The sequence below is a fragment of the Pelecanus crispus genome, chromosome 5 (assembly GCF_030463565.1).
Source record: "Pelecanus crispus isolate bPelCri1 chromosome 5, bPelCri1.pri, whole genome shotgun sequence".
Classification (NCBI taxonomy): Eukaryota; Metazoa; Chordata; class Aves; order Pelecaniformes; family Pelecanidae; genus Pelecanus; species Pelecanus crispus.
Window position 1 is genome coordinate 61,747,219 of NC_134647.1, and position 70,506 is coordinate 61,817,724.

The 70,506-nt window shown below is 47.5% G+C and overlaps 2 protein-coding genes across 3 annotated transcripts; both read left to right on the forward strand.

Annotated features, from left to right (window-relative positions):
- The first annotated feature begins 3,771 nt into the window (after window positions 1–3,771).
- Window positions 3,772–39,305, forward strand: WLS (Wnt ligand secretion mediator). Of its 2 annotated transcripts, XM_075711117.1 has the most exons (12): window positions 3,772–3,877; window positions 20,449–20,721; window positions 30,528–30,652; window positions 31,856–32,017; window positions 33,033–33,169; window positions 33,563–33,731; window positions 33,912–34,009; window positions 34,336–34,399; window positions 35,249–35,392; window positions 36,944–37,027; window positions 38,501–38,654; window positions 39,196–39,305. In XM_075711117.1, exons 1-12 carry the CDS (start codon window positions 3,772–3,774, stop codon window positions 39,303–39,305), a joined length of 1,626 nt encoding a protein of 541 aa, XP_075567232.1. The 2 variants fall into 2 exon arrangements, with proteins under 2 accessions (XP_075567232.1, XP_075567233.1); XM_075711118.1 differs by lacking the exon at window positions 20,449–20,721.
- Window positions 39,306–60,394: 21,089 nt separating this feature from the next.
- Window positions 60,395–60,991, forward strand: DIRAS3 (DIRAS family GTPase 3). The gene has a single exon (XM_009492815.2). The coding sequence runs from the start codon at window positions 60,395–60,397 to the stop codon at window positions 60,989–60,991; it is 597 nt and encodes a 198-aa protein (XP_009491090.2).
- The last annotated feature ends 9,515 nt before the right edge of the window (window positions 60,992–70,506 follow it).

A 70,506-nucleotide genomic window follows, 5' to 3' on the forward strand; every position in this document is an offset into this window, starting at 1 on the left:
TTCTATGCAGTGACATAAGTCCAAATAACTGTGGTGGGAGTTTCGACTGTGGGGTGGTTTGGGTTGTTTGGGGGTTTTTTTTAGCTTTCTAAAGCTAGGAATTATTACTATGATCATGCCTTTTGACTTCCTAATCCAGATCATAGATGTTCCTTTGTCAAGCCTTTCTGTCATATTTGTAGCATATGTCCTTCTCTTACAGCTGTGTTTGGAAATTACCTCTAAATTCTAGCGCTTTTTTTCAGATTATTTCTCTCTCAACTGTCCAATTGAAATGAGAAAATTATTTCTCTTCACTGTCCAAGTGAAATGAGACAACAGAGGAGAAAAAATACAGAAACTTTCAGAGATTTTGATCTCTGTGCAAACTGAGCATCCAAAGAAAGTTTTCTCAAAACTTTTGCAGTAACTTGTGGCATAGACATGTAGCACCAAAAATTAGGAGCTTGTGGAAACCCCACTGAGCCCTTACCTGCATCCTTAGGCAGCTAAATCCCTTTGAAAATCTGGGCTCTCGGCCCAACCCTGCAAAGAGTTCTCTGTGGAAAGAGTCCTCCTCCTCCTCCCTGGGGCTGACTGTAGGATAGCTATTTTAATAGCTGAGGCTTTCAAAACAGCCTAAAGCAGTCAGGAAAAAAATAATGTAATAAGAGGCAAGTAGATGAGTTCCCAGATGATTGATTCTGGACACCCTACAGAGCTACAAATTGTGATTTGTAAACAGCTGAAAAGGAAAAACGATGGCTAGAGATGTACTTTCTAATGTGCTTTGGGCCAGTTTCTCTCTTGTGTGATTTTCTGTGTGGTCACTTTCTGGCAAAAGAGAGGTCCCAACTCGCTATGGTATGTGCTCTATACGCCCTTTGGACGCCTGTCAAAAGTCACATGTGATTAATAGCTCTAAACTTTGCGGTATTAAAGATGTAGGAATATGGTAGAGATGGAAAGTGCCTTATAAATGTGAAGGATTGTTTCCTGTGTTTTGTTATTTTACTTTTTTCACTTAAGATTCTTTTATTATGGCAGGATCTTAGCTCTACCTCTTACATTTTTGTCCCAGAAATAAATTGATCGGAACAAATGAGACATTTAATGGAAGATTGCACCATTTAACTTTTGTAGAGTCATTAAGGTAGATTTGATTAAGTGGCACTCATGGCTCCAAAGATGTTCAGTCATATAGGTCCTTGCATTTGGATAGCTGTGGGACCTCGAAGGGTGGCCTGGACTTGTAAGACTCTCTCCTAGGCAGCGGAGATTGCAGACTGCAAGGGAACCAACGTAATTCAAAAGCTTGTGCCATTTCCAACAGAGAAAATAGCAAAAGTTGTCACTCAGAATTAAATGTTAGATTAGTATTAGATATTTCAAAATAAGCCTATTTAATAGCAATTGCTCTATGTGGGTAATTTTTTTTTTTTAATTTCAGTAAAAAGTATTTGGTATTTTAAGTCTTTAATTGTCTTGGCAAAGAGCCACCAACAGACTGGTTTTGGAAACACATCTGTGTGAATGATCCTAGTGGGTTCATAATGGATCCACAGGACTTGTGCATTAAGAGCTATTTTTAACAATGAAGTCATAACTGTAATGTAAAAGTAAAGCTAAAACTAAACTAAAAAAAAAGTTAAACTTTCAATATTCTAGAAGATTTAACTGTCCCGCAGTCACAAAATGTTATCCCCGATGCCTATATTCCAACTTCTGTTATTAGCCTGATGGTCGGAGGAAGAGAATTTGTTAGCTCTGCAAATCAAGAAAAGATCACAAAGTAAAACACAGAAGTAGCCCATGAGCTTGGTTTCATTCAGTTTTTCAGGACGAACTTTGGAAGCCAAAGACTTAGTGCTAGAAAACCAGCATAAGCATTTGGGGATCGCTTCTGCAATCCTTTTCAGAGGGATTCTGTTGTATCCAGGATCTTGATCGTAGTATCGCATCTTATTACATCATCCAAAATACCTCATCATATCATTGGTTGGCTTGCAGTGTTGTATCTTTGCATGCATCTGGCACCCTGGGGATCCAACGCATTAAGCGCTCCTTTGAATGCGCTGAACCTGGGGGGCTGGGTTCTAGACTCAGGAGAGGAATTTGCCCACTTTGCTGGGGAAGATTTGAGTTGCCAGCTGTGCTCCCTTTCCTGGTCGTGGAAAGGGTGCAAAAAAGCCCGAGTTAGTGGTGGTGACTGAGGCCTGATCTTGGGCAGGGGCACATACCCTCCCCCTTTCTGAAGGGGACCTCTTCCTAAAGATCTATTGGCAAGACATCAAGTACATATAGTTCTTGTGCTCACCTCCTTGCATTGACTGTATGTTGTATGGTCAAGGTCTGGGTAACCCTTCCCATAGTCTTTCCTTACGAGTCAAACCCTATGCCCTCTTCTTCTCTACTCTTCCCCGAATTTCTAGATTCATTTTTGATGCTGCTGCCTGTATCGTTGTAACGCACAGAGCTCCAGCTAGGCTAGGCAAGGCAAATAAGCGCACTGGTGTCGTCTGTATCCTGAACAAACCAAATGCGTTGCTGGAAGCCTGGTAGGTTTGGCTATAGGGCTACCACATTGCCTTGCCAACGCTTCTGCAATCTTACTGTGATTTCTGTTGGGGTTTTTTGCATTTGTGTCTTCTAGACTTTTTTCCTTGCCACTGACTCTTTGCTTCAGGTTATTATTGGTTTGTGCCTGTAAATATTTGACCCATCTTTCATTTTGATAGTTCCTGTCTGTCTTTTTGCCGCCAGTTTTTTCCTTTTGTGGCTTGTTTGTCCTCAAGGAGTGTTTTCAGCAGCTCCCCATCTCGTTTGAGTTGCCCACGGCGGCGTTCTGTATTCTTCATGGCCCGTCTAACAGGGCAGCGCAGCGCGGATGCTTGCGGTATCCCATGAGGAGCCGGAAGGCACTAATGCTAAAAACCAGAGATGATGGCAGGGGGTAGCGAACTCACTCTGGGTCACGTACAGGAATGTGCGAGCAGACAGCCCGTCTCCGACCGGGAGGGAAGCGTCTTCCAGGGAGCGGGACCGGGACCGGGAGGCTGCCTCCGCGCTGCCGAGCGCTCCCAACCCTCCTCTCGGGTTTGGAGGCAAACGAGGGGCGGCGAGGCTCGGGGCACCGCCGGGCGCGACCTGCCGAGGTGAATCAAAGCCGCGCTCGGGGGAGGACAAAGCACCGCCTCGGAGCCGCGGCGGGGGGAGAGCACCGGAGCAAAGGCGGCAGCGCGTTTCAGCCCTCCGGTTGCAGCTGCGGGCGGCGGGGGAGGACGCGGCGCCCGCCCCGCGGTCCCGGCCGCGCTCCGCGCCGGGAAGGCGTCGCACGGGTCCTCCTCGGGCGCGGAGCCGCCGAGGCGTCCACCTGCGTTCGCGGCGGGGGGGGGGGGCGGGGATGGCGAGCAGCGCCTGCCGCCCGCCCGGCCCGGGGCGGCTGCCGGCCTTGCGGCGGGGGGGCACCGAGCGGCGGCGGGGCCGCCCGAGCCCGGGGCGGGCGGGTCGCGGCCCCTTCTGGAGCAAAGGCGGCGGGGGGGGGGGGCCGGGCCCGGCGGCGGGGCTGAAGGACCGGGGAGGGGCGGCGGAGGCGGCGTCATGTGACCCGCTCCCAGCTCCTTTAAAGCAGCCACATGCAGCCGAGCGGCGGCCACAATCACGGCTGGCGGCGGCGGAGCGGGAGCCGGCTCCTGGCTGGCCCGGGCAATCAGTGCGGAGCCTGCCCGCCCACCCCCGCGCCGCCCGCCCGGCCCCCCGGCTGGGGAGCGGGGGGCTTAGCGCCGGGCGAAGATGGCTGGGGCCATCATCGAGAACATGAGCACCAAAAAGCTGTGCATTGTCGGGGGGATCTTGCTGGTTTTCCAAGTCATCGCCTTTCTGGTGGGAGGTCTGATCGGTGAGTGCTGAAGGTGCAAACTTTCTCTTCCTCCTCTCCTCGCTCGTGTTGTTTGGCTACTTGTTACAGTATCGCTGACTCGCTCCTATGATCTAATTAGCCCTGCTATTGTAGTTAAGAAAACACAGCTCCCTGGGCCTCTTTGTGCACATTTCACTCTAGCGCCTGCAAGAAAAGAAGGGGCAGAGAAAAGTTTTTTTGGCCTGGTTTCAGTCTGTACTTAAAGAAAGAGGAAGGGGGGAAAAATCTTCAGTATGGCGACTGATCGCGCAGGGAAGCCTTGCATTGCAAAGTTGGCTTTTAAAAAATATTTTTATTTTTCAAAAAATTCCTCCGCCACTCTTTTCGTACCTCTGCCCCTCCCCGTTTCTCGGCCTCCCAACCGACCGCAGGAGGAAACCTCACCGCTTGCGATAATGATAACAAAAAAAAAAAAAAAAAAAAAAAAAGAGGAAAATTAATGGGCGCTGCTCCAGGCGAGGACAGGACTGGCTTTATGGTCTCTGGGGTGCGGTGGGGCGCGTTTGGGTGGCTGCCGCCCCCCCCCCGCCAGCAGCCGCTCCCCGCGCCCGGCCCCGCTCCCCCCGCGCCGCCGCACTCGCGCTTTGTCCGGGGTCGTTTCTCCTGGGGGACACCCCCCGCCCCCCCATCCGCTTCCAGGAGGCGCTTGAAACCGCGCGGGGTCGGCTTGGGGTTGTTTCTGCTCACGGGAAACCCGGGGGGCTGCTGGGGGGGGCCTTAACTCCCCCTCCCCCCCCCCCCCCCCGCCGTGCTCCGCGCCCCCTCCCAGCCACGGGGGACGGGCACGTCCCCCCACCCGCGTTTGAAGCTTTCCGGGTGGCGGTCAGCCTTCCCCGAGCCGCTTCCCCATGCCGGCGGGTCAGCCCGACTTTTCGCACGCAAACCTCCTCGGCTAAAACTTTTCAGCCCAGATTGCGTTTATTTCTTTATTAGCTCGCAGGGAGTGTTACAAAATCCTTGGGGAAGTGTCGGCATAGGATGTAACCTTTGGCAACAAACTTGCAGTCGGGGTTTGCCATCCCTCTGCCTCCAGGGATTTTGATTTTTGCCTGGGGAAGGAGCTGGGGGATGGAAGAAGAAAGATGGAGGAGAGCAGGGTTTTGGGGCAGTCCCTGGAATTTTTTTTTTTTTACTAGAAAGCAGCTGAGTTATGCGCCGGCTTCCTGTAAGGATCGTCCTATATATCTGGCTACTTTGGTGATTTCCAGTGTTGAGATGTTCGGGAAGGGCTGTGCTGCCCTGCGGAGGAATTCCCCACCCAAACCCTCCCCTCTCTCCCCCAGGGCAAGGGCTGGCTCACCCAAGGATTTATTCCCCTTCCTCTGGTGCAGGCTCATATTCGGGGCTGCTGGGATTTTCAGTAACCGCTGTGGGTAACTGAAGTCACATTGCTCTGAAAGGGCATCAGGAAAATATGTTGCACTTTTTATTTGGGAGAATGAAGTTGGACTGTTCTCGCAGTGGTCTTTACTTGAGAGAGATTGAAGAAATATCTACAGCTCTTCCTCAGAAAGCAGATTCAGTGTTCCTGATACACATTAGCGCTTCGCATTTGTAGCCTCTCTAATTATCTGTTCATAAGAGCCATGGAATTCTACTAAACATAATTTTCAAAAACTTTTGTTTCCCTCATTCTCTTGCTTCAATTCCTCGTCCCTGCTTAATCACAAAGGAGTCGGTGGGAAACATTCGATTAAAACCCAGTTTTTCTAGTCTTGTGGGCCTGAACCAACACTGAAGATTAACAGGATTGGCTTTTTTTCCTTCCTTTTTTTTTTTTTTTTTTCCTTTTAAGAGCTGGTTCAAGAGCAGGTTACTGAACCCAACGCTGATTCACTTGATAAAATGTCTTGGCCTGTGTTGTGCAGAGAAGCCAGACTCGGTGTTCATCTTAAAAGTGTTTTTCTAGTAGCTTCTTGCTTCTAAGCTTAAAAAAATAAGTTGCTTTTTCAAAAGAAAAGTGCTGATCAGAAAGCCCTGTTTCTGTTGTCATCTGGGGACAAGTGTGATAAACGGATATGTTTGTGTTTAGCTTTATAGGGAATAAACAGAAATGTTTCTGTTCAGATTTGTAGGCGGTGGGAGATGAAAGAACTTAGATGCTGTTAGTTCAGTCTTCCATCTTGCCTATTCCCTGCCCTACCGGCTGCTGCTGCCGGGCACCCAGGGCCGGGGCCCCGTCCTGGGTTGGGGGGCACAGGGCGATGCTGGGGCTGGGAAGCCACGTGGGCAGGTCTGCTGGGCAGGGCCCGCTGCGGCCGAGCAGCTCTTCTGCCAGCGGAGACAGCGATTCGGGGTTGAGTCTCAATGTCTTGCACAAACTCAGAGTAACTTCATACTGCTGGAGTAAGTGCATCTTCTATCTGCGGGCGAGTCCTAGGGGTTTATTGCGGGCAAACTTTGTTTAATTGCTGGAAAACCCCACTTCTGATCTTTTAGCAGATAAAAATGCACTAATCAATCACCCAAACTGGTTTTTCCTCCACAGTATTTACCACTTCTGATGCATTCAAGGAGTTAAGAGGCTCATCCCCCTCTTCACTCTAGTGGCTGTGGGGCAGCTGCGTCCAACAGGTCCCAGCCAGCCCTCCTAGGAGCTGGAAGCCTAAGTGCTGTGCCTGTGAAAAAACTGTAAGTTCTTACGTGTAAACTAGGTGTGGTCCCCAACATCTGGCACAGTGACACACAAGCAGGGCATCGCAGCCCGGAGGTCTGCGTGAAACTCTTCCCAGGCATTAGCCCTGGAGCGTGCCCTGCCATGGGGGTCCCTGTGTCCCTGGAAGCTCTGAGCCAGTGGCTTGTGACCGATTGCTTGGACCACAGTCGGGGCCCACAGCTCGGGGTCCTTGTCCCTTTAGTTAGTCCCTAGCATGTGGCATTTTCTAAGAGAAATGGGTGAGAAATGGGTCGGTGGCCGGCGTTCTTCAGCAGCATGCCTGGAGACGGCGGGTGGGGAGCGAAGCAGTGCTGTGAGTACTCGAACTGCCGATAGCTCTGGCAGCAATGACACGGGACTGCTGCTCTTCAGAGAGGTGTGACACAAGGTGGGATGGGAGCTGAGGTGTCACTGAAATAGCGTTCCTGGTCTGGTTTGATCCAGCGCACCAAACAGACACCAAGAATCTAGTTATTTTAGTTTATTCAGGTCTAGACAAACCAAAATATGTACACAACTGGAACACAGCTACAAAGCTAAACCAGCTTTTCCTTTAGCAGTCAGTTAGGTCATATTTCAAAACAATGACTAAGTGCTCTATTTTAACAGATTACTTGTGCAAGTCCAAAATACACAAATGCAACGCATCGGTACCTGATACGACAATGATGACAAAGCTTCATTTTTCTGAAACTGGGGGTTTCTGCCAGTGGTTGTTCTCTAGCTAGTTTTTGAACACTCAACTGCATAATGTCCGAGTTTTAATATGGCTTGCATATTTCCAACAGCTCTTTTATTTAGAAGCAGGAGTCTTATCAGCTCTCATATGGATTTTGCTTAGAACTGCATGTTGGCAAAGCACAAGATACACACATATGGGAGTCATTCCCTTAGCGGGGGGAAGCTCTTCTGGCAGTCTAAGGGAGCTTTGCAAAGCTAGGGAGTGAGAAAACACCTCAAAAGAGAGTTTTATTGAGCTGTTTCTTTGTTGTCATGCTACGGTAATGAACTGTTTGCTCCAGACAACTGGGACTGTCACTGCTTCAAACCCTGTTTTCAAACCCTGCAGAATTTCTGGTGTCTGCTTCATTCCATGGTAAACATCTTGTTTAAAGGTTGTGCTTCTGGATTGTGTGTGTTACGTGTTCAGTTAGGATGTATCAGTACTAGATAAAACACGATCCATAAAATTAGTCATAATAAAACCTCATCTTCACTAACCTGTTACAAGTGATAGCATACACTGTATAGGAGAATGGGATCAAACATGAATGTTTTCCTGTTATCATTCAAGGCAGCATTAATGTTTGAGAAATTAGGCTAATGCTAATTTACAGTCATGCCAGCATTCCCAGGAGCCCTCGCGTACTATGCATATGTATGCTCTGCCTTTTCAATATATGGTGTGGGTTTAGCCAGGTATCTGGCATCCTGGCTGTCTCCAGGGGTGCCACCAGGCTTGTGCAGGCTTTGGGTCGTGCTAACCAGCACGTGGAGCCAGGTTAGCTGGTGACAGCCTCGGACTCGGCATGAGGACAAACCTTCCCACAGCTGGACCAGCTGCAGCATCCATCTGCCTGTGCTTGTTACTGGGAGTTTTGACCAGGGCATTCCAATGGAGGTCACACCACAGCTGCTGCTCTAGGGCCAAAGTTGAGCTAGGACATATTGTGTCCTCTCCTTCTGACTGCTGGCCAGGTGGTAGAGACTTTGTATGTATGGAAATCTGACTTGACTCTAGTGTGGGTTTAATGCCTCTTGGTTTTCTTTAAACCAAAGCTTTTGATTACAAATTATCTTCCTCTGTATACCTTGTGGGAAGCTGTTGGTGGTGTCCCTCTTTCTAATTTCCTTTGCATCCTGGAATTCTTTTATAGATACAGTATTTTAAAAAGGAAAAAAAAGAGGAAAGAAAGAAAAATTTTACTGCTCAGATCTGTCCAGAGTTTGTGGAGATAGCAGGAAATTTTGTGTTAATCAAGTCCCAAAACGTGGGGCACTTTCTATAATGCTCCATAGCTCTGCAGCTCCCCTAGAGTACTGGAGAACGCTGAGCCTCCTGGGTGCTGCTGGCGCCCAGGCAGGGTATTTTGCATCTTGGTGGGCTTTGTGCTGCTGCCTGATCACCACAAAAGCTGGGCAGATGTACAAACTTGCAGCCTCTGATGCTGGCATGCTCACTGGTTTGTTGCTAAGTTAGCTTGTGCTCCCCTGAATGGTCTGGTCTGGGGTCAAGAAATTGTCCCACCTTCCCTGCGGCTTTCTCTTTCCGTTGCTTTAGTCAAGCAAAGCGATGTGTGTCTTGCCCCTGGTTTTCTAGTACCGCGGGAGGCTGCAGCGGAGAGCAAAGCTGCTGGGCAGATGGGCAGGCTGAAATGGAGGGCACAGGAGGAAACTAGATGACAGAGCTCTGTGGAGCAATATCCCTGCTTCAAAACTGTGATTTTTTTGTTGTTGTTGTTCCTTTAGACAAGTTGTTGAAAACACAACTTTTCAATAACTTACTTTATGTGAGTTACTTCTCAGACTACAAGGACACCTTGTCCCAAGTCACAGATTATCTTGGTTTCAGTTCAAATGAGCCGACTGAATGCAGGAGAACCTCTCTGTAGTGAAGACAAAGTCCAGGAGCAGGCATACATACAGTTAAGTACTGAAAGTCTGGTGCCCAGCTGTACACTTTACAAATTTAACCGATTGGAAAAGTGGAGGTATTTATTTAGCACATAAGTCTTCTGGGATGAGGGGGATGCATTTAAGAAGGTGCAGGTTCACTGCTCCCTTGCCTCAGCTTAAGGTTGAAAAAACAGAATTGTTTTGACTGGAGCAAATAAAACTTACTTGTGTGTCTCGCCCAGAGAGATAATGAGTCATGTGTATAAATGGCTGAGCAGCTATCAACAATTCCAGTTCATTATCTAAATGTCTGATTTGGCTCCTGAGCAGAGAGTTTCCAGGATTTAATTTTCTTTCCTGGGATTTCATTACCTTCTTAGGGCTGAACTGATCTTTTGACAGGAGAGACACTCTGATTTCTAAGGTATGTGGATGCAGCCTGCTAGGGAAGAGTGTCTGTGGGCTCCAGGACAAAGACCATTTTTATGTGCCTGACTTTCTTTCATCGCTGGCCTCTCCAGAAGATGGGCAAGCTGTGCTGAATAGGTCGGTGCTGTACCGTGGACATGAATGCCAATAGACTCCTCTGTATAGACACATTCCTTTAGTGCTGCAGCCTTGGCAGAAGCACTGGGAGCTGATGAAAAAGCAGACATGAAAGGTCATGTCTATTTAGTTTAGGTCTGCTCAATTCTTCTTTTTAAGAGCTGTAACTGTAGCTGAATGGGCAAATGTGCCAGAAATGGCGAGTTCCCAGGCAGAAATGTCCATGCTGGGGGGCTGAGGAGCAGGCAGAGAGACTGTAAATCCTCCGAGGCACTAGTTTTTTGCTCTTCTCACAGTTGCATCACTTCCGAACCACAGTTAACTTGGGAGAGATGCATCAGGGAAGCTCTGTGCCTTGTAGTTTAGGTAAAGAGGATGGTCCCCCTGCTGCTCCTCTTTTCTTTTGTGTGGGTACTAGCTAAACAGGCTTGGTTTCAAACAGCACCGGAACACTTACCAAGTGGTGGTGGTCATGCTGCCTCTCTGTGCTTTGCAAGGGATAACAATTAAACAGGAAGTCTTTTTGTTAGTAAATAACATTAATGGTCTTTGAAGTCAAGCTATAAGTCTCTGATAGCCTCGGAAAGCCTTTGAAGGGTGCAAGGTGTCCATCTGCTCCAGGACTGCCTGCTGCTGGCCCCAGCCTGGGGAGGTGCCTGAGGATCTGATCCCTCCCATTCAAATGCAGATTAAATTCTTTACATATCAGAGTATTGGCGGTTTCAAGGTATCTTGTTATCTGTAGTGGTCGACTTGGAGAGTTTCGGGCTGTCACTCAGGAGAAAAGCTGCTGGATAACATTGGGTCATACTGCTATTTTAGACCTCTGTTTGCAGGGATTTAATATCTTGGCTAGGCGTAGCAGGAAATGCATTTCATCTGAGTCGAAAATTGACAAAGGACAACTTGGAAGAAGATCAAACTGTCTGTGGCAATTAGTAAATCAGTTCTACCTTCTCCCCCCCCCCCTTTTAAATAAAATATTTTTGAATATATATATCTCTCTGCATTTATGTGACTCATGCTGCTAGTGCTTGCTTCGTTTGCATTTGTTGCTGCTGTTGCATATGTATATGAATCGTGGAGGTCATCCATTCAGTTCTCCAGCAAATATACTTGTACTCTACTGCCTCATAAGTTTTTCTTGCTTTGTGACTTGCCTGGGGCTGAGGGAATAATCCCTTACCTGTGAGAGCAAATTTGTTCCCTGGAAACCCTTTGATTGGTGTTCGGTGGCAGCAGCCTTGCAGGGTGCTTGGACTCCTGTTCCTGCAGTGGGGATCCTGACTGCACTTTCAAGTTTAAAGGCTCTTGGCACAGCTGCTCCTGTGGCTCTTTGAGAACTGACTTATTGAAGAAAATCACCAATTTGTGCTGCTCGTAAGAGGCCGTGCTGCACAGACAACTTTTCTGCTAGCATGGCCCAAAACTGCAAAAGTAGCATTGAAGCACAAACCTTGAGCAAAAAAAACCAGCTACCCCTCCAACATGAATACACACACATCTTTCTAGCTACTGCATGGCTGTAGGAAGCTAAGAAAGCATAGAAATTCCTCAAAACCACAGTAAGACTGTTCTGCTGGCTGTAGTGCTTGGTTAGGGACCTCCAAATCCTGGCAGCTCATGTCCCACCCCAGGCTATTATAAGACAGTAGGTTTGAGTTTGGTAGAGGTCTGGGCTGCCGTCTGTGCCACCAAATATCATCCTCCATCTGGCCATACTGTGAACTGGGTCAGGACTCCCATCACCCTCCAAACGAGGTGGGAAAGCCAGTGCTGCCCAAGCCAATGCTGTCACTAGAGGAGGTACGTGCACAGCCCAGTCCTGGCTTGTTCTTCACATCCAGAGCAGGAGACCTGGATGCAGAACACGAATGCACATCAGGAATCTCCCGAGCTAGGCTTTGGTAGTTTGACAGGTTCATTTCCATGGTCTGAAACAAAAAAAGACAGAGAAACCTGTAGTATTGAAAAAGTCTATTGGAGATGACAGAAATAAGGGTGTTCAGCTACAATACTGTGTCTGGCAAGTCCCACTGTAAATAAGGATGGAAATGATGCCCTGGGGCTTTAAAGGACTATGGTCTTGATAAAGCTTGATGTCAAATGATAAGAAAGAAATACCTTTCCCAAGCGGAGTGGGCTTCTAGTGGGGGTTTTCTGGTTTTTGTTTTTTAAAAGCTGAATAAGATTATTTTAATGTACAGCAATTCTGCATATGAAAGCTGCTGCAGTGTTCAGAAAAAGGCTTTATATAGCTTGTGAAATAGTAACTAGTAATAAAAAAAAATAGTAATTTAAAGACTGCGTTAGTGGTCACTCATTAATGTATTAAACTGGTAGTATCAAGGTCAGGAAAGAGGGAGGTGGAAAAGAAAACTTTCATGCTGCAATAAATATATACTTATAAATAATAAGCATATATAAGGTTATTTGGGTTCGCTGTTCTAGTTGGAAAAGCTCAGTCTGTCCGATGATAAATTAGCTTGTTTATTCCTATCCTGCTGTTGGTTAGTGTAATGAAGCAGAAGTCCATTGTGTGTGCTCATTGGGTAGTGATGGCTCGGCACCGAGGGGGGTAATTGAGTAGAAAAGCAGAATGCTCCTGGTGCATGGGAGAAGTTAACACCACATGAGGTCAGTAGGATTCAAGCTTTAATCAATGTAGACACAATGCAATTGAGATTTTCTAAAGGGCTTGTTTATAGTGTGAGAGCAAGGGTCAGTAGTTAATTTGAAATGCTGTAGGTGTTCTAGATGAGAAGGTACAAAATATATATCATAGAGGTAAGTATTCATGTGGGAGAAGAGAGGGGATGTTATTCTTGTAACTGGGCTGAATGCCTTGTTTGCAGAAGTATGGAGGAGGGAAGAAGGAAGGAATTATTTGAGGGTTTATCACAGGAGCTTTTTAAAGATCTACTTAATTTATTGAAATAAGTAAACTGAGTAGTGGTGGCTCTTATGCAAATCTAGGCATATGTAATATTGTAAAATGAAAATATTGAAAAATTGAGCTCACATAGTAAATCTCTTTTTTTTTTAACCCAAAGAGTTAAGTCTAAATACAGTGAAACAGTTGGGTGTGGGGTTTGTTTTTTGTTTTTTTTTCTCTAAGGAATCGTTCCTGAGGTAAGCCCCTTTACAGGCAGGATCTTATTTTCTGCTTTTCTTCTCAGAAAAGAAAAGGGCAATGAATGCTTACATGTTAGTGGAGATGCATTGCTTCAAGGACAGTGTAGCTGAAACTAAAGGAAAGCTACTTATTGCTGTACTAGAAAGATGTTAAAGGTTAGCAGCCTAACCCCCATCAAGGTTTGAACTAGGGCTTTGAGAATTAAAAAAAAAAGTTCTACAGCCACTTAGTGCTATTTGCTAACATCTTTCAGGGTAAGTCCAGTGGGCTACAAATGGTGCTGGGGTTTGTCTAAATGAGTCTGTCCGTTCCATTTGCCCTCACCCATCCCCACATACCATCACTACCATGCTTTGCAGGAGAGGTAAGCCCAAGGGATATGTAGGAACAAGTTTTGCTTGTGGCACAAAGATGTGAAAGGGTATTTATTAAAGGTTGATAGCCATTCAGAGAAAGTAGGCTTTATTTTCTTCTTTCTTAAAACCATTAGGTCTTTAACTTTGTTTTTTCTCATAGAAATTTGACAGTGAAATGTCATTTTTCCTGTGTTTGAAGATTCATTAAAGGTTCATTGCCACCAAAAAGCTTCCTTACTCTACTGGTTTTTGCTCTCTCTTTTTGTGTTCTACCTCAACTAAGCTTTGGGCCCCTAAGTTTTCTATAGGGGCAGCCAAGCATCAGCTGTAAATGCACCCAACAGGGGGAGGGAGGGAGTTGGGTGGAGAAGAGCAGAAACATCTGTGGGGGTGAGGGAAGAGCAAGACCTGGGACATAGCACACAGGAAAACCTGGGGCTCTAGGGAAAACCAGCTGTGACTTTTCAGAGACAAAAAGTGAACTGTGGTGGTGGTTGCATTGGCACATCCATATGACGTGCTCCATGGCAGACACCCTCATGCAGTCACCAAATACGCGGATTGTAAGCGCAGTTGCCGCTTGGCGTTGGGAAGCTTCACCCTTGCAGGCAAGAGCAGGATTTCCCAATATCTCTCATGATCCAGTGTAGGATTTTGCAGAATGGTAAGACTTTGTCAGTCTGATCTCCTGGGTTGTAGAAACAGCATTAAAAAAAAATGTTTTGGGGAATGAAACATGGCTATTTGATATAGGGCAAAGATTCAGGGCATTGGGAGGAGAGAGTGAAGGAAGTGGCGACTACAATTCCAAAGAAATGGAATATATACTCATGGGGACTGGTGTGTGCACGTGATCCAGCTGGCAGTAATCTCCACCACATGTGAACTCAACTTTCACTGCTATATAGTAACTTAATATTTAGTCTGTATGTGAACTGATAAAAATGGGGCAAGGGGACAGCAAGAGCAGCACATCAGCATCCCAGGAGCAGTAACCACCTTCAAGACCTGGTGGGATACTGCCCCCCCCCCCCCAAATATTCCATTTGTTTCATTTAGTTGGCCACAGCGTTACACTCATCTTGAATGGAATTAAACCTTTCCATTATGAGGATTTCCCAAAGCCAGACATGGGAGCATGGTGGTAATTGGGATCTAACCCAGTGGCTCAAGAAAGCAAGACACTAGTGCTGGACAGGCCTGGGTCCCTTCAGAGTACCCCACTATTTACTGGTTTGCTGGGTATTTGGGGCAGAATACCCAGTTTCTTCAGCAAACACTGTAGGGTTTTGCTATGGAGAATATAGGTCCCTTCCAACCCAAAAGCATTCTATGATTCTATGATGATATAGGGGGGCAGAAGCAGCACTGGATGGCTCTGGGTGTCTCAGCTGTGTTATGAATCACTGCAGCTGTTTGCTTCCACTTGTACTCTGTTTAGTCTGTGTGAAGTGAAAGAACTTCAATTCCAGCTGAGATACAGGAGAGAAATCCTCTATCTTAGCAATGAGGATGGTCACCAGTGCTGAGAAATCAAATCATGACATCTTTTGCCAAATCAGGTCATAAGATCTTCGACCTCTCTGATCAGTAGATGTAAAGTATGCTGAGATGTCTCCTTCAATTCCTCTTATTTGGAGTTATTCTATAACACTGTCATATTAGAATCATAGAATGCTTTGGGTTGGAAGGGTCCTTTAGAGGTCATCCAGTCCAACCCCCCTGCAGGGAGCAGGGACAGCTTTAACCAGATCAGGTTGCTCAGAGCCCCATCCAACCTGACCTTGAATGTTTCTAGGGATGGGGCCTCCACTGCCTCTCTGGGCAACCTGTTCCAGTGCTTTACCACCCTCATTGTAAAAAAAATTTCTTCCTTAAGAAGAAATCTTCTTAGTTTCAGGTGAAACACCGCTACCAATTCAACATGAGACTGAGTAGTTTTGGATCATTCAAAACTGAAAACAATTCAACTTCCATCCATCCCACACACACTAAATGTCCCTCCTCCTTTTAACAGCTGCTGTTTCTTGGGGACATAGCTTGAGACAATCCATATGCTTGAGCCAATGTACCATTGGCTATATGCTACTTTCAATATGAAAAGTGAGAAAAGTCTCACTGAAAGCCTTGCTGGAAATTATATGCAAGAGTTGCTTCAATCTGTAAGGCATAGCTGAAATGGCTTTGATAGTTCATCAGAAGCCCTCCCTGGGAAGTGGTGACCACGCTGCTGAAGGCACCTGGCTCTCCGAGGGCCTCACTGGCTAAAGCTCTTGCAAGAAGCTGTGCTTCCATGACAGGGAATGGCAGGGTCTGCTGTGACCCATGTGATTTGGGATAACCTGGGGCTTTTGCAGCAAGCCAGGCACCTCCAAAGCCTCTCCTGGAGGAGATGGAGCGGGCGGCTTCCCCGTTCCCCAGCAGCATGTTGGCCGGCTCTGTCAGCCAGTTGCTGCATACCTTTAAGGCAAGTGTGTTTGTAGCATATATGCAAACAAGCTTCAGAGCAGGTAAACTGTATTCACTCCCCATACTAGTAGGAAAACCAGTGAACTGCAGAAGAGAGGTTGCTCAGATTCTGTTGGCTTTATTTTCTTGTCTGTGCTTGCCTGGGTTTTTAAGGAAGATTTAATGCAGGTTTGTCCCGTCAGAGCTAAGGAGGGCTCTAGTGGTGACAGTCACCTCCTGCCCGCTTCCCACAGGCGCAGGCACGCTGGCCCCTTGGAGATCATGGCTGTTGCTCTGAAAGCATTTGCTGTGAATCACCCTGTCTCTAAACCTGTCTGTAGGAAGTTTTTTCTCTCAAGTAGGGGGGTTGGAAGTATCCGCCGACAGTGCTAGCAGCTCTGCTGGCCTCGTGCCTACAGCTTTTGGCATCTGGCACTGCTGAGGTTGAACCCCTTGGAGCAAGGGGTCTCTGCCCAGTGCCTGCTCATGACCCCCGGAGCCAGGGCTCCTTCACAGGGGCTCCCCAAGCAGCCCCAACCCAAGTTCGCAGGGCTGGCTCCTGCTTGAGTTGGCTCCTGGAGAGCCACATTCCCGACCAGCTTCTGCAAAACCCTCCTGATAAAAGCCCTGATCCTTGGTTACCCTGCTAACCCCTCCAAATGGTACCTGCATTACTGCAGCACTTCTCATCCCAGTGAGCAGACTGGAGCATGGGGCTGAGGCTTATCCACTGTATTATGCACAAACGGCTATTTAATTATTTACAGGCTGACATATATCATTTAATATATAAAGCCGAACCATCCACCAGCCCACAGGCAGAATGACTGAAAGCAGCCTGTTTGGCACCATGTTTTAACTGAAATCCCTCGATGCTAGCTTTGTTTTGCATAGCACTTTGTAATACTGTTAGTTGACTTGGCTGCAGTTTCACAACGCATTTTTTTCCACTTGGTTCAACATTCACTTGAATTTAATGGGACCAGAGCCAAACAAGTAATGCAAGCCAAGTGCCGACATTTGTTTGGTGTGCAGTTCCCAACAAGGAATATACATAGTCGTTGTCTCTTGCTCCTCAAAGCTGTAACTTTGGCAGAGGGGATACTTGAGTTAGCATGCCAAGTATTTAAAATCATAATCAGTCAGTGATGAAAACATGTATTTATGGCTATAATGAGTTGCATCAAAGCAAGAAACATTCATCTTCTCTGTAGAAGTAACAATGTCTCTTAATTCAGAAATGCCTACTTTTAAATCACACAAAGATCTGTCAAAGTTAAAAAGCTCTCAGAGTTTGGCCTGAATGTCTGGCTTATTTCAGAACAGTATTCCTAATATTCACTTAACAGCTGCAGTTTTAGCCACAGTTACTAGGTTCTGCATTGAGGCATGATAAGGGAATGTTGTACTGTTTTATGCACTTACAGCATGTCCTTAAAGCATTCTGTAATCCTGGACTTGCAGTTAGATTTCTTGTTTGTTTGTCAAATGCTTTATTTTATTCTATTTTGCCGTTTCTTTCTGGCATATCAATGCTTTGTTCTTTTGGGGGGCTGCTGTAACGTATGAGCTTTCTGTGGTTCCCAGAGGACTGCTGGGTGCAGCGAGGGTTTGAGAGGCAGCAGTGCTACGTATCTGCGATGCACTTTGGCTGTGGATTGCTAGCGAGAGCAAGTATGAATCTGGCGGTATTCCTGCTTAAGCAAATCCCTTTCCTTTCAGCCCACCCTTTATGCCAGCATCACTGCTACTTTTCAGCTGGAAGAAACTTGCTGCTGTTAAAAAATTGAAAAAAATGCAGTTTATAAACAACTGCTTTTTAATAACTTCCTCCTGACTCGCACGTTGAGTCATCTCTCCCCTGCCTGTAGGAAGGAGCGTGGATGACATCTTTCTAACGAGGTGGCACGTTAGTGAAGATGCTACGCAGGGTTCCTGGCTTGGATCCCAAAAAGCAATAGAGCTGCTGTTGTGATGCTGTGTCCAAATGACAAGGGAGCCAGGTCTGAATCATCTGGGTGTAGCGCGTGCGGATGTCAGCGTGCTGAGCCTGCCCAAACCTCGCGCCGCTCGGGAACCCTGAGCTGGCTCTGCCCCAGACGGGGCTGGGGGTGGCTGGGTGGGTGTCGCTCCATTTGGGTTTGGTTTTTCTTATTGAAATACTTGCCCTTTGTAGGTAGGGTGTTATTGCTCGCCACTGGAGTTTTTTAGCAGGCTGTGATCTGTTTGGGAAGTCCTGGACCGTCTGTCAGAATGAGGATGGTGACAATGTGAAAATAGCCTTCTGCAGGAGCCCCCAGGCTGGCCAGCTTATCCCCAATTTTACATGACCACCTTGGCGTCTTTTCTCTGGAGACTTTGACATTAAGTCATCTGTTATTCTATATGCCTGGATGTCTGTTATTCTATATGCTACTTCTGTTTTAACTCCTAGTATAGGAACGTTTCATTGCCTAACACTTGCATTAGAGCATTTTTATGTTGTTAGGTTAAATTTGCGCTTAAATTTTTGAATTTCAAGCTTTATTTTCATTTTAAAAAGAGCTGGATAGTTTGGGTTTTTTTCATAAATGTCATTTCACAAGAAACTTGTATTACATAACTTTAATTTCTTCAGATTCTAGTGAAAACAGAAATCAAGTAAAACTCTTTAGCAGCTTAAAAAGAAAGAGTTAACCTGCTCCATCTGCTTCCCAAAAACCTGTGAAGCTGGAAGGAATTCATTACAGCATGTCCAATGATACCTTTCTGGTAATACTTCAGAAAATAGGACAGTTCTGGTTTAACTGCAGTGAAATGTATTGGGCATTAAAATGTGTTGAGCTGGCTGTTGTGCAAAAAAAATACTCCTTTCTACGACAAAAGGGGAATAGATCTATAAGGGACAGGGGAATTATTGACCTTCTGGTTGCTGGACTTTCTGACCTGTGGAAGCCCTTCTGATCATAGTGGGGAGATGAGGAACTGGAGCATGTCCAGCTCTGCTCGCCTCCTTGGTTTGCCAGTTCTGTGATGCATTAAAATAGCATTAAAATATTTATTTCCCAAATGATATTGGAAACGGGGCAGAACCGCTGTCATAAGAAATCTTTGCATGGAAGAACTATGGAAATAAATTTGAGTTTTTAAAAGCCTTTTCTTTCTCTCAGATTTGAAGGTGGTTTATGCTGAAATTCTGGCTGAAGGTGGAATGCATTTCTTTTCTGCTTTCATCCCTATTTGTACTTCAGAGTTTCTGACTGTTTCCTCATTGATGTAAAGCCCAAGCAGTATAATCCTCCATAGTTTTAAGTATCTCATCTGGGATGTTACCCATTTTCATTGTATCAGGATAATGTATATGTTGTGCATATGCACAAAGCCTCGTTGCTTGCTGTGGTGATGGGGGCACTGCAGAGTTTGGGGAGTGTTTCAGAGCCAAGACCTCTATTCGGTTTCTTTTCTCCAATTATCTCAAAGAAACTGTGGCTAGGGGAAAAAGAGGCAAATCTTTGGTTGTAATAGTTATTAGTTCACACCTGACTTATAGCAAAAGGAAGAAATAACTTCATGTAAAATGTTTCTTTGCAGTTAGCAGCAGCAGGTGAGCAAGGATCTTTGGAGCATCACAGAGGTGGCCAGTTTACCTGCTGTTTTCCATGTAGGGAGTTTTGGCGAGGCTGAGATGGCTCCCGCAGCAAGTTTGCAGATGGCAGGTGTGGGTGATGGCCCTGGGCTGGGTTAGATGCTGTGGTCTCTCTCCCTTTACAAGGATTCAGGCTAACTTGCATCCCTTGTTTGACTGTGCTCCCTCAGCAGCTGTGTGATGGAGGCAGGACCAGCTCCACTAGCAGTGTGATTAGGGAGGCAGCAGAAGTACTGGTAGTCTTTCAAAACAGCACTGCTGCCTCCAGCAGCAATGGCAAAAATCCATGAGAACGGTCCATTGGTGATGGTGCCTGTGGGTGATAACCTCACAGGGTAGAAACTTGTTTGCATTTAGCTTGGTTTTCTGAAGATGTTTTGCTTATCTTACTAATCTGAGCTATGTTGGGATGAGGATGTACCTCCACGTGAAGAGGGAGTATGAAGTGGAAGCGGTGCTAGTGCCATGCTGCCATGAGGCTCATTGTCCCTGTGCAAGATGAGACCGTTATGGCACAGGGAGGGCTGTACCACCTTCTTTACTTGGCATACTGCAGATCAGATCACTGGTGGGCATGCAAGTAAGTATAGTAAAATCAATGCAACAATATCCAGTTTATCAGTGTTGGGAGCATTTTATTTCCCTAATGTTTTTAAAAAATAGTTGCATGATTCAGCAGTGAGAAAAGCCTTCCTGCCCAAGGAAACTTGTGGCTGTGCATGGTTTGAATCACTGTGGTAAGCCTTGCCCCACTCTGCAGGACCTCAAGGTCCAGGATTAGTTCATCTGTCTAGGTTTGTGATACCCACATGCTTTGCAAGTGGATTTGCTTGAGTGAGCAAACTAGAAGAGTGTATGTACAGAAAAAGATGCCACTAACTTTCCATATGATTTTGGTGTAACTGAGGTATCTGAGACTGAACCAGCAGATTCCCACTGCTTCAGCTAATCCTAATTTGATCCAACTACAAAGTCAGTAATATGTTTGTAGATGTAATAAACTTAATTACTTAACTGCAAGATCAAGGAGCTGTGAAGGAGAATCATTTGATGCATTTGTTTTGAATTGCCTTCAAATAGTTGAATGGAGAGCTGCACATTTTGATGGGGAAACCACTACATAAGATATCTAAAGATGCTACAAATGTGGTTCTTTTTCATTTGCAGCTCCCAGCCCCACTACAGCTGTTCCTTACATGTCAGTGAAATGCATTGATGTAAGAAAAAACCACCACAAAACCAAGTGGCTGATGCCCTGGGGACCCAACCACTGCGAGAAGCTCAAAGACTTCGATGAGGCGGTGAGCAGGCAGATCGAAGCCAACGATATCGTGTTTGCTGTGCACGTTCCCCTCCCCAGCAAGGAGATGAGCCCCTGGTTCCAGTTCATGCTTTTCATCATGCAGCTGGACATTGCGTTCAAGATGGACAATGACCTAAGTAAGTCCCTCTCCATCATTTGTTAGATGCTGACTGTGGTCTAATTTCCCAATGTGTTTCTCTTAAAGTTGCTTTTATCCTGCACCATATGTTAACTGCTACAGTCCCTCCATACAGCGAGGTGATACAGGAGCACGTTCTAAAGGTGGGAATCGGTAACGAGACATTTCAATACAGATCTCTGCAGGGAGAGCAGTTTATGCTGCAGTAGCGAGTAGCTAAACAGATAACGAGCGGGTTCCCTGTTTTAAAGTATGTAGACCATCAGCAACTACACTGGTTTAAATCCAGCAATCTACTTTCGCAGCATACGCTCCTGGATTTCATATAGTTTTCAAAAATATTCCAGGATGCTGAGTGCACAGCAACAGTTTGCAGTCGATAATACAGCCCAGCCCTTTCAGCTGCTGTGTTCCTCCTGCTTCTACATGTTCCCATCCTGTCCTTTGTGCTGGCTGTGCATATGCCTGGCCACGTGGTGAGCTGCATCGTGCAGTCTCCTCAGCAGAAACTCAAGTTTTGGCTGGGCGAGCTTTCTCTGGTCAGAAAGCTCGCCCAGCCAGAACTTGAGTTTCTGCTGAGGAGGCTGCACAATTGTTTGACTTGGTTGCTGCCATACAAGGTAGTGCCAGGGCCACCACTGAAGATCTGCTGGAGCAGGTGAGGAGTGGGGATGTCCCTTCTAAAGGCAGCACGTCTGCCGGAGCAGCAGCTTCACCTTGCTGTGCTCTAGTTTGGATGTTTCAGTCTGTGTGGAGGTGGTGAAATTCAGAGTCATGAGATTTTTTTGTTTGTTTGTTTGTTTATTTTTATAAATGTTTGTGCCCCAAAAGTCCTTTATACAAAGACTTGAACTGGTTACTAGTTTCCCAGAGCTGAAGACTGTAAGCCATGATATTTTGCTCCATGTTTGCCAAATGCTTTTGTGTGATGAATTTCTAAACTGTGAGCCAAAGTACTTAGTAAATGAAATTATTGATCCATAAGTTTACATGAGGGGCTCATAAGAAGGAATGCTCATGTCTGAGTTTTTAAACACGCACTCTCCTTTGGGCACCAGTTGCAGAAGAGTTGATGTTTATTTACTGAGCCTTTGTCATAATAATAACTTTAACTTCTTCAGTTTGAGGTTCGTTGCTGGTGAACTGCAATAGTTGCCCTAACTTCAATCAATCATTGTGAGATACACTTTTTGCTAGGATTTGATACATGCAGATGGAAAGTACCTTCTGACCTTGAAACTACAGTGGTCCAAATTAACTGGAAAACTGTATAGGTACAGGAACCATGGAAGAAGCTGTCTTGCTGAGATTCATCCTTAGTACCTGGAATAAGATAAAATATATTCAAACAAACAAACAAAAAACCCCAAACTCAAAAACAACCCTGCAAAAAAATCTGCAAAATTATCATAGAATCATTTAGGTTGGAAAAGACCTTTAAGATCATCCAGTCCAACCATTAACCTAACACTACCAAGTCCACCACTAAACCAATTAAGGGTAGAGTAGCAATTTCATGTTTCCTGGCTTGGTGGCTGGGTTATTTTTTAATGAAAGTAGAAACTAGGAATCATTAAGGTTGGAAAGGACCTCTAAGATCATCAGTCCAACCATCAACCCAACACCACCATGCCTACTAGACCATGTCCCAAAGTGCCACGTCTACCCATTTTTTTTTAACACTTCCAGGGATGGTGACTCCACCACCTCTCTGGGCAGCCTGTTCCAATGCTTGACTACCCTTTCCGTGAAGAAATTTTTCCTAATATCCAATCTAAACCTCCCCTAGTGCAGCTTGAGGCCATTTCCTCTCATTCTATCACCTGTACTTGGGAGAAGAGACCAACATCCACCTCACTAAAACCTGATGATGTTGGGAGCAGCAAGGGCAAGACTGATCTGCCCCGTACTGAAAGAAGAGCTGTATGTGTGTTTTGTGTGTTTTAAAGTGTTTGGGAAAAATCCCTCTCTAACAACTGTAACCTAACAATGACTAAACAATTTACTTTTCAACCTGGTCTGCACTGGGGCTTCTGTAGCTCTTTCTCTGGCTGCAGCCTCTCTGTTGGTCTGGCTGTAGTGTTCATGTAACCATGTTGATGGATCAGTTCAGGGAACAAATCTGTTTCAGAAACTGGCTGCTGGGTTGGGGACGTGCACTAGCAAATGTGCGTGCTGGTGCGGGGGGAGCTGGCAGCCTGCACCCCAGGGACTGCAGTCAGCTCACCGTAGATCTGCTGAAGCTTTCATGACAGCTTTATGTTTCCTTTACTGCCTTGCCTGCTCAGCATGGACCTGTTCCTTCCTAGCTATTTAACGTATCATCATTAAGATCAGTTAAAAATGAGATTGTATAAAGCTTACGTATGTATTCTTATCCCTATAATTATCTCTAAAAAACAGAGAGTAGCTTTGTAACTTTATTAAGGCCTCAACTTCTTAGACTTCAATAGATGATTGCATTTAGAGAAATAATGCTTTGTTCCAAGGCTTTTAAAGTCAAACCGCTGACCTGGAGTCAGTAACTGGCTGAGCACCTGGGAACAGGTTGCTAAAATGCTAAACAAGCTTTTGACAGTAATTTCTCCTGTAAGTGCAAAACGCCTTTTCTTCAGGTCATGATTTGTGCTGTTCAGTGACCAAGTCCTTCAAAGATGGGAACTTTTTTTGAGATTTAAAGGCAGAAAAACTTGTCTTGTGCCACCCTCTAGGTAATAAAAGCAAAGTTTGGGAGTGAGCTGTACTACTTCTGCAGCTGGGAAAGTCTCAGTTTCTGGTCATTATCAGTTAGTAGCTGCTGCTCGTTTGTTTATAAGAAGCATTTGGAGACAAGGGACATTAATACTTCTTATAGGGTGAGCTTACATGGCACATCTTGAAGGTTTTTAAAACGCTATTTTCCTACACTTTGTGCCAAGCTGAAGGCAGATGTAAATTAAGTGTAAAGTCTAAGGAACTAGTGAGTTACACATCTCTTGCTTGCTAGATTGTGTTGTAACAGATTAAATAAAAATAAGTCTTGTTAAGCCAAAATAATTGCATATGTGTCTCTGTATATTGCTGCTAACTTTGCATTAGTGTTAAGAGCTTCATTGATCAGACAGTTGGAATTATCTCCTCAAAAGAGTCAACACTAAAGATGTGAAATAACTTCATCTCTTCTTTTAAATCAGCAATTTGAGTTTCTTCTCTCAAGCTTTAATCTGAGACCTCAAAGACAGCAGTCACCCTGCTGCAGTTAATGCCAACAGGGGCTGGTGCCAAACCAGGGATGGCTCCTGGAAGGAGTCACAGCTGCTAAAGCCTCTGCCAGTCACCGTTGTAATGACTGTCTTGAAGCTGCCTCAGATCATCTAGGAAAGCAGCACCGCCTGGTAACTGCAAATGCTTTTATCTGCCCGAAGAAGCTGGTTGCCCGTCTCCTTGAGGAAACATCCCAGTCTCAGGTGGCTCTCAAAACCCCGCAGTACGATCCAAAGATGTTAAAGTCAATGCAAGCCATGCAGGGTCCTGCGCACAGCCGTGCTCCCCTTCTTGGTATTTACTGGGGACGCTGCTGAGCCACATCTCAAACTGTCACCTGCTTTTCTCTGCAAAGGCACATGGTTGTCCTCTTTCCCTGCAATCCATAAGCAAGGCCAAGGCACAGAACAAAAACTTGCCCGCTGTGAGTCTGCGGACGTGGGTTTTCTGGGGCGCTGGCTGCCGCAGCCGTCCTGGGAGGGGCATGCTCCAGGGCAGGGGCGGCGAGGCTGCCTCTAGGGAGATGTTGGGGTGACTCACGGACCTGATGCAGGCGCTTCCCCTCACCTCCGGAGAGCCGGAGTCAGGCCTGTGTCTCAGCCCTCCTTATCCAGCCAGCAAGGGTTTTCCTGGGGTGCAGGGAAAGGGCAGCCCTTGCAAGGTGCCCCAGGAGCAGGAGAGCTGCCTGCAGTCTTGCAGGGGCTGGGTATCCTGAAAGGCCCATGGGATCTGCACCCTTCAGAGGAGGAACCACACACATTTGCATTGGGAACTTGCTCTGGACTTTTGAGATGCAGATGTTTTTCAGCTGAGCTACTTCCCTTTTTTTGTTATCCTTCCCCTGTTTATCCTTCACAGAAAGCTGGGAGAGACTCAGACTTGCTGTTTCTCTGAGGAAAAGGCTATTTCTGTGCCCAAGCTATCCTTGTCCTTTTTTTGATGCATTGTGCATTCAATTATTAAAAAACCCTTTCCAGAACAGAGAAAGGCATCAGACAGAGAAATGAGATGAAGTTATCGTAAAACCACCTGTACCTCAATCACAAAAGCTGCAAATGCTTTTGTGCCTCTCACAAGGGCAGCAACATCTGCAAACAGGACCTGCTCCCGCTGTGGTGCAAAATGCCCTATTTGCAGGGACTGCAGGAAGCCCTCCAGCATTTGCACAGATGCTGACGCAGGGCAGTGGCCGGAGCCCTGCGCGGCAGCGCCGGTGTGCAGCCATCCATCCTTGCCATCCATCCACAGGGCAGCTGGCTGCCAGCCACATCCCTGGGGGAGCAGTGGCCATCCTCTGGTTTCCAGCCGTAAGAAATCTCCTGTGCACAAAAGGCTTCTTCTGAAGCTGAAGTGTTACTCTGTAACTGCGCAATTAGGTCTGGTTCCCATTGTTGGATTTGAAACCAGGTGCTTTCAGGGGAGGGATGAGGTCTGTTCAGCTCATCAAGGACTGTTCTCCAAAATAGCACGGGTGCTCAGAAGGACAGTCCCTGCTCCCAGACAGGATGGGGTGCTGAGCTGGCTCCTGGAGCCACCTCTTCTTCGCCCGTGCCTTTCTCCTGGGAGCAGAGCAGAGCAGCACTGCAGCCATCCACGGGTGGGGTTGCTGGTAGCAAGTGTGCAAATCCCCTTTGGGAGGATTAGGCAAATCCCCTTTGGCAGGTTAGGTAGTCACCTCTCTGTTCCCTGCACATCAGATTCACTTTAAAAATTCATCCCTGCTTTGCTTCAGTTGTTGCTTGTTGGCACATCTTGCTGCTGGGCTCTCATGGGCAGGATACCTTGGAGAAGGTTGGGAGGAAGTGTTGTGAGCTTGGAGGGGATTTTTTTTTTTGTTTTTTTTTTTAATTATTTAATTTTTGGGCTGGTCTGCTGCCATGGGTCTGGGCTATTTGCATTTGGCAAGCTGCGGTGTTCTTAACAGGGAACATCAGTCCTTCTCTCTGAGCTGCTTTGCAGCATGACCTTCTGCATGCCAAGAAATAATTCACTGGTATCCGTCCTTAGCTGGAGCAGAGACCTGGAGGCTGCTTGTTCCCTGACTGCCACAGGCTTCAGGAGCCCCCAGAGCTGGGCTCTTCCTGCCTCAGTTTCACCTTGTGGAAAAGTAAACCTGAAATTGCTTAATATTGAATTGACGTCTAGGAATGTAGTGTCCCTGAGAAGTACAAAGTGATGGTTGCACTGTGCTGGGCATTGGATAATGACACCTTTATTTATCAGACGGCGTAACAGTACAGAGGGGCCTTTACAAATTTTCAGTCTAAAACAAACCAACTTGTTTTCTTCTCTTTTTATATCTAGTGTACATAAAACGCTAGTTAGTGAGAATGACTTCTGGTTTCTTTAATGGGAAAGCAATTGTGTACAGTCGGATGGCTGAGCACTGCAGACTCCTGTTCGAATTCATCCAGTTTTGGTCTCTTTGGTAGGTTTTGTAATTTGAGAGAGCTGGTGAAGCATGGAAGTGTAAATAATTCTAGCATTTCTTCTGTTTGCTTGCATATGCTTCTTTCCAGACAGCTGTATTAGTATGCAGCTGGCACAGAGCCATCTTCTGAAACAACTTCTCTATTTTTAGACTATTGTAATGTGAGTGAAGGTATCCTCTGCTAATATCACACTATGAAGCGAGTCATGGAAAAGGTCTTGGGCGCTGAATGTCTGGCAGTAAAATGCCAGCGTAAAAAAAATATATTGGCGGTGCTCGGAGCATGACAGGTATTGGAGAGTCCCTCGTGTAGGGAGGTCACGGCTCTGACCTGCTTCGGAGCACCTCATAGCCCTGTGAATGGACAGTCATGGAGAAAGCTCAAAGCTGGGAAGCCCCAGTAGGAGCGTGTCTTCTCTTCATTGGTCATCCCTGGAACACATAATCATCTAAACAAACCTGTCTTATTTCTGTAGGGTTTTTAATACAATCCTATGATACTAGTGAGGTTGTTGCCCAGCACCTGAGCTGCTAATAGAGGGGATTTACCAGGCTCCAAATTATCGAGATGTTATCTACAAGATCTGTGAAGACAAGATTCATCTCGAGCATGCCATGAAGAAGTGCTCTGATATGGTCCTTGTGAGATGAAGTTTCCTGGCATAGGCAATTTCATCTTTTGGTACTGAATAAGACAGAAATTTATACCTGCTTATTTCTACCTTTTATTGTTGGGGAAATTCTGGAGAACCTTGATTAACGTGTAGAGGAACCAAATAATTGCTTTTCTCGAACATGTTAGCATCTGGGAAGCTGAGCACAGGTTTGCAGTAGCTTTTTCTCCTCCTTCCTTGCTGTGTTCTTCCTCTTCTGCTGTGGCTCAGCCTTGAATAATTAAAATACTCTGCTCTCTCTCAGCACTTCCAGAAGTAAAAACTGGCTTGACTGTCAGTCTCTTGCCTCCTGTTCACTCCTCCCATCCACTGTTTTGATGGTAAATAACTCTGTTGTTTTAAAACACCTTTCTTCTATCTTGAAGCCGAGCATGGTGGAACATCAGCTGCTCCTCATCTCCTTTCCTTCATGCAATGTATGCATGCAAAGGCATGTAGCCTGCCCTTAGTATTCACAGGACTTCAGGAGTGTTAGTGCTGTGCAGGAGAAGGGCACACACACCCAAATCGTCTATTCACCATCTGACATTTTGGTATTAATGTGAATAAGTAACGAATCTTCTTAAAATGCAGTTCTCTGGCAAACAGTGTGGCACTGTCCTTATTTGTTCCTCTCAGACAACGGGGACTGCTAATGAAAGGCTGCTATGGACTGGCATAGGAGTATCAGTCTGCTGTGCTGAAATACACACGCGTATATATATACATGTGTGTGCATGTGTATGTATATGTCTGTATGTATACATACACATATATGTATTTTACGTTGACAGTCTTGAAGGGTCTTTGTACAAAACTCTGTTCTAATGGGAGATGTCACCCTGAGGCAGAGACTGATGGAAATTCAGAGGGAGATTCTAATCCATTGATCTGGAAAGGAATACACTAGCATATCTTCTGCCTTCTGGTTTTCATACTCGATGGCAGCAGCAACATTTGGATTGCAAAGATGAAATAATGAAAGCTGTTTTTATTGGATTTAATCCCAAGCATTCCAGTTGGTTTTATGGCTTCTGAAATTAAGTTTGTAGTTCTCTTTAGCTGGGCCAAGTTTAACTTTATGTTCCCATTTATCTGTTTTGCTGGTCTTCTAAATAGCGGATCTGAGATGGCAAATTCATGTTTCATGGAAACCTAACTAATGACTGCTGTGGAAAGGAACTTGTTATCAATCTGGATGGTACAGATCACGTGTGCAAAAAAAAAAAAAAAAGCTCAGAAAAATCTTGATGCATCCACATTAAGGCATAACAGAGCCACCTCCAAACACTGTATAAATAGCAAGTCTAAACCACAGATACCATCCACGCCCCTTCCCATCATTTTGGATGAGTATGCCACCACATATTCTCAACAAAAATATAACCGAAAAAGATGACAAATATATGGGACATGCAGCGCTTGAAAGACTTATGCTTACTTACAGACATGAAAAAGCCTCCTTTCAGAATTATGAAGACCAGATTTTTCTTGGAGCTGAGCTTCAAAGCTCATCAAGTATTGATGTGTCTTTGCAGCCCGTTCCCATGTGCGGGCTGCTGCTGTGAGAGCAGGCAAGCCCTGTTGTCATACAGGATGTTCCTGGTGAAGAGCTATGGGCGTTGGCATCGTGCACGCCTTCCGCATCCTTGCAGGACAGAGCACATACGGTGTCTGCCTATGCAGTGACGCAGCCCTGATGGAATGTGCGTATGTGTGTGTCAGCTTAGATCTGCAGAGGCATTTCCGACCTCCTGAGCTCAGGAGAGTGCCACTGTGCGCTTCCAGGGAGCTTGCAAGCATGAGCTGTTTGCAGCGAGAGCATGGTACTTCGACACCAGCACAACAGGTGGTTCTGTAGCCATCTTCCAATGCTTTTCCAATGGCTGTAGCTCTCAAAGTTTAGTGATGTATTAAAAGAGGCTAGGTTGTAGCACGCACATGCTTGTTTCAGAATGTGTTCCTCTTCCAGAGCATTCCCTGGGATCTCTGCCAGGTAAATAGGAGGATTTTACATCTGGTAGAGTTGGTACAGGCTTGCCTGGGGTTTTTAAAGCATGTTTCTGTGTTGCTGCTTGGCAGGCTTCAACTGTAACTCTCGATTTCATGAACTTGCTCAGTTATGGCACTTTAATAAGTCTGTTCCAGCCCCATTTCCTTCTTGCAGCGGTGACCTCTTGGCAGCATCCTAGCAAGAGCATGTTTAAAAGCAGTTACACCCCGTGGTCCTACTGTGAACATGTCCAGGAGAGGATGAGCTGACTGTTTCCACACAAATATGATGTGGTGACCTTACCTGGACATATAAACTCTGCATGTGTTTACTGATGTGCAAGTTGGTGCATCTGTAAAGGCAGAAACAAGCCAGTGCTGCTGTGGGGTGTACACATGGAGGGGAGGGCTTCAAAAGTCTTATGTAGAATGACTGAAGTTAAACAACACATACAGAAAACATCAACTCCATCCTCATTTCTGAGGTTATAGACAATCCCTTTTTTGAGCAAGTCCAGCATAGTTAAACTCCAATTTTTTATTTTCTTTTTAAAGGAACTGTGTATAGTGTGTTCTTATTACTCTGGGAACACTGGCTTATCTTTTAAGAGCAGAGGATCCCAGGTATGGGTAATTGTGAAGTGATTTGGACTTTTGGTGATGCATTTTGACTTTTCCCTTTTTGTTTCTTTCATTTAAAAGCTCTCTGGTAGAAAATGTCTTTGTTAAGGGGCATATTCTAGGCCTTTTTATTCAAGATGTTGGGCTTCAACGTTTATGGATGGCGAACATACAGCCAGAAGAAACCTAAGGTTACATTGATAGATGACTTCTGCTATCATGTCTAAATGAACAAAATGTACTATTAGTTGCATGGTTGCTCCTTTATACGGTTCATCTAACTATGTATACAGTGTATACAGTTGTATACGTAGTGTTTTTTGTGGTTTTCTGTAACAATGCTATTTCAACATCAATTTAAAGCAAATCCTATGATGCAATATAGTCATTTCCCAAAGTGGAAGGACCTACTGCACACCCTTGCATTTCCTGCAGAAAGTCTATGTTGAAGCCTGTCCTGTTGTCCCTCTGCCAACCCATGGTGAAGATGCTGCTGGATGGATTTCTGGCTTACTGTCTGTCTCTGCAGCTGTCTTGGTTCCAGTTTTATATGAATTATTGTTTCTAATGTTATATCAATGAATAATGCTCTTCACCGACAACCATGACATAAGCTGTAAGTCATGATATGTTATAAAGATATCGGACCTTTATGACCAGGAAAAGTTCTTTCTTCTCTACTAGAAAGGAGATAAATGTTTTGAAAAAGGTAATTTGATCTGTATTGTTTGGAATGCAAAAATTTCCATTCCCCTCTGTAGCTGGGTGCCTCTCAGGTCCTGTCAGTGTCTAGAGGCTCTCCCACCCTTCTGACATTCGGTACCATTCCTCTCTAACAAGCCTGATGTTTTCTTACTCTTGCAGAAGAAAACGCAGAAATTACGCTGGATGTGTCATTAGCATATCGCGATGACACGTTTGATGATTGGGAAGAAATAGCACGTGCAATAGAGATCAGGAAGCTGAAATGCACCTTTGGCTCACCAAAAGTAAGGTGTTTTGATGATGCTGGAGGTGGGGAGGTGTGGGAGCATGGTGGGAGTTGTCCTCTTCCTTTCTTTCATGGTACTTCGTACAAGCGCTGAGTTGTTTAATCATAATTGTCAAATATGTCAGCTGTCTCTTGGCTCAAAATCTTTGAAAACCTGATGAGCTCCACATGCAAGTGGTTCTGTTTGGTGATGCAAGAGAAGGGGATGAAGTCCAAGGCAGACTTAAAACTGTAAGGAAGAAAAGGTGTGAGGACAACACACAGATCCAGGTGCAAGCAGAATCATCCTCTGCAGTTGTGATCAGGCTGGAACTTGAACGCTTTGAGATCTGTATATGCCAAACTGTCCTAGAGAACTTGGACCTTTCCATCTTGTGCTTCTGTGATGGACAAAACCTTGTTCTTCAGGAGTGGTGAGGAAATAGCCCACCAGGGACAGCGCAGCACCCAAAGAACCTGGAGAGGTGGGGCAAGAGTTTATTAAAATAACTTAATGCCTCAAGTAACAAAGCTTAGGAGCAGAGAGCACAGCTAGCAGTTGAGAACAGAGCATCTTGTTTAAATAAAGATATTTCTTTTTGTGCTGCGGACTGTAATTCCTGTGCTTAAATTAACCTGGTGTCTCTTTACCATGTTTTTCAGCTCTGTGTCTTGTTCTCCCATTTCACAGTCCCTTTCAGCAGCCTACTTATGACTCCAGCAACGCCTGCACTCTTCCATACAGCCACATATTCACAGTAAATACATATGAGGTGCACAGGAGAGTACTGCTAGTAAAACAGGACTTAAGAAACTCCACATCAAGACATGTGTGAGGGGGTTGCGTATTTTGTTTTGGCTCAAGTTGTGCTTGCTGAGGGAGGAAGCCTGGATCCCAAAGTAGCCTTTCATCTTGAAAGGCTCCCTTGACTTTAAATATATTTAAGAGCCTGAGACGTGAACCTGCTTGAGGTCAAACACTAGTGACTCAGTGACCCAAAACAATCAAAAACTTGACCAAAAATGTCCCCAAACTGCCGATGTTCTCCAGACTTGCACAGACTCTCCCCAGGCAAAGGCTGGAGTTAGCAAACAGGCTCTCAGTGCTAGCAATGGTTCCAGCTACATTCAGCGTTAGGGTTTTTGCAGACCCTCACCATGGAGGGTGTGCTGGCCCATCCGAGGCTGACCACCATCTTGCTGCTCTGTGTCCTTTCACTAGACCCTGGAGTCTGAAGGCCGTCACTACGACTGTGACTTCCTTCCCTTCATGGAGATTGGCAGCGTGGCTCACAAGTACTACCTCATCAACATCCGTCTCCCCGTGAACGAGAGGAAGGGCATTAACGTGGGCATTGGGGAAATCAAGGATATCCGCCTCGTGGTAAGTGTCCGTCTTGCTTCTGTCCGCACTCACCACATCCCAGGAGAGCGGCTGTGCCCTGTGATGCTGCCGTCAGCAAGGGCATCTCCCCTGGGGCTGCTGCAGCTCCTTTCTTGATCTCTTTCATCCACAGCAAACGTCCTACTGTTCATTGCAGGTAGCTCCTGCCTGAAAATGTGCCTTTCCTCCTTCCTAAGGGATGCCTTATTTGACTGCTCTTTTCTGAGGAGCCCTCCCTAAGCCTTGAGCAGTGCCACCCTCCCGCACTGCCCAGTGACCACCTCCAGAGCTGGGCTCTTCCCACGGCTCTGAGAGCTCCCCTCTGTCCTCTCCTCCCTGCCACAGTCTGGCTTGGGCACAGAATTCTCCACCTGATTAAGCCCTGCCTCTCGTGGATAGGAGCTAAGGAGGAACAGAAGAGCAGAGTTCAGGGGGGAACCTGGTCTGTCTTGGAGCTGGCCATCACCGTGCAGATGTTTGCGATGGCTGCCAGCTATCCCTGCTCCTGCCCTCCCTTGAGGCTTGGTGGCCATGGGTGCTTTTCCCAGCTGGAAAACCACCACTGTCCCTCTCAGCAGAAGCAGTGAGCCAGCTGGCTGTGGTGGCTGCAGACAGTGGTGGGAGGGCGTATGTCCGGAGACATGCGTTAGTTTGGCTGATGCGTTTCCCACCAGTGGTGACTTCGCTTCATGAGTATCCTGTTACTTGTCTGAGAGCAATTCTGCCAGTTTTTTCCACACTGCATCAGAGTGCCCCCCTCTTGACTGCTTTCTGCCTCACAATGGAAGCTGCATGTGTTGGCATTTGCTTTCAGGACTTTTGAAGCCTCCTCGGATGGCCTGGGTGCTATGTAGGGACCTGCTCCCTTTCCTGTGTTAGGCAATCTGCATCTTTCAAAGAGCATCTAAGTGCGCTTACATGTACTGCCACGAACGTACCTCTCCTGTAAGGAGAAGCACAGAGTAATGATGTTAAACTCTGTACAGCTGTTGCATTCCACTTTGGTTTTCCTTAGGGCATCCATCAAAACGGAGGCTTTACAAAAGTGTGGTTTGCCATGAAGACATTCCTCACCCCCAGCATTTTAATTATCATGGTCTGGTACTGGAGAAGGATCACACTGATGACACGCGCTCCTGTCCTGCTGGAGAAGTGAGTAGGGGCTCGCACGCTGGGTAAGGTGACCCTCAAGCAAGAGGACTCTGGCTGAGGTGGTCACTGCTCCCAGGCAGAACCCATGTTTGGGGAGACAGGGATCATCTCTTCTCTGTCCCCTCCCTCCACCCAGGCACACTGGGAGCAGGAGCCATCCATAGCTTCTCTTTTCCTTCCCACTAAACCCATAGAGAATGAGTAGCTGCATTTGCCTGCAGCTGCTTGGAGAGGCCCAGCCCCAGAGGGTTTGCTGGCAGCAGGTGACACCCCACTGCCACTGCCCAAACAGTGCCAGATTTTCCTCTGTTGCTCTTCCTGCACAGCTTTGGCTTCTGGGCTCTGTGTCCTTGCCTTGCAAGCTGGGAAGAGATGGTGTTTCTTCTTCTCCAGGGTCATCTTTGCGCTGGGAATTTCCATGACGTTCATTAACATCCCCGTGGAGTGGTTTTCCATCGGATTTGACTGGACTTGGATGTTGCTCTTTGGAGACATTCGACAAGGCATTTTCTATGCCATGCTCCTGTCGTTTTGGATCATCTTCTGTGGAGAGCACATGATGGTGGGTACAACACAGAAGGGAGCGTGGTTTCTAGCCCCACTTGCAGAGATACCTGGCAACTCCCTTGTACTTGTTGAGTGTTGGAAACAATGCTGTGGGGACTTGCTTCAGGTGAGAGTACTTCAGGATAACTTGCTTTTCCTTTTTCTCCTGCTCCCCACCTCTTGATCCTCCGATTAGGACCAGAATGAGCGGAATCGTCTCTCAGGGTACTGGAAGCAGGTTGGACCCATAGCTGTTGGCTCCTTCTGCCTCTTCATCTTTGACATGTGTGAGAGGTAGGTACAGCACTGCTCCCAGGGCAAGCCTTCCCTGTGCACCTCCTGCAGCAAGGACCAGCAGTTTAACCCCTGTGGCTGGATGCACAGCCCCATCTCATGAAGTGAGGAGAGGCTCATGTGAGTGCACTGAAACATGCTGGTGTTTCCCAGCAGCGTATCTTGTCCCACAGGGACATAAAGAAATGCTTCCCACCTCATCTCCTCCTTGCCCACATGGGAATGCAGCGTGACTGGCCCTTTCCAGGCTTCAAAGTGGGCAGGCATGGGGCGCTCTGAGCTTGTTGGCTTCTGTGGCAGTTCAGTGTTTTCTCTCCTCTTTGTAGGGGAGTGCAGCTGAAGAACCCTTTCTACAGCATCTGGACCACCGAAGTTGGCACGGAGCTGGCTGTATCCTTCCACCTGGCTCAGGGCAGGCTCAGTCTGTGTCAGTAGGAGAGGGAGATGTGGGGAAACCCTCCTCCTTTTGGCAGGCTGGGGCTGTGAGGTGGGGTTCAGGTGCTGCAGGAGGTGCCAGTGTTGTTTGAAGAAGCACTCCTGGCAGGTTTGGTGCTGGGTACCACCAGGGACTGGTGCTGTGCTTGAGGAAGTCACTGGAGAACTGAACTTCTCCTCAAGATGTCTGAGAACTGGGGGGAAGCATAGGGGATTTAGGTCCTGGGTGTCATCAGGATAACCCCTGAGCCAGTGCTGCACCAGAAGCACCCACTCTGCTTTCCCCCCCAGCCCCAGCTGTGATGGCATCTGCTCCAGGGCCCTCTGTTTGCTGCCATTACTTGGGCACATGTTGCTGAGACATCTCCATGAATTGCCCTTTCAGGTCCCACTGGAAGGGCTTGCTTTCACTGCCATTAATTTTGATTACTGGATTGAGATAAGCTAATGCGATTAGTCCCCCTTCTGCGGCATCCAGCCCTCTTGCAGCAGGCTCTCTGAAGATCGTGCTGGTTGGCGATGGCTTCCCAAATCTCCTCTGCAGTTTGAGAATGGGAGACATTTGGGTGGATTATCCCTCCTTGCTGCTGTGCCAAGCACTTGGGACATGTACTCCCTACCGAGCCAGGGGGCTCAGCCAGCCCTGCCTTGGTCATGGGCAGGCTGCTGTCCTGAGTGATTGCTGCCCACGAGAAGTTTAAATATGATCTTTGGGATAATATTTTAATAACTGAGTCGCCTGAATAATGTTTTCTATTATTTCTGTTTATCTCATACCGTTTTCTCTTCACTTGCGCTGCCCAGATGGCCTTTATTATAGTCGCAGGAATCTGCTTGTGTCTCTATTTTCTCTTCCTGTGTTTTATGGTCTTCCAAGTGTTCAGAAACATCAGTGGAAAGCAGTCAAGCCTCCCAGCAATGAGCAAGGCTCGCCGCCTTCATTACGAGGTAATGTCCCTCCTTGTTGCACAGATTCTTTATTTTCAAAATGCATTTTTGACCTTAAAGTCTATCCTGAGACCTTCTCTATCCATATAGTCCTGAATTGGAAGATCTGATCTGTATTGGCTTTCTTGTGTTGGTCAAATCCCCTAAATGCCTTTTTGTTTGACTGTTGTGAAGTTTCTTCTTTATTTGGGTCTTTAGTCCCAATGAAGTATTTTAAACTGTCAGGAGGGTGTGTAAGATAGCTTTTCTTTTCTATAGAAGAGTAGTTGCCATCTCCCAGCTTACTGAACAGTGTTACAGGATAGAAGAAATTTGGCCAGACTACCATTTAAATTACTATGGAGTGCAAGCCCATAAATTCCCTGTCCCTCCATTTCTCCTTCTGTAATATTAGCAATTGTGTTTAATGGAAAGTGCTGCTAAGACAACCCTGTTTTTTCCATGGCGTGAATTCAGATTTTTGGGGTTGTCTTTTCCTAACCAAGTTGCAGGAGGGAAACTGTTCTGGTAGCATCAAAATGCGACATGTTCAGCTCATTATCCCTGGTTTTAACCCATGATTTTGTATGTTGTTTCTGTCCTAGCTGTCTTTATCTGCTGTAAAATGCGAGGAGCTAACTTAACAGCTTAAGCTATGAGTGTCTGTTGTTTCCATGGGTGTATAAATATTTATCACTAATGTTGTTCTTTTAAACAGTGGTCACTTCTGATTTAAACAGGCCAGTTACCACTCATCAGGAATGCACACAAAAAAACCAGAAAGTCAGACTTGTGAGAATTTGAACAAGATCTTGAGCATTTTTTCCATCTTTCCCCTTAGCAAGAGGCACAAGACTTCAGCTCGTATTGTACAGCTGCTGCAGCCATGCTCTATATACAAACATCTAGCAAGCATGAATCTGGTCTGGAAGGGTTAAATTAATAGCCATTTGTTGTCGTAGTGTGGCATAGTAATTACGCACACACTGACATTTCCACCAAAATTCCAGAAACAGGTTAAAAAAACCCAACGCTCACGTAAAAACAAAACCTAAAGAATAAGTGTTGAGAATTGCTGCAGTTTGCAGCCAGACAGACCGTGGAGGTGAGGATTGGTCTGGTACCAGTACCCGTGCTGTAGAAACATTGACTTGTCTTGCTAAACCGTGCAAGCTCTCCACAGATGTTTGTTTAAGAAAAGCTATGAGCTATCAGGCTGGCTGGTGGATGAAAACCATGGCTTACACTGACATGCCTCTTCTTCCACATTAACTCTTGGTAAATCAGTCACAAACGCAAATGTAATGGAAAGCAAGAGCTGTCCAGACATGTACACCCCGCTCGGAGCATCCGGGAGGAATGCAGACGTGTGGGGAGTGGAGAATATGGGCTGTCGTGAACACAGCACAGAGGAGTGGGTGGAGGTTGTTTTGCTTTGGGGTTTCGTGGGTTGGACCCTTTTTTTTCTTTGCCTTTTTTTTTTTTTTTATACTTGTGTCTTGTATACACTAAAGACAAAAATGGTTTTTGTGGATTCTGTTAATGTGACCAGTGACATTTCTCTCTAAACAGGGGCTGATTTTTAGGTTCAAGTTCCTGATGCTCATTACCCTGGCTTGTGCAGCGATGACGGTCATCTTCTTCATCGTGAGCCAGGTGAGTGACGAAATTTGGCTCTGTCTGAGAACATCAGCCTCCGATTCCCTAACCACTAACAACATCGGCTCACTTGCTGTTAAGACAAGGCATGACTGTTATAAGCAGATTTGATAATAAGTTGCTTTTTAAGAAGTTGTTTTCATTTATTTGAAGCACTGCCATAAAATTGCTTAGGCTGAAGCCTTCACAAAGGCCTTTGGCTCCCAGTAAGGTTTGGGGCTGTGCTGTTTGAAATATCAGCCAACACAGTTTAGTCATTTCTGAGAACTCAGCAAGAGGAAAATCTTCTGTTCACATTGAAAAAACCCAGTGGTTTTGTATGCCCACAGAGAAATAACAGAATTCAATCTTCCCTGGGTTGACTTTGCAACCCTGCTGTTTCCAACAGTATCTATACGTATTTATTCTGAGCTCTGATGCAGTCTCTGTACAAATGAGCTTGTATCGCTACTTAAATGTATATCGATGGTTTACTCCAAGTGGCTTTTAAGATTGCATCTGTTTCAGAGATGTCTTTTCTAGTTGTTCCTAAGCGTAGGCAGCTTGTAGCTTCAGGAAAGCCATGAGCACAGCCTCGCAAGTCCAGTATTGCAGAATTGCGGGTGCAGGAGCAGTTTCTCCCTCACTGTACCACTTACCCTTTGGGGTACACAGCGGGTCCCAGTGCAAAATACAGCAGCAGATATTTTGTTCTTAAAAATCTGTTAGGCTGAAGCAATGGTTTGAGAAATGCCACTTGGCAGTTTGATTCATCATTGAGTGCTGGTGACCATAACCATCCCTGCGTATGGGCAGAATGCAAACAATCTTGTCCAGCTACTCTCTTCCAGCTAGTTTAGCTTTTGTCTTTCCCCCTTATGTCTTTTTCTTTAATGGAAAGCCAACGTTTCAGTGTGAACAGTCTGAGTATCTTCAAGTAATATTAATATTGATGATATTTTCATAAATCTTGACAAATCTCTGCATGTCTGAGGCTGATGCTGTCAGCCTAGGCCTCTCGTAAGACAGAAGCAGCAAGCACACATTCAGCACATTAGCTCTTCGCATTATTCATGCTGGTTTTCCTTCTATAAAAGGTCTATTTATAGAAGTCTAATGTTTTCAGATGTAACTAGTTGTCTCCTAGGTACTGCCCTTTATGTGGCAATCTTTGCTAACACATCAGTTATGGCAGAGATACACTGCAGAATATGAGAGATTTGTCACATTTAAGAATGATAAATCAAAGTTAAAGAAATCCTGATGCAGTCATTTTGTAAGGACCATTTATTTGGCCTCCAGGCTAAAAAAGAGAATCCTAGCCTGACTTCTGCATCACCGAATCTGTTATCCTCCATTTACTCAATCCTGTTGAATTGATGCTGTTCTTACTGATTTACTCCAAGTTGACGCTTTAGGGGGTCACTTCTGTATTTTAACAGAATTTGGCCTTACTGACCAGCCAGTGCATGTCTGCTTTCTCCCGGGCAGGTGACCGAAGGCCACTGGAAGTGGGGGGACCTAACGATACAAGTGAACAGCGCCTTCTTCACCGGCATCTATGGGATGTGGAACCTCTACGTCTTCGCCCTGATGTTCCTGTATGCACCATCGCACAAGAATTACGGTGAAGACCAGTCGAATGGTAAATGCCCCAAAATGATCCGAAGGCTGTCGTGGGAATAAAGCAATATAAAGTGGGTGATACCGCGCATGCTTTTTGGTTTTGGCCAAAGTACACATTCAGCACCTTGAAATTTTATGCAAATGATTGTTTGGTTTTCCTAGCAGACATTTTAATTAATGACTAGGTTAGACAGGTTTGAGTATTTAGCCAAGGCTGTCTAAAGCATTCTAGATGTTTTTTGTACTTTTTAGCATTGCTCAGTTGTAATTGTGTAGCGCAAATGGAGGGACGAGGAAAGGAGAAAATAGAAATCTGGGTGAGTGAAGAATGGCAATGCCATTGGCATCCTTTATCAGTAGTCTTCAGTAGCACAGAAATCATACTTTACTGATATGGTTGTATTTAAATAACTGTAAATAAAAGTATTTATAGAAATGTTGCATAGTCCATAGCTCAGGTAGCTCTTGAGGGCCTGGAGGGAATAGAATGAATCTTGTGCTTTCTAAATGTCAAATATTTCATTGTAAGACCAGGCCAACAAAATAACTTCGCTTCTCAGGTGACCTGGGAGTAAACAGGGGGGAAGAGCTTCAGCTCACCACCACCATCACCCACGTGGATGGGCCGACGGAGGTTTATAAGCTGTCTCGCAAGGAGGCTCAGGAGTAATGCTGAGATGGCCTCAGCTGGGACCGAAGACGGGGGTGGAGAGCAGAAGACAACACAATGCCCTCCAGCAGGAGACCTCTCTGACCTAACTTGCTTCTCGAACACCCTGTATCTAGTGTATTTTCACAGAGCAGTGACACCGAGCAGAACATTTGTAAACTCTTTAATATGGTGTAGTTATTTCTGGGGGGAGGGATATGTATATTGTGTTACACTCAAGCACGTAAAAACCTGCTAGAAAAGCATTAAGGTTGCAAAGTCGCACATTCAGAAGTTAGGAAGGGGCAGAGCTGACACTGGGCAGTTTCTATTTGGCTACCGTGTGCCTGTGCATAAAGGTGGTCCAGGGAGCTCAGTCAGTGAGCATGTATTCAGTACTTCGAGTTTTCTTCTTGTGTACAACTTTAAACAAGGTGTTGGTTGGGGGTGAACTAAAGCCTCATTTTAAAAACACTTAATTCCACCATCTATAATTGTATTGAACCTTGTTTGAGGTCTTTAGTACACCCCTGCAACTCTGCAGCAAAGCTCCGTCACTTGAATGAAACACAGCTGGGGAAGGGAGTAGACTGTAATATATCAGATTTTAGTAGAAGCAGCAACATGCTTTCTCAGTAGGTTTTACAGCTGTTTGTTAAATATAGGGGAATATAACAACTGGATGCCTGAGCTGAGTTGCAGAAGAAAGGAGTGCTCCTGTCCCGAATTACCAGAGGTACTGGTCTCACAGCTCCTGCCTATTCTCGGCCCCTTTGGCTTCCTTTGCTTTTGTTGTCCTCCTCCATCTTACTTTTTTGTTACGGCTCCTTCATTTTATGCTGCTTACGTGTTATGGGGAGAAGAGAAAGGCCACGGGAGGGACGGTGCATTCTCGGTTCCCATACTTGTGAGCTGGACAGAGGATGCTGGGCAATCCCACTCCTCCTTGCACTGCCGGGATGGAGCATGCTTGGCAGAGCTGGATTCTTCCAGGGATTATCAGACTTGAAAAAATCCGCTTGTCACGCACTGATGTGGATATTTGCTTTTCAGAGCAAAAGCAAATGATGAAGTCGCTCACCCCCATGCTGTGCCTGGGCGGGTCTGGCTGTAAGACTGTTGGCAGTGCAAGGGGACTGGAAACTGATCTGGGGTGGAGGCTTAAACTGAACCGTGCTGGGGACCAGTTAAGAGAAGTGTTAATGGTGTGTGCAGGAAGAAGCATGGCCAGAAGGGTCTGTGCTGCTCAAGGACACACCTTCCAGGGTCTGCAGGATCTAGAGGGCCTTATTAGCTGGCACTAGTAAATGTCTATGTTAACTGCTAGTAACATGTAACTCAACCTCCCAGTTTTGTGCCTAAAAGATAAGAATCTGCTACTGCTGTCTGTTGCTGAAGGGTCAGAGATTAGGGAGAGAGGGGAAGCTTCCAAAGCTGCTGACAGGCAGTCATCATGGGTACTGGTAGAAGCACTGTCCTGGAAAAAGGGACATGTTGTCCTTGGATTCTTAAAACTTCTGAAATTACATATCCATTGTTAGAGTATTAAGGCTGCAAAATGAAAGTATAATTGGGAAATACTGGAAGTGAGATCACCTATGAAACCTTAATCCACCTCTAGCCAATGTATGCACTGCAACATGCAATTAAAGCCCATTGCATGCTGGCTTTACTGTCACATTTGGGTTTGTATGTGAGTTTGGGGCTCTGGGCAGGAGTTGAGGCTACACAGCTAGTGCTTTGGTTTGCACCAGGAGGTGCTGGTTCATCCCATCCCAGCAAACAGCTCGTACTCAGTGATGCCCGTCCCTGGCTGCCCTGTGTACCCCTGTGTACCCATCCCCCTGTTTGCACAGGGCTGCAGCTCCAGGGGGGCAGCTCAGTTCAGCTCCAACCATCCTTGTCACCGTTTCAAGCATGTTAGTAACCAAATCATAGAATCATAGAATCGTTTAGGTTGGAAAAGACCTTTAAGATCATCCAGTCCAACCATTAACCTACACTACCAAGTCCACTCTAAAACAATCAAGGGTAGACTAGACTAAACCATGTCCCAAAGTGCCACATCTACCCGTTTCTTGAACACCTCCAGGGATGGTGACTCCACCACCTCTCTGGGCAGCCTGTTCCAATGCTTGACCACCCTTTCCGTAACGAAATTTTTCCTAATTTCCAACGTAAACCTCCCCTGGCACAGCTTAAGCCCATTTCCTCTCGTCCTATCGCTAACTACATGGGAGAAGAGACCAACACCCACCTCACTACAACCTCCTTTCAGCTAGTTGTAGAGAGCGATAAGGTCTCCCCTCAGCCTCCTCTTCTCTAAGCTAAACAATCCCAGTTCCCTCAGCCGCTCCTCATAAGGCCTGTGCTCCAGACCCTTCACCAGCCTTGTTGCCCTTCTCTGGACACACTCCAGCACCTCAATGTCTTTCTTGTATTGAGGGGCCCAAAACTGGACACAGTATTCCAGGTGCGGCCTCACCAGTGCCGAGTACAGGGGGACAATCACCTCCCTGCTCCTGCTGGCCACACTGTTCCTGATACAAGCCAGGATGCTCTTGGCCTTCTTGGCCACCTGCGCACACTGCTGGCTCATGTTCAGCTGGCTGTCAGCCAACACCCCCAGGTCCTTTTTGGCCAGGCAGCTTTCCAGCCACTCCTCCCCAAGCCTGTAGCGTTGCATGGGGTTGTTGTGACCGAAGTGCAGGACCTGGCACTTGGCCTTGTTGAACCTCATACAGTTGGCCTCAGCCCATTGGTCCAGCCTGTCCAGGTCCCTCTGCAGGGCCATCCTACCCTTGAGCAGATCGACACTCCCACCCAACTTGGTGTCATCTGCAAACTTACTGAGGGTGCACTCAATCCCCTTATCCAGATCATCGATAAGGATATTAAACAAGGCTGGCCCCAAAACAGAGCCCTGGGGAACACCGCTCGTGACCGGCCGCCAACTGGACTTAACTCCATTCACCACTACTCTCTGGGCTCGGCCACCCAACCAGTTTTTTACCCAGTGAAGACTATGCCCATCTAAGCCATGAGCTGCCAGCTTCCCAAGGAGAATATTGTGGGAGATGGTGTCAAAAGCTTTGCTAAAGTCCAGGTAGATGACATCCACAGCCTTTCCATCATCTACCAGGCGGGTCACCAGGTCATAAAAGGAGATCAGGTTCGTCAAGCAGGACCTGCCTTTCATGAACCCATGCTGGCTGGGCCTGATCCGTTGGTTGACCTGCACTTGCCTGTTGAGTTCACTCAATATGAACCTCTCCATAATCTTTCCCGGCACCGAGGTCAGGCTGACAGGCCTGTAGTTCCCCAGGTCCTCCTTCCGGCCCTTCTTGTAGATGGGCGTCACATTGGCAAGCCTCCAGTCATCAGGGACCTCCCCTGTTAACCAGGACTGCTGATAGATGATGGAAAGTGGCTTGGCAAGCTCCTCTGCCAGCTCCCTCAGTACTCTCGGGTGGATCCCATCCGGCCCCATAGACTTGTGAGCATCCAGGTGGCATAGCAGGTCATTAACTACTTCCTCCTGGACTATGTGGGCTCCGTTCTGGTCCCCATCCCTATCCTCTAGCTCAGGGGCCTGAATACCCTGGGGACGACCGGTCTGGCTGTTAAACACAGAGGCAAAGAAGGTGTTAAGGACCTCAACCTTTTCCTTGTCCTCGGTGACAATGTTCCCCCCCACATCCAGCAAAGGATGGAGATCCTCCTCAGCTCTCCTTTTATTGCTAATGTACTTATAAAAGCATTTTTTATCTTTTACAGCATTGGCCAGATTGAGTTCTAGCTGGGCTTTTGCCTTTCTAATTTCCTCCCTGCAGGACCTAACAAGATCCCTGTACTCCTCCTGAGTTGCCCGCCCCTTCTTCCAAAGGCAGTAGACTCTCCTTTTTTCCCTGAGTCTCCGCAAAAGCTCCCTATTCAGCCAGGCTGGCCATTTTCCCCGCCGGTTGGTCTTACGGCACACGGGGACAGCCCGCTCCTGCGCCCTTAAGACTTTCTTCTTGAAGAAGGCCCAGCCTTCCTGGACCCCTTTGCCTTTCAGGACTGCCTCCCAAGGGACTTTCCCAACCAGGGTCCTGAAGAGGCCAAAGTCTGCCCTCCGGAAGTCCATAGTAATAGTTTTGCTGCCCCTCCGCTTGGCATCACCCAGAATAGAGAACTTTATCATATCGTGGTTGCTAAGCCTTAGACGGCCTCCGACCTCGACATTTCCCACAAGCCCTTCTCTGGTAGTAAACAGCAGGTCAAGCGAGGCACCTCCCCTGGTAGGCTCGCTTACCAGCTGCGTCAGAAAGTTTATCCCCCACATACTCTAGGAACTTATGAGACTGCTGCCTCTCTGCTGTATGGTATTTCCAGCAGATGTCTGGCAAGTTGAAGTCCCCCACGAGAACAAGGGCTGGCGATTGCGAGACTTCTGCCAGCCGCTTATAGAATGCCTCATCTACCTCTACATCCTGGTTGGGTGGTCTATAGCAGAATCCCAACAGGACAGCTGCCTTGCTGGCCTTCCCCCTCATCCTTACCCATAAGCACTCGACCTTGTCATCACCACTGTCGAGCTCTATACAGTCAAAACACTCCCTAACATACAGAGTCACGCCACCGCCTTTCCTTCCTTGCCTATCCCTTCTGAAGAGCTTATAGCCCTCCAGTGCAGCACTCCAGTCATGAGAGTCGTCCCACCACGTTTCTGTGATGGCGACTATGTCATAGCCATCCTGCTGCACACGGGCTTCCAGCTCCTCCTGTTTCTTGCCCATGCTACGTGCATTGGTGTAGATGCACTTGAGCCGGGCTATCGATTTTGCCCCCAATGTTGCCATGCTGCCCCTGGGCTCCTCACTAGTGGGCCCGTTTATATCCCCTTCCCCCCTTCAAATCTAGTTTAAAGCCCTCTCAATGAGTCCCGCCAACTCATGGGTGAGAATCCTTTTCCCCTTTGGAGACAGCCGATCTCCATCAGCCGCCAGCAGGCCTGGTGCCGTGTAAACCTCCCCATGATTGAAAAACCCAAAGTTCCACCGATGGCAGCAGCCTCTGAGCCACCTGTTAATCAGGTGAGTTTTCCCATTCCTTTCAGCACTCTTAGCTGCCACTGACAGGATTGAAGAAAACAATCTGTGCTCCCAATCCTGTGACTAATCGCCCCAGTGCCCTGAAGTCCCTCTTCATTGCCTTAGGACTTCTCTCTGTAATCTCATCACTGCCCACCTGTACAACCAGCAGCGGGTAATAATCGGAGGGCCTCACGAGGTCGGGGAGTTTCCTCGTAACGTCCCTAACCCGGGCCCCAGGGAGGCAGCAGACTTCCCTGTGGGATGGGTCCGGGCGGCAGATCGGGCCCTCAGTTCCCCGCAGGAGGGAATTCCCCCACCACAATTACCCTCCTTTTTTTCTTAACAGGGGCAGTCGTAATCCGTGGGGTTGACTGACTGGCCCTCGGCAACCCCCTGGCTGGACCTTCCCCTTCACCTCCCTCCCGGCTTGCCTGGCCCTCAGCTCCCAGAGCCCCATATCTGTTGTGTAAGGGCAGCTGGGAAGGTGAGGGAGGCCGGGAGGGGATTCGCCTGCCTCCCCGGGCAGGGACCTGTTTCCATTCCCCCCGGTCTCTTGGATCCCCTCCTTCTGCTTGCCAGTCAGAGGGCAGGGGATCCTCTGCTTCTTGTGGGGCCTCCGCCTGCTCCCCTGGCCCCAGGGACGGTCGGGTGCAGCTCCACCGGTCTATCTCCCTCTCGCACTCCCTGATATTCCTCAGCCTTTCCACCTCCTCCTTCAGCTCTGCCGCCAGGCTGAGGAGATCATCTCCCCGGTCACAGCGAAGACATTTGCCGTCCCCGCTGCCGTCTGGCACAAGCGACAGGCTCAGGCACTCCCTGCAGCCGGCGACCTGGACGGCCGCGTGTTTGTGCGGGAGCTCCCTCTGGGTCGCCACGTTCCTTCTGGCGGCGGCTTTCGGGCGGGCGGTGACCATCGCTGCCAGGTGTTCTCCTGGGAGGACGGTGACCACTGCCTGGGTTGCCCTTTGGAACTAGGAGCGGGGTCACTGGGCCTTCGCCGCGTGCCCGCTCGTGCAAACTGACGCGCCACGCCCTTCCTTCTGGCGTGCCACGCCCTTCCTTCTGGCGCGCCACGCCCTTCCTTCTGGCGCGCCATGCCCTGTTTGCCCGTCCCGTTCGCCGTGCTCCTGTTGGTCGCGCTCCCTGGGGGCTGCTTTTATAGGCGGGGGGTTAGGCCCCATCACTCCTGGCCCCACTCACGCCGTGTCAGAGCATACAGAGCATACGCAAAAGAGCATATGCAAATATAGCACCAACTTTTCTTGCCTGTTGCTTTCCCTTCGCTGTGTTTCTTGAGACAATGCAATACTTCAGCTGGGGTGAGGCACTCAAATAATCCCTCCTTATTTTCCCAATCCACCAAGGAATGGGGCCAGAAGGCTAGTGGCTGCTCCGCAGCCACATGCAGGGCCAGCCGGGCACCCTGCCTCCTCACCAGCCTCTCCCCAGAAGGGGTTTCTCACTGGGGTTGTTGCCTGCACCAAAAGAATTGCACCAGGAGGTGCTGGGCTGTTACGATCCCAGTACAAATGGCACCCTGTAAAGTAGCATTTAAAATACCATTTATTAGAGCTCAACACTATGAAGAAAGCGGGTAGCGCAGATAGTCTTGCATCCTCGTGGTTCCTGGGAATCACGCGTCATGCACCATCGAACGCGTCTCTGATCAGGGTGTGGCATGTTAATTGGAGCACTACAGGATATTCTTAAAAGAAACCAATTCTGTTCATTGTTCATTGTTCTGTTCATCCTCACCAGGATCCCCAGCTCCCCCTGTCCCTGGCAGCATCTCAGCTGGGACATAGGGTGATGAATGCATCGCTCTGGGTGAAGTCCCTCATGTGCTGCTATGTCTGAGCGTGTGAAGTCACTGTAGCACAGAAAAAGTGCTGCGCACTACTTAAGGAGGTAGCTTTGGGTGATTTTTGGATACTTGAACACTAATAATTTTTTAGAAGTTTGGGGTTTTTTTTGTAAAGTGGGATGAGAATGCCCCTGTACTGAAAGGAAATGTGGTTTAAAAGGAAAAAGAAAAAGAAAAAGGAGGGGGTACGCTTACTGTATGTGGAATAAGTGCTGGGACTGCACCTTCAACACAGATGGCAAAATGTAACTTGTAAACAATTTACATAAGGAAAGCAAGTGCTAGTAGGTCTAAGCAATGTTCCTACTTGCAGTAGTTGTTCAATTACATGAATTAAATTAACGCACATCATCATAACTCCAGCATGTTCCTGGCTGAGTGCTCGACTTTGCAACTTTAACATTCTTTTTACATTGGGTTCTTACGTGATATTTATGTTGTCCTGATAGATGTGTCCATGGTTTCTTTTACAGCTTAGTATAGCATTGCATTTTGTAAAGGCTCCTTACAAATGGGGAATTGCAGCTTTAAAACCAAATTTTGTGTCAAACACTAACATTTTGTTTACGGGGGTGTGTGTATGTGTGTGTGCGCGTGTGCGTGTGGGTTTTTTTATTTCTTAATTCCTAAGCCCTACTCATATGTCTCAGAAATAGTCCCTGGGACTTATTAAAATATACCCTTTTTTGTTTAGGTTGAGTTCAGTTTTTACAGAATGCTTTAAGCAACCTGGAAAACCTGTAGTTTTGTTAATTTAAATAAAATATACAATATTGTGAATTTGTTGTTGGCCTGGTTCACTGACTGAGAAATTATAGCTCTTCTACCGTGATCTTGTTTGCTTATATTTGGTCTTTTACTTCAGGCAGGTGCAAGTCGCACAACTTGTTGCTGGGGAAAATGGTTGACTCGCTTGGCCAATTTTCTCCCGCATCTCTGTCCAAATGCTTTGCGGTGCAGAAACACAGTACTTCAATGCTAATGGCTTTTTGACCTTTAAAAGCTTTGCTTTAGGACTAATTGTTAGCAGAGCCATTTCTGCCTCGTCTCTGGAGCATCGGTTGCAGCTCGTGCTGCAGAGGTTACAGCTTCCCTCGCCCATGGGACCGGGGTGTTGAGCTGCCCCCGGCAGCTGAAGTCTGCTCCCATGGCAGGGCACAACCATTGAGTTTTCCTTTGGGCTCTGTCCCCTGGACCTGCCTGTCCCTGCTTGCCAGCCCCAGAGTTGTCACAGCTTTGCTGTGGACTTTGCATGTTGGCTATGAGCCCACCATGAGGTCAAGATTTGGGCGTCCTCCTCCATCTGCTGCCATATTCGAAGGTGCTGCCTCCCTCTGCTTGGAGCCCGCTCTCCCCAACGTTGTCTTTCTGTCTATAATCCAGGTTAAAAAAAAGGTTTCTCAGGACTTGTGCTTAAGGAGTAATGGCAAATTTGATAACAACAGATTAATTTCAATATCAACAGCTTGAAGTTCCCCTTGTAACAGGGGCTACCTTGATAAAGTGGCACATGAGAGGGGAACTGGGCTGCTGAGTTTTAGGTAGAGCCTGTGGCTCTGTTCTGCTGCAGCCTGTGTTGGCTACAGCTTCTCTGCCACAGTGAGGAACTAGGGCTGCTCAAAGACAAACTAGAGGCAATACAGCACTTTCAGGATCTAATGAATTTCAAAAGAGCAAATTCATGAATTTTAAATAACTGTAAAACCACTGCCACCCTCCCACAAGGCTTCTCTTCCCAGGTTTCTTATTTAGGCTCTTTGCTGGCTGGGGTGCAGCCCTGCCCTGGCAGGCCTTTGCTGCCCTCTGCTGCCAGCAGAACATGGCTTTCATCCAGATTAAAAAAAAAAATCCCTCACCTCTAAAAATGTGGGAAATTTGCTTATGTGTAGAAGTTCCTACTATCTGCAAAGTGCTGCTTGGGGTCAGAGCTGTCCCAGGAGCTTCGCGCTTCTGTGCCGTCAGGCAGGAACATGGTGAGAACTGGAGAGGAATGGGAAAAACTACCTGAGAGTTTCTTTAAGAGGGTATCTGGTGTTGCTATGAGCAGCTGAAGTTAGTAGGAGAAGGGAAATGGTTTACAATAGACCTTTGTGAGCTGGGGACCACAGTTCCTGAGGTCAGCAAATGGTCTTTGGTTGGAACCATTTGACTGTTTTTCTTATTAGACCATTTTCTGTGTTGTCTTAGAAATCTGGGATCAGAGTCTCTTTCTGCTCTAAAACTAGTTTGTGACTGAAGAGCAAAGCAAGGAGCTGCAGCAGACTCCAACACAGCCTTGTCTGCCATTCCTTTGCTCCCAGTCGTGCCAGTGCAAGGTGAGGTGTAAGTGTGCAGCACTGGGCTGTTCTGCCTTCAGACAGAAACCTCAGCATGGGGCGACAGCGATGCCCGGAGCTCCCTTTGTTCCTTCCCTCCTGGGGGACCCATCGACAGCAAAGGAGCTACGAGAAGCCTATGCTGTGATACTTGCAATGATGGTCTGGGAGGCACTGGGGGAACTGGGCTTGTGACCCCAATGCCCATCCCTCTGAAAGAGTACGTTAGATCTAGGAAAGGCTCATGGAAGGGTGACAAAAATGACTGAAGGTTATATGGCTGTGTCTCACCACATGCCTGCTGACCACAAGCTCCAGCAGCAAGGCTTGTGGGACACATCTGGCCCGTGTTTTCCAGCTTAAAAATGGAAGAAGCAACTTGTGACTGGGTGGGTTTGAGTGTGCCAGCAGAGGCCCAACATTGTCCCCAGGTCTGATGGTGCTGATGAGCACTGGCTGGGGGGAGGGAAGCGCTGGCGTTTTCTTCTTGTCCCTTTTAAACCCGGTCCCAGCAGTCTCCAGACAATTAGTATGTTGTGGGACACTGAAACACATCCCATCTCCCACCACAAATCCTGTAGCCCAAGGCTATTGTATGGGATTTCATTGTGATGAAAATAAAGCTTTGGCTGTATTGCAGGAGAAAGAACCGCAGGAGACTGAACTGTAGGAGATGAGATGCACAGAGCTGCTCACGTCTGCTCCGCTTCTTGTTATAAATGACTATCACTCCTGCTCTCAAAGATGAGACACAGTCAGTGCATTTTTATTGGGGTAAAATAAGCAATAAGCAGCAACAGATTTATTTTTGGAAGGATTTTGTTCTGTGGTTGGCACACAGACGTGTCACAGGTCTGCTTTCCTACTTAGCACCTGACATTACACTGTACAAGAGCTGATGGCTCTTTGAGCTTTTCCCTTGTCAGAGACTATTATAGGAAATCAATACGTGCTTCAGGCTTTAGATCTAGAGTTTTAAATAAAATACAAGATCTTATCATGGCTATAATTGTTGGAACCTTCTGCCTCTCCACCTCTGGCATGTCTAAGCGGTAAGTCTGGAGCTGGTGCTGCGCAGGGCGAGCCTTCCCCGAGCAGGGGCAGAGGCTCAGCCACCTCTGGCTGCCAGTGCTGCTCCAGCAGCGCCCGCTCTGCTTCCCCCCCAGCCCCAGCTGCGATGGCATCTGCTCTGGGGCCCTCCATTTGCTGCCATTGCTCAGGCAGGCATTGCTGAGACATTTCCATGAATTGCCCTTTCAGGTCCCACTGGAAGGGCTTGCTTTCACTCCCATTAATTTTGATTACTGGGCTGAGATAAGCTAACACGATTAGTCCCCCCGCCTTCCACAGCATCCAGCCTTCCTGCAGGAGCCTCTCTGAAGATCGTGCTGGTTGGCAGCGGCTTCCCAAATCTCCTCTGCAGATTTCAACTGGGCAGGTGTCCTGGTGTGTTATCCCTCCTCGCTGATGTGCCAAGCGCTGGAGGACATCAGAGCCCATGCTCCCCACTCACTCACGGGCAGGCTGCAGCTCAGGTGTTTGTTTCTGATTCAGCTGAGCTGATGTGTGATGGCTCCATGCAGTGAATTCCTTGCTGAGACTGTTTAAATATTGTCCTATCCTTTGGCTATTTATAGTCAAGGAAAGTTTGTATCCATTATAATAGCAGGCATTTGTGTTTTCTTCTATTTTTTCCACCCTTGTTTTGTTATGCTTAAAGCCCTCTAGAGTTTCCAGAGGAAGGGCACTCTTCCAGGTACAGACGAGGCTCGCTGGTGAGATGGATGCTATGTCTCAAAACCAGATAAGCCACTCTGGAACATTTTCTAATGAATATTTTACAGGCTGAACTGCACTCCCAAGTATCAGCAGTTCTGGGAAGAGGCATCCTTTCTGATAAGCAATATGCACCAGTGACATGCATCCTCTGGTTTAATAATAATTTATGTAATTCCAGAGGAAAATCCTTTTTCTGCCTTCAGCTGCTGTTTCGTACCTCTCCACAGGAATCAGTGACATTCAAAGCAATATTAAGAAGATGGCTGTACTGGCCACGAATATCAAGCTCTGTCTCCCACAAGAAAAGGAAAGCCTTGGCGAGTTCCAGAGGAAAAGCAGTGGAAATGGAGCACAGCGAGGACAAAGCAGGATGGGTACCCATCCCCAAGCCTTGGGGTGCTGCGCTTACTGCCATACCCCAGGGACATCACCCAGCAAGAGACCCCGAGGGCCTTCAGGAGCTGTTAGTGCCGTGCCATGTCTCAGTGGTACCCAAAAGTTGGACATTTTAACTTCAGGAGGTCAGAACTGGAGTTTGCGGAACTTTCTCTGTAGTGGTATAGGAAGTAAAATACACTGGTTTCTAATTCAGAATTGCCCAAGGCACCCATGTTTTGGCCCAGTTTCAGCCTGGCTGCTGCTCACTGTTGTGGTCTGGGCAAGGACGGGTTGTATGGGAATCCACATGGGAGCTGAGAGCTGTCAAACCTTCAATGAAGCCTGTTTCTGGGGTGCCCCGTCTGTGCTCAGGAACAGGCACCCCTCACTCATCCTCCCTGTTAGGAGCAAGCGTGGGGGAGGCAGTGGTGGGGGCTGCATGCATGGGCCTAAAGCAAGGCTCCCCCTCCATCCCAAAAACATTGATCTCCATGATTTCAGCCATGTAGCTCCAGGATGAAGTTAAGAGCAGACCCTGCAGACTCTCTCCTCTCCAAAGGAAAACTGATGAAGTTTGGTGGGGTGTCCCCCATGCTTGCTAAGCAATGGGAAAGGGGGATTTCCTACCCTAAACATGCATAAAAAAGCAGTGAGGAGCACTGCCTGGGCTTGGTAACCCGGCAAAGTACGTTCTTGCGCGATCCCTGCAAATCCCAAGGGAGTCCTGACATAGCAGAAACAATCTCTGGCAAAATCACTACAGAAAAGGGATCTGATCATCTTTACCCATCCCTTCTGCAGGTCCCCGCCGCTGTTCTGCACCAGCTCGCAGTTCTAGACGTTCCCCAGGCAGTTTTCCGGGGCAGCAGCCAGAGCAGGCAAAGCAGCACATGGTGCCTCTCTTCCTGCTCCCTCTGTGCTCTGCCTTCCAGAGGGCTCTAGCAAACAGCTGATTTCCTTTTAAAATTTCCATTTAAAATTTCTCTGTTGCTGTCAGCTCCAGCCAAAGCAAATCCTGACCGACAGTGGGGCATTGAGCCAGCATCTCATAGCCACGTCCCTCCTTGATTTGTCTGTCCCACCCAAGACAGAGATACTGCACCGGATATGTCTCTCTCCTCTCCATCCTTTCTCCAAAGAGGCTGGAGACCTTTCCACTCTTTTGCCTCTGCTAAGTTGACTCACAGCTTCTTTCCTACCCTGCTCCCTGCAGAAGAGTCAGAAATCCTTCCCCAAACACAGGAGCCCATTGGCTTTTCATATCACCTTACTTACTAAACAGACACCTCTTGGAAAGAGCTGCCTTCTAGCTTGTGCTGGTCTGGGCTGTTTTGTGCCCAGCTAGGTAGCACACAGCTGAGCCCTGCTCAGCTGCCTAACGCAGGCAAAACACAGCTGGCAGGCTGGGCTCTGTGGTTGAGAGAGACCTGCCAAAAAGGGCGAGATCCCAGGCACAACCACCTAATTGGGTTCAGATGGACAGCCGCTGAGGAATGGTAATCCACCCAAAACCTTGGAAAGCTTGGAAAATGTTGTCAGAAAATGGGATGTCTGCCTTTGAGCAAACGTGGCTAGCTGAGATAGCGAATAAGCTACTAATTACCAGTTACCATTTCATTGTGGCTAATAAATACCTCATAAACACCAGAAATGATGTCTTATAAATCATCTCTGGAAATCCACATTAATGATAGGATTCAGGCAAAATGAATGACTTGCAGGTTATTAAGCTAGGCATGTCATCCTGCCTGGAGAGACAAGAACCGTAAAAGCAGCCACATGAGGGACAGGAATCATTCTCCAGCAAAGGGAAGGTGAGAGGTGATTAAATCTTCCCTTGAGCCACTTGCAGCAGACAGACAGAGGTATGTGGGACTCTGTGCCTGCTGCCGACGGTCACTTGTGGGTGTGCTAGCACTCAAAACCACAGCAAAGGCGGGTGAGAAAAGGAAACTCTTTCAAGTGGACACAAGCAACGCCTGGATTAAAAAGGGCTTTTGTGACAACTTTTGTCATGGTCTAGCCATGTTTTCATCTGGGCTGCTGCTTGCAGGCACTTGTGCCATAGCCCAAAGGACTCAGGGGAGTGAAGCCTTTGCACAAGGCAAGTCTCAACTCTTGGAGAGAAATCCTTTCCTTTCCCCAAATAAATCCCTGCAGGAGATTAAATGCACGGGACACTTTCACTGCCAAATGCGTGTAGTCAGGACAGCCCAGGTACCGTTATAGCACCCTGTGGATTTAGGAATCCCCGAGGACACAGTCCTGGAAAGCTGGATAAGCTGCAATGCCCCGACTTCACAGGCTCGTGCAGGTTTGGGCACAGGCACTAGGTCTGGGTCCTGTTTAAATGGTTTTAATGGAAAACTACACACAAAGAGTGGCAAACAGAGGCTCAAGCCATTGGCTGCCCAAGAGAAAGAGCACCTACAGCTTGCCAAAGCATGGTGGATCCTGCGCTGGGGATGGGAATGTGAGGGAGGAACCAGCACTATGGCTGCTCCAAAAATCAGATGGCAAATGTGGTCAGCTCGGGAGTCAGCAGTCCCCAGCAAGTACCTCAGGAACAGCTTTTGCGTTGCAGCAGGTGGAAACAGGGACTTTAAAGAGAGAATATTTGAGAGTAGGTGGGAAGAGTCAGAAGAGAAACAGGCACGGGTCAGCTGATGGTGTCAGACACCTTGAAGTGGGATGTTGTAGGATTACATCTGGATTTTAAAACTAAGATGTTTTGGGATTGCAGAGTCCTTAACAAAGCAAAGAGAAAAGACGTGCTGAATGAAAGCCTGTAGAAAATTGCTGCTGACATGACCAGGCAGATCTCCACGAGTTCCTATGCAGTGATCTCTGCACAGGAACGCGCTGCTGTGAGCATGCCTGGGCCTCTGGGCATGCATGTCGTGCATTGCCGAGCGGGACCATGCCTGTCCTCTGCACTTCTTCTGGGCACCTTGCCACCACAGCAATGCCCCTCCTGATGTTTCACTGCATGAGGCATTTGGTTTTGCTCATAGTCTAACACACATAATCTTATGTGGTCACCCAGCAGGCAATCCCTTGTATTCACACCTATGGAGCTGAGCACGGGTTTATTGAGATGACTAATTAACAACAGGAGAAAATCTCCTGAATAGCATCAGCTCTCCACATAGTTGTGATTCAGCAGCTGTGATTACAACATTAATAATTCTCTAATGTAACAGAAGTACATTAGAGTTTACATTCTGTAAACACAAGTTTATTAGAACTGATTTCCATCCCTTTTTATTAAGTGTGAAGCAATGTTGATTAGTGCACTGTTAAATAGATCTGTTTTATTCCCCTGTTTTCATTATTATTATTATATCATTATTATTATTTCAGGCAGGAACTTTCAAAGTAGCTCAATGCAACTGGATGCCTTAACTGGCTTTAGAGGCGTTTTTTGGAAGGTCTCAGCTATAGTGCCCCTTACTTTTGGATGGCTTTTGATCCAAGTTCTACCACAGGTGTTTCTGAGTACCTTGCAAAAGTTGGGTGTTCTGCTTATATGTTGTGCAGCTGAGCTGAGAATCAGCCCTAATCTTCATCAGCAGTTGACTTTGAGGTAGCTTGCTTCTGCATCTAAAACAGCTGGCCCAGTAGTTGAGCATCTGCTTTCATTTTCCCCTAGTAAATAATGCAGTGAATGATGACAGGAGTTGACAGGGCCTCATGTTAGGATTGAAGCTCCTTGAGAAAATCCTCTGGGTTTTTTGTGTTAGATAAAAAAATCCAGAGCAGTATGAAATAGGTGCAAAGACCCTTTTTTTTTTTCAGTCTGGGATAGGAGGCAGGCATTACAAGGCTGCTCAGTAAGGACAGAAGTGGATTCAAAATAGATGGGAGAATACCACGGAGTCGGTGAGGCAGTAAGTATCAGAGGCATAAGAAACGATAACCTGGAAAACCACAAATGGGTTTGGAAGAATAAGCTTGGGGAAGGGCTGAGAAATGTTTCTTGCACAAGTGCTCACTAACACTTTAGGTGCTGCTGTACCTCCCAAAGTGAGATTTGGCTACAGACAGATATTGCTTAAGTGCTTAACTAAGAGGGAGAAACACAAATAGGAATGATATCGCCGCAGTAGCCTTCCACACAGCAGATGCAGGCTTGGTAACAGATGCTACAATACTGGGGGTGGGCCAGCCAGTAAGTTTTCTATTGAAGTGTCCACGTGCAGTGGGAAAGAACCGGGGCCACCAGAAGTCAGGATGTGAGCAGGTTGTATTTAATCCAGATATGACCCCAAGCATAAATTGTTCATGAAATGCATTAATTTTTAGTGGACTAAAAACATACAGTGGAAAGATGAGATGTGACAGCAGGAAGATGTGGAAGTACAATGAGGGCAAACAGGGCAGAAGAAACAGGTAGGAAAGCTTCTCAATGCCACCAGGACCCTTCCACTGTCTTTTTTTTTTTTTTTCCCGAAAGCAAGGAGCGACTACCTAGAAAGGGAAGCATTGCCTCTTCAGCCTTCAGAAATTCACCTGCTAATACATGAGCAGGAGTCTCATGGCCTGACACAGGACATGCTTGTGCTGATGGATTCTGGACTTACCAGATGGTGATGTGGGATGGCACAGCCCTGCTGTGGCTGGCTAATTAGCAGCAGTACCAACATGCCTCGGTCTTATCTGCAGATGCTCAAGTTGTTATTCCTTAGTTTCTCAGCAGCACCTGAGCCATGGGGGGATTGGAGCTGCTGCTGCACTGACAGGGAAGGGTATCACAGTGCTAACCACCTCCTCATGCAAATCCAGTTCGGTTCCTGGCACAGATCTGCTCTTCCCGAGTCGCTGCTCAAAGATGGGCACACATCCAATAAGGCAGGCACTGGTTGTGGGCAAAAACTTCCTCCAGCATCAGGAAGAATGAAAATTATTCACAGGCCTCGAGAAAAGGGTGAGCTCCTGTTGTACACGGGGCCACGCTCACACCGACACGTTTTTCCACAAGAAGCAGTGGTGTGTGCCCCGCCCGGCTTCCCTCGGACACAGAAGCCTGCCTTTCCTCTGCAGCACAGCCTCTTTAGCAGCCCTTCAGACAGGGACTAGGTACTAAAATGAAACCCACCCATAGTTTCTGAACAGTGTGACCCCTTTCTGTTTCTGCCCAGCATCTGGCTGATGAGAAAGGACCCAACCAGACCCTGGCACCAGCTGAGCAGCTGCAGAAATGGTTTCAAGCAGGGAACTGGACCATTTTCTCCCTTAAAGGTCTGTTGCTTGATCCTGTCCTGTCCCCAAGTAGACAACTACAACTGCTGCCTTCACACCTAGAAATTCCCACGTGGGGTGGTGCAAGGGCTGGTGCCGGTTGCTGCCCTGCAGGAAGGGGAGGTGTTAGCTCCAGGAAGCACTCAAGTGCTTTGCAGTGTGTTGGCATCAAGACCCAAGCTCCTGCCAGCTGCCCTCCCTCATACCAAGGACGAGGTTGCAGTCTGCCACAGTCTGCCAGGTCCAAGGCTTTATTTTAAGGCCAGAGCTTCAACAGGCATAAACTGGCAGAAGTCTATTGCCTACAGTGAACACAGGAATAAACTACCACAGTAGAGTATGGTAGGGTTTCTGGGAAGAGGCAAAAAGGCAGGATATTGCCTTAAAGAGGCTTTTGCACAGCCAGTTGGCCCTGAGCAAAATCAATGTGTTCATAAATCCCAGCAAAAGGGATTTTGCTGGGTCTGCTCCCAGTGGCATGTCCAAAACTGGGGACGGTGGGTCAGGTGTGTTGGACATTTGCAGAAGCTGGATTTGGGGATAGGGGAAAACTAATTTTAGCAATGGAAATTGTGGTTTTGTCAACATTTTCTCCTTTTTGGGCACACTCCCTTTCTTCCAGGATTCGTCTGAGACCACCTAGAAGTACATTGCTCTCCAGCTCCTGCACCAGTGCAAGCAGGAGATTTACAGAGCTTGCCAGGCACCTGCAATTGCATTCCCAAGGTCATCCTCTGTCATGGAGGTTTTCCCTCCCTTTCCCACTGCATTGTGCACAGTATGCCCTATGGCTGCCTGCACTCCGAAGGCAACCCTGGCGCTGGAGAGGCTGCGGGGAAGCAGGGAGCTTCGGGGGAGAGACTGCTGGGGAGCAGCCAAGGGATCAGGCCTCGGACTTCAAATAATGCTGCTTGCCTTTGGTCTGCACAGGGAACGGCACAGCTCCTTGCCTACATCCCCACTGGGGGAAACAGGCTCCCACCGCTGCCGAATTTTCTTTGTAATTATTCTACAACCTGCACCAGTATATAGGCTACATGTGTCTTTCCTCTTTCAGTTACTGCATTAATTTCATGACTGTGTAAGTCATCAGCAGGATTCAAAGCCAGGCTACCTTAACTTCCTCCACTTGGCTTTTACGGCTGCTTCTGGCTGTTCTGGATCCGTTAGCGTCAATGTGGCAGAACAAAGTCCCACCAGGGAGTGACCCTGCAAGCTTTCTAGGAAGGGCTGTGACAAATGCCCCCAAAGAGACTTAACTCTTGGGCTTACAGACCTGAGCGTGCCCCAGCCAGAAGCTTGCATACTTATCCCAGACCGCAAGCAGCAGCATAGCCCTTCTGTGACGAGGATGTAATTATGGCTTTTGAAACAATGGGTTATTAAGCATCATGTGTTGGGATAAGCAATTATTTCTGAGAGAGTTTAGCCTGTGAAAGAGACAGTCACTGCCAATCTGCACAGGGAGCACAGGAGGAGCAGGGGACCTGAGGGGGCAAGCTTGCTGTCCAAGACATGCCACCAAAAGGCCATGCAGAAACACGTGTGGTTGGGGTGGACGGGAGGCCAAGGCAGGGCAGGCGGTCTGCAGGAGAAGCTGAGGAGAACCATGTTCCTGTAGACTTTCAGAACTGTTTTATTTGCCCCATTTAGAGCTGTTATTTTCCAAACCAGGCCCTTTGGCCCCCAGAATCAGGGGACATGTCTATGGCACCATCTTCAACACATTTGCAGTTACAGCTGAGCTTCAGACCAACCCCTCCTGAGGTCAGCGGCACATGGAGGTCCTCAGGCAGGCGTAGCGGCCTCTTCAGCTGCTGAGTTTGTGCTGCTGTAGTTTAACTCTAACAACAATAAAAGGGTGAAGCTTTGCAAAAGGATTTCTTAAACACCCCCTTCTTGGGCAGCACAAGAGTTACAGACAAGATAGCCAGACCCTGAAGACAGCCCTTGGCCAAGGGTACCCCCATTTTTAAGTCTCCCAGTCAGAGCTGAGCTCTTAACAGGGACGTTTTTCCCCCTTGCTCCCTTCCTGCTGAATGTCCCAGCAGCTGAGCACAACGAATGCCCTTTAGTCACATTTTAAAACTGGCATATTCCTTGTTTCCCAGACCTGGCTGCAGCTTTCCCAGGGCCTGGCCTTGCCTGAGCGTGCTGGGGACTGCCCTCTCCCCCCAAAGTCGCTCAGCTCCACGCTGATGACTGCCCAGCAGTTGCCCAGGGACCTGCAGCTTTTTTGCAGACTTCCAGACAGGAAGTTCTGGTCCAAGCCCAAGGTCATGCTCAGAAAAAAAAGCCATTCTAGAGAAAAAAAGAGAATTCTCATCCAGGCAATGCAGCACCCCTCTCCCAGTCCCACTCAGACACAGGGCTGCTTTTAATTGTCACGGTGGGAGATGTTGCTGTTAGTACAAGCTGAGACTGGCTTCCTCAGAAATCGGGGCTAAAACAGATCACGCCTGTCAACATGGTAACTGCTGAACCCCTGCTCCAAGGCTGGTGCCCTCCAGCCCTCCGCAGCCGGGAGCTGGGGAGGAGAGCGGACCCCTGCCAGCTGCCCAGCAAAGGCAGACGAGCACTGCGGTGCTCCTGTGCTGGTTTGCCATGGCCAGCTGGCCAATTAAGATGGCCATATTAACCCACTAATTGGCCAGGCCTAGCCCCTGGGGTGGACACTGGTGTGGCCCTTCTCTGGGTGCAGGTGGGTGGCTCTAGAGGAGCAGGTTTGGGGGCTGCCAGGAGCCAGACCCCTTGCCGGGGTGTGACTGGGGCTGGTAGCCCGGGGGTCGTCGGTGCTGAGCTCCCTCCATGGGGGCCGGCAGCCATTTTGGGGCGTGAGGGAGGGCGCGGGCTGCGCCTCAGCGGGGCTGCGCGGCCTGGAAGCCCTTGCGGGGCGGGCGGCGGGGCCGGGGCCGCGCTCGGCCGCCTCCCGCCGCGGGGCTGTGAGGCGGCAGCCGAGAGCGGGACGCCCTCTCCCGCCCGCCATGGCGGCGGCGGCCGGGGAGGCGGCTCGGGCGGAGCGGGGCGAGGGGGTGCCGAGGCGGGACGGGAGCTGAGGGCGGCGGGAGCGGCCGCCGTGGGCCCGGCTCTCTCGACCCCGGGCCGTTTTGGAGGCGTAGCGGCGGGGGCACGGACACCGCTTCCTGTCAGGCACTGGGTTATCCGTACCGCTGATCCGGTCTGCCTTAAGAGAGAGTGTGTCGAGAAACAGCGTTTTCGAGAAATTTCTCATAAATGAGGAGAAATACAGCCTGTGGTCGTAAAATACAACTCTTTCTTTTATTTGCCAGTGTGATGGAGCTAAATCAAAGTAGTGGACCGTAGCGGCCGTAGCCCGAAAGGTCTGGTGGCTTCTCTGGGGGCGGGCTGCAGGAGTACCTCAGGTCCTCCCTGCCGCTTTTCATGGCAGCGGGGGTGGGAAGCTGACCCGTATTTTAAGTGTTGAAACACAACCAGCCCCGAACGTGAGCTGGGGAGCCTGCAGGCCGGGTGAAAGCCGGCAGGGCCCGTCAGCGCCGGGGGGGGCTGCGGTGCAGGGGGCTGAGGGAGGTGCTGGGGGGCGACGGAGGGAGGGCGACTCGCGTTTATTTGTGCATGGGATTAGAGGGACGGAGCACAACTTGGCTCCGACAGCTGTTAGCACCAGACGCAGGCGGTTGTCTTGATTATGTGTTTGTTTTTTTACGGTGCCTTTTGAGGCAGGGGGCAGGCAGGTCCCCTGCCCGGAGCCCGCAGCGGGTGGGCCCCCGGAGCGCTGTCCCGCCCGGCCGCCTGCGGGGCGCTCCGGCCGGGGCCGGCGGGGTGGCGCAGCCCGCTGCGGTAGCTGCTAGCCATCGTCAGGGACGCCGCAGCGCCCGGCGCTGCCAGCCCCGCAGCTCCTGCCGCTTTCGGGGGCCGCCGCAGGCAGTGGGTGGATGGAGCGCAGAGGGAGAAAGGCAGCGGCCCTGGCACCGCTGCCTGCCCGCGGGTGCCGAGCGGGAGCGGGGGAGCGCCCCGCAGGCCGGGGGGAGGCGGGGGCAGGCGCCGAGCCGAGCCTCCCCGCAGCGCCGGGGCTCCGGCCGGAGGTGGCAGAGCTTCCCCGCTGCTGGTAGGCGATTTTAGTCTCGTTTCGCTGGACGGTGGAGCTGATGGCTACAGGTGAATTCGTTTTCACTTCTCATAACGTTAAGTGTGCGTGGGATGTATGCCCGGGGGGATAGTGGTTTCTTTCTGTTTAACGCAAGAAAAAAAGGGATGGGAGGGGAATTTAATTGCTTATTTCAATAACGTACCGTAAAATTACCGAGATTGTGTGAACGATTTCTTTCTCTCCCCCTGCTCCTCTCTCTCCCTTTTGCTGCACCCCCCCCCCCCCCCCCCCCCCCTTCTCTGCAGGCCACCTCTGTAAAGGGGTGTGTAAACTTGAAGAACTCAGGCTTTTTCAGTTAAAATCTTCACTTGTATCTCAGCACAGCAAACATGCCTGAACAAAGCAATGATTACAGGGTGGTTGTGTTTGGAGCCGCAGGGGTTGGCAAAAGCTCCTTGGTCCTTCGTTTTGTAAGGGGAACTTTCAGGGAAACGTATATCCCCACAATCGAAGATACCTACCGGCAGGTGATCAGCTGTGATAAGAGCATCTGCACCCTTCAGATTACAGACACCACGGGAAGCCATCAGTTCCCTGCTATGCAGAGGCTGTCTATATCCAAAGGGCATGCTTTCATCTTGGTGTACTCTGTCACCAGCAGGCAGTCCATGGAAGATCTTCAGCCCATCTTTGAAGAGATTTGTCAGATTAAAGGGGACATCCAAAAAATCCCAATAATGCTGGTGGGTAACAAAAGTGATGAGACCCAGAGGGAGCTGGATGCCAGCGAGGGGCAAGCATTAGCCAGCAAGTGGAAGTGCTCCTTTATGGAGACATCAGCCAAAATGAACTACAATGTGCAGGAGCTCTTCCAGGAGCTCTTGAATCTGGAGAAGAGGAGAACTGTCAGTCTCCAGGTGGATGGAAAGAAATCCAAGCAGCAGAAAAAGAAAGATAAACTGCAAGGCAAGTGCTCTGTTATGTGATTCACTTTGGCTGGACTCACACCACTGCATGGTGTAATCGGAGCATGGACTCCCACAGAAAATACATTTCTGCTGGAGGTTTCAGGCAAATCCATGCCTTACAGGGCTATTGCTTTTCTCGAAAATCTCTGCTGGATTATTTTATGTGTTGGTTTTAAAGAGGCTGGCTTTCTGCATGTGTATGTTTTTTAAAGTAATAAACGTTCAATGTTAGTAATTACATGTGACTAGAGGTTTTTAATGCAAGAAGTTTACAGAACTTTATTCCTGTGAGTACATGCTAGTTTTCAAGTATTTCCAGCCTATTAGCTTAAAAGAAATCATGGTATCTATAATGTGTATACTTCAAAAATTGTTTGCAGGAATCTATTGACCAGAGCAAATCTTTAACAAAGCTAGGCATTTGCACTGCAAATGAACATATATGTGACTCCAGATGTTTACATTTCTGGCAGACAGACTGACTTGCCTACCCAAGATGCATTTTTTTCGTGGTAAAAGTTAGGTTTTCCTGTGTACTATGCAATTCCTGAGACTTCTGCAGTTCTGTGAGTGATTAAAGCTATACCTGCATTATAATCAGGCTGTTCGCTTTTCCCCCCCCTTTACTCTGACTTCCCCTGTTCGCTGGGGTAGGAGGTTCCACGTGCTCTGTCTCCAAATCCAGGTGTGATTCCTGGCATCCTTAAGCAAGAGCTGCCTCCTCCATGAAGGTAATTAGGCTGGTTTAAGTACCGGTTGATGTAGTGGTTGGTTATCCTGGCAGTTCGCCTTTCCTTTCTCAACTGTCAGTCTGGTTTGCATGTGGCGGAAGCTACTTTTGCAATCTTCCTGGAGTTCCCTTAGGTATTCCCCCCCCCCCCCCCCCCCGCTCTTGTTTCATCCCAGTTACCCAGGTTTTAGTTGAGGCTTATGACAAGTCAGTTCAGGTAACACTGCTTCAGGAAGAAACATCTACACCTGGAAGCTGCATGTTTAAAACAAACTCCTCTCTGACAGAAACTTTTAGCAGACACTTCCCACAAATTAATGGACAAGACACATGGGTTTAGTCTATCTCTTGTCTACCCCCTCCACCCCAGCTTTTTGGTGGTTTTGGCTATTGTTAGCAAGACACAAGCATGATAAGCTTCATCTGCAGTGTATGGTTGAGAAAGATTTCAAGAAAATAAGTGCAAGTATTTGCTATCAGCCTATGCCGTAGATCTTTTACTCTGTGTATATATTAGTCCAAGCAGAAGACTGTAAGGACTTCAGTATTGCACTGCAGGTTTGATTTTTACACAGCAACATGGTCTTGACACAGATGTGGGAGAGAGGCATTTCTTCTTTTTATAGCACTTCTCTAGTGAAATCATTTTATTGTTGAAGATGAATAAAATATGGAACAGGAGATGCTGGAAAGTATGGACCCTTTCTTAATTTGAAAGTATTAGTGTCTATTAACTGCTGGTTTTCTAAGCAAGATGCTAGGGATGGGCCTGTTCTCTCAGCCATTATTTGTTGTATTTGTTGCAGAATGATACACAAAGCCATGAGGCTTGTATCCATGTTAATATCTCACATATTTGAACAACTCTTACAGTCAGTGCTAGCTCCCGATGCTCTGTTGTCTCCTGTGTCTGTCTGTGAGCTGCTTTTCTGTCTCCTCAGGCTGTTCCTACAGAAACATAAGGGGTCAGCTGGCTCAGTGTGTGCCAGGGGAGTTTGCCCCAGTTACAGCTGGAGCCCTCATGCCATTTGATTCAGCAGAAAATTGTACTCATTATGATTTCGGAAGCCCAAGCAAGTTCTGCATGAGTGTACGGTACTGACTGAAATGTTATCCTTCCTTGCCAAAATAAAGTGTGGATTTGCCTAGCTGGTACAAAGGCTCTACGCCTGATTTTTCTTATTGGAGATGATATCCCACAGGTCCCGTGAGCTTCCTGTGCTGGACTGGTGGTGCTGGCTGGTGTAGTCCTCTCTGCCACTGCTGTGTGTAACCTTCACTTCTGTTGCAGTCAGGGGTGAGTCAAGCTGAAGGGTGGTTGTAGAAGCAGCCATAATGGCTTTGCTGGAAAGTAACTCTTGCTTTTTCCTCTCTAACTTTGTGCATGGATTTTGATCTCTCTGTTCTTTCATTTCCAAGCAGTTATGCAATGCTTCTCTGTGGGTCGCTTTTAGCATCTGGCAGTTATTACTGCAAAGACTATTTTGGTTGCATTCTAGCCTTTGAAACCCCTATAAGACATTTTACATTTAAGCATTTTTAAAATGTCATGAGACCTAATAATGTCTCTACAACTCCCACTGCCTTCACGGAGATGCCTGTGCAAAGGCAGGGCAGCGTGTATCTGTGATTATTCACAGAGCCGAGGTGTTCTGTAATGTGTCATTATCACTGCGGTGTTTTCCCTGTACGTGGCATGGAGATCACTGAGGACTGGGGTCTGGCAGAGCACAAGGCACAACTAACATGAACAAAATGGGCTCAATCCCTCCTGTGCCTGACAGAATTGCTGGCAGATCCCCCAAGCTGCCTTTGGTGGCTACAAGAGGAGGTCCCACGGGACTGCGTGGGCAATGGAGATGCTCGGGTGCTCCTGGTGATGCAGGATGATGGTGTGGGGGCATCAGCACCCCAAGTCCCAGACTAGCAGCCTAGAGCGGACTGGGAATGAGTGACGCCTGGTGTGGCTGCCTTTCATCCCGTGTAAATCATCTGTGTTTTGGCTGTGCTAGATCAATTGTATTGTAAATCGAAACCGTATTAACAAATAAATTATGTATTTGTTTCCATATAAACTGAACTAGTCTGCGTTTTGTGTGTGTGTAATATATTGTTCTTATAAGAGGCAAAGTTTATTTTAATTGAACTGATGCCTGTCAAGATGTTGGCTATTAAAAGTTCCATACAAATCTAAATTAAAGGGCAGTATCTTCACAGTCTTCCAGGGAGCTATGTAGAGCCTTACTATAGTTAGTAACAGAGTGAAAAATACGATATTGCTCGGGGATGCTCATTAATCGTTATGAAACAGTGGCCACATTCCCCTTGTAAATGGATGTTACTTCATAAATGTTGTATTCGGACCTGCTTCCTCATAACCAGGATTTGGTGGGTTTGTGTGTGCTGGGACAGCCAGTGGCATCATTCTTCTTGTGCTCTTATAACCAGTAGTCTTGGGCTAAAGTTATTCTGGAGTGATGGCATAGCTGTAGAATTATGGCCCTCAGACTAACTCTGGAGAATAGCTGAAGATCCATTTTTTTTAGGGACTGATGAGTGAGTCTTTGCTAAAACCATACTTGAAGTCATAGGTGCCTCTTACAGATGCCATTTGAGGGGTTTATTGCACACATCCTTAAGTTTTATTTCTCATGTAGGACCATTTTGCTGAATTAAAGGAATAATGATTTTTCTTTAAGTATTAAAATATTTTGTAGCGTAAGGAGTATATGTTGGAAGTAACTGCTTTAGCCTCTTTTGAATAGATGCAGTTTCAAAAAGTGAACAGGTCTGGGGTTTTGTTTGTTTGTTTTAAAAAAAACAGAAGATATTCAGGTGAAAGATATTCAGGTAAAATCATTTGTCTGGAGTAAACAAGCAGTTCTGATCTCTGGTACAGTTCCTGTATTATGTTACAGACTTTGTCCTTAACTGCTGTTTGCCAACAGCATGCTTTTTCATGAGGTGGTGACAACATGTTTTTTATGGAGCTATTTATGCATCCTGTAAACTCTTCAGCTTGGAGACATGCCTTGACACACTGTTCATATCTGGCAAGCAGGATGGTAACTCACCATTTCTCAAGTAGGTTGTTTTTCTCTTTTTTTTTTTAAATTTTTAATTTTTCTCATTCAATCAAACTTCATTCAGTCGCAGAACTCATTTTTTATGAAATGTTCTTCACAAGTTCAGATGTGGTAAGACAAGGTCATGGAAGACGCTGATGCAACTTGTTGAGTTGCTATTAATGCCTCCATAACATCTTTCCAGGATCACGAGATGAACACAGTTGACTGTCAAAATTCTCTGTGAAACATCTTGAATGAATCATGAGACCTGTCGGTAGCCTGGGTGGCTGGGTGAAGGCTGAGACATTCCAGGCAAAGTCACTGCGTTTACTTGCTACCCTCTGTCTCAGGACTTAATGAGGACTGGCAGTTCCTAGCTTTGACCAGCTAGGTATGTATTTACAGCAATAACTTAACCCTGTCTTTCAGTTTCTCCACCAAGCAGCTGCTTTTAAGTTGGAAGCAATGTAGAATGAGTGGAGCATTAATACAGATTTTCCTTAGATTTGTGTTTCAGAATCTCAGGCTTGCTTTAAAGCTTGGCTCAAATTTTGCTCTTAAAAATCAATTTCTTGCTTTCTACTACTGTAGCGCTCTTAAATAATTTTCAGAAACAGCATTGCAGTGCATTTCTGAGAACTTGTTAAGCAATATTCAGACTAGAAGGTGTCAAATCAGAAGTGTTTTAATGGACAGAGATAATGGCACTGCAGGCCTTCTCTTTCTTTGCTGGAGGAAAAATATTACAGTACCTTTCATTTTAAAGCTGTTCCAAGGTTTCCTCTCTGCAATCCAGAAATTAAAACATTTCTCAGTTAGTAATACTGATTATTTCCATGCAACACTTGTCGACTGGCTTGAGGCAGCTTCCTTCCTGAGTCTAGCCAACAAAATTAGTGTCAAGAGAAAATACCAAGGAGGAGAATCACGAACGGCTCATCTGCGACTTGCAAGAGAAAAATGTGAGCAGTAGCTGGAGTGTCCACCCACACGTATTTTAAAAACAAGCAGACAGAATATTGCTATATTCTAATTCCTCTTCCCAGAGCAAAGCTGGCACATGATTAATGTAACAAACAGCTCTGAATAATAAGCAATATTGCTTTATATGCATGGTCCGTAGCTACAAGGTACTTGGCGCACTCTAGAAGAGTAAAAGTGCATCTTAATCATCGTCTACCATCTTCTGCAGTTTCTGTGGCGTAAATTAAGTACGTCAAAAGCATCTAAGAGCTAATGAAAATGCTAAAGACAGCTTAAAACTAATTGCAGCTTCGCAGCCTCCTAGTTAATGGATATTGCTGCATGCTAGGCTAGCACTGCTACACCTGATTGTTTCCTTTTTCCCCACTTTTGAACATCTATCTAATAATGCAAAAGAACAGGAGGAGCAGAGAAAGGAGGGGAAAGACCAAAGTACCAGCACTGCCTTGGCACGGTCGCTTTTCTTCTGCGTGAGGTCGCGATGTCCCACAGTGGCAGAGCTGAGCTGTGCTGGCACAGCTGGCCGCCTGGTGCAGCAGCACCAGACATGGGGTCTGGCTTTGTCTGCTTCGTCCAGTCTGATTTGCTGCTGTCTATTCTTTTCAGATTTTTAGCAAGTCTAAACTGGAAGTCTTAACTGCTCCTGCAGCACTCTTGTTGCCTGTCGATCCTTAGCTGGGTGGAAAAGGTGGGCATGGGGGGATCACCATGCCCATCACTTCTCAGCAGCCTGTGCTGAGAACTTGCTCCTTGACTTGAGGAGATGGCAATGCAGTTGATTTGCTGTAAGATAGCTTCTCTGTGAACCCTCCCATGAGCTCTGCTGACAAGGATAAATAATACGGGATTATGGGTCTCTTCCTGCTGCTGCGGAAACTGAGACCTGGAAGCAGTAGCTTGGCATATGGCAGGCATCATTGACAGGCAAAGCCCATGTGTCCTACAGAGACTCAGCTGCAGGAGAAAGCTGGATTTTCTCAAACTGTGTAGGGACAATTCTGCGTATGTATTTGTTTAGCTCTGGTAAATGCAATGATCTGTATCTGTTGGAGACTGACTCCTATTTAGCTGTGGTGAAAATGAAGCATTTGGGCAAGTGCTGGCAAAGAGCTGGAAGCTGAAACCAACCAAAACTCACTTCTCCTTGTGCAATTTTCCCCAGAAGTGCTGAAGTGACTTAGGTGCCCAGTCCCTTTGGCTCTAGGAGGTCTGAGGGAGTAAGACACTGCGCAGCCTGCAGAGTTTGCCAGCGTAGCGCTCGTACCATCCTTAACACACAGAATTAATTCAGCCTGCTCTTCTAGGCTGCTCCTCTGGACCAAGTGGCCAGGCAGGTCTGCAGCTTTCCTGTTTGAGCTACTTAGTTCTTAAGATGGCAGATGTGGATCTAGACCAATCAATGAATGAAAACTTGATCTTCCAAGAGCAGCTGTAGGCAGAGGTAACCTCATTGATGGTGTAAGTAAATGCAAACTCCAGAGCAAAGTTTACCAGCTGGAAACTGTCTCCTCCTGAAAGGTATTGGATGTATTTTTAATGACTGCAATTTAAAACATTTTACTGATAGTAATGTATTATTAACATACTCATGATGAGGCCCCTGCATCTCACCAGCTGAGCCCATGGTGTCTCCTCCAGCTACAAGGAGATGGTTTTCATACAGCTGTGAATACTGCCCCAGTGCTAAAACATCTGAGCAGCACAGAAGTAAAAGCCTTGCATCCTGAGCGTCAGCAAGAGTCTTGTTTCACCTTTGCTTTTTGGGAAGGGCACTTCTGAGGTGACAGCTGTTGGTACCCAGAGGTGAGACTAAAATAAATCACGTCAACATCATAACGATAGCCAAGGCTGAGCAACCTGAGTGTGCAGCAGTGCTCCGGGTTACCCAGGAGAGGCATGGATGTTGGGTTTGCAGTTTGTCAACCAGGAATACACAGAATCCAGCAAACATCAACGTTGACTTCTCAGCAAAGCCTTTGGGCGAGCTTTACCCAGCCCGTGCCTCCTGGGGCTGAGTCTGCAGCAGCGCAGGAGTGGGCTGTAGGTGCCCACAAGTACCTCCTGCAGCCCCTTTTACGTGAGAGGAGGGTAGGACGTGTTCAGGATAAGCAGCAGTGTGACACAGCACTGTGGCATGATCACATCCTTGACACCAAGAGGCAGCACAGCCAGATGGGGAGAGCTGCCCAGCAGGCGTCAAAATCTTTTTCTCCCAGTGGAGAACAGAAGTTGCTCCTTTTTACCCAGAATGACAGTATGGGCAAGGATGTAATGTGTCTTGATGAAGACTCTCCTTTTAAAAATGCATCCCGTTTTTCCACTCAAAGGCAAGAGGAAATCAGTCATATCTGACAGATCTATTCTGCATAATTCTACGGTTTTTTTTTCAAGGATCAGTATGTGAAAAGTTTATGCAAGCACGCTGCATTGTGCCCGTGTTTCTGTTACAAGGTTTCTGTTGCCCACAAAGAAGGGATGGTTAAACGCGCTGCTGTTTGCCGCCAGCATCCAGGCTGTTCCAACAGCAGGATGGCCTGCCCCCTCTCCCTGAACAGAGAGGGCTGTGCTGGGGTGTCATGTGGGCAGGTGGGTGAGCACAGGCTGTTCCTTTCCTAATTGGGCTCCCTTTCGCCCCCCCCGAGAGTCCCTGCTCCTACCCTGCCATAGGGCGAGCATCTGACCAGGGTGGGAAGCAGGCAGAGCACTGCACTGAACTTCTCCAGCACAGGGAGCAGGGGGGAGCTTTCTTTTTATCTCTCAGTGATGCATTTATGCTTTTCAGACTAAAAATATCTAAGGATGGACATATGAAGACTTTTCTCCTCTCTGCTGTTGTTTCTCCTGTGTTCCTACATGGTTTTCTCTAACCCCTGCATCCCATTATCACCCGGCAGGTGAGGGACAAGCAGCTCACACCCAGGCAGTGAAAATCCCTCCTTGGAGGCAAAAATCCGTCCATCCAGTGGAGTCCCTGGACCAAGACTGAGGTCTCGTCTGAGAAGGGAGTGATGAAAAGGCTTCTTCTGCTGGTGTTGGCTGCCCACGTCCTGCTGCTGTTGAGCAGACAGCTCTTGGCTGCATTGCTGCCATCGTTGCTGCCACCAGCTCCGAGCATCCCAGGTGGGCAGGGGATGGAGCAGACCCCGGCCAGCAGATAAAACCTACCTCTGCAAAATGCTCAGCCCTATATAGGGCCACATAGGCTTGCTGAAATTAATATGGAGGTGAGGAAGTAACTGAATATGCTCCCTCTGCCTCCAAGGAGCAGCACACCAGAGCTGCAAGATGTAGGTCTGCCCCTGCGCAGTCCTGACATTTCAGTTCTACAAAGTAAAGCCCACAAAAGGAAAGGGGAAGAAAATTAATAAATAAGGGGATGTTTGTGCTCAAATTGTTTTAGCTATTTCTGCTGTCAGATGCTTTACCAGCTGGACAAGCTGGAACAGGGAGATTGGCTGATTTCTTGATTATCTGGAAAGATTAGCCAGAATGTGACTCAAAAATGGAAAATATTTCTATTGACTGTAAGAAATGACTCTTTTCCACAGGCATAATTCCAGGCATTGATTTGTTAGGTTCTTTTTTAGGTGAAAAAATAGTCTTTACACACAAGAAAGAAGATGCTGAAGTGTGGCTGGTGTTTGTCCATTATGTGAGTCACAAGTAACAGAAGGATATTTGGTGTTTAATATTTTTTGTTCCATTCATTACTGCTGGAAACAGCCTTAGCACAGCCCAGGGTGCTGCCTGGCACAGCCCTTCCCAGGGGTGCCCAGCACTGCCCTCACCCACAGCAGCCAGGGCAGGGTTGTGGTCCCGGCTGGATTCAGCCCGTGGGACACAGATGGGGTGAGAAGCAGCCAGCCCAGAGCCATCTCCGTGGTGTGCCTGCCGGTGCTGTGGGTACTGAAATACACCCTTAAAGGAAAGCAGGTTGTGCAATTTGAAATACATTTAGCTATTCTATCAAATTGTGAATGTCTGGAGAAATCTAACAGGCCTCCATTTTCTTTTCATGCGATGTTGCAGTTGGAGGATTTCAGTTACATGGAGCATGGGAAGCTTACAGACCTATCAGGCAATTTTTTGGCCATTGTGTGTTTTCAGTATGGTACCAGTTCCTCTTGTAATATGCCCCATGTAGAATGGTGTGGTTTTCCTATGGGACAGGGTAATTTATCACACATGCTCCTTTTGGACAGCCTTTTCCAGGGAAGGCTGGGTCCGCCTGCCCAGGGATGGGGATTTAAGTGAGATATTCCTTCATTTGTGAAAGAAATAGATGATACATAGTGAGGGAAAATAAGCATAGGGAGGGGTCAGACCATATTGCCAGGGGCTGGCTCCTCAGGACATGGGTGGGCGAGCAGAAGTAGCAAAGCCAGGGGAGCCTGGGCTCTGGTTTCTTCTCCAACAACGCTGCAGCTGGCTGGTAGCTCTTGCTCCTTTATCCATTTTCGGCTGCCAGAAGGGACTGGGGGACCTTTCTGACCCTCCTCCCCGAGCATCACAGGTGCTGGTGCCCCCTCCCCTGTCTGGCCCTCCCTGGAGATGTCCCCACAGGCTGAACCCCCTGCCCTTTTCTGTGCTAGAGCTGGCTGGGAGAGGTGAACAGCAGTATTTCTTTCTTGGTCTGTCTCCTTTAGCAGAGTCTATTCAACAAAACAGCCAAGACATTGATTTTTTTTTTTTTTTTTTTTTTTTTTTTTTTTTTTTTTTTGGGCTCATTAATTCAGGCTTTGCTCTGCGGA

Coding starts and splice junctions, on each gene's coding strand:
- WLS (XM_075711117.1), top strand. CDS start 3,772: ATGGCTGGGGCCATCATCGAGAACATGAGCACCAAAAAGCTGTGCATT. Junction 34,010..34,335: donor ATCTTTGACATGTGTGAGAG/GTAGGTACAGCA, acceptor TCCTCTTTGTAG/GGGAGTGCAGCTGAAGAACC. Junction 35,393..36,943: donor CTCGCCGCCTTCATTACGAG/GTAATGTCCCTC, acceptor CTCTCTAAACAG/GGGCTGATTTTTAGGTTCAA.
- DIRAS3 (XM_009492815.2), top strand. CDS start 60,395: ATGCCTGAACAAAGCAATGATTACAGGGTGGTTGTGTTTGGAGCCGCA.